Source organism: Nuphar pumila, chromosome 3, assembly GCF_984573655.1.
Source record: "Nuphar pumila chromosome 3, dmNupPumi1.hap1.1, whole genome shotgun sequence".
Classification (NCBI taxonomy): Eukaryota; Viridiplantae; Streptophyta; class Magnoliopsida; order Nymphaeales; family Nymphaeaceae; genus Nuphar; species Nuphar pumila.
The window spans coordinates 14772539-14836449 of NC_143251.1; the positions used below are offsets into that span (position 1 = coordinate 14772539).

At 38.6% G+C, this 63911-nt stretch overlaps 1 protein-coding gene across 3 annotated transcripts; it reads right to left on the reverse strand.

Moving 5' to 3' along the window:
- Positions 1-22918: 22918 nt before the first annotated feature.
- Positions 22919-28412, reverse strand: LOC149842083 (putative inactive poly [ADP-ribose] polymerase SRO3). 3 transcript variants are annotated; one of them, XM_089998885.1, is made up of 7 exons: positions 28289-28412; positions 26876-27862; positions 26231-26472; positions 25940-26031; positions 23851-23982; positions 23582-23756; positions 22919-23359 (listed from the first exon to the last, which is right to left on the reverse strand). In XM_089998885.1, the coding sequence occupies exons 2-6, from the start codon at positions 27850-27852 to the stop codon at positions 23655-23657; spliced, it is 1545 nt and encodes a 514-aa protein (XP_089855011.1). In that variant the 5' UTR covers positions 27853-27862; positions 28289-28412; the 3' UTR covers positions 22919-23359; positions 23582-23654. The 3 variants fall into 3 exon arrangements, with proteins under 3 accessions (XP_089855011.1, XP_089855010.1, XP_089855008.1); XM_089998884.1 differs by having other exon boundaries at positions 23590-23756; positions 25940-26034; XM_089998882.1 differs by having other exon boundaries at positions 25940-26034.
- Positions 28413-63911: the final 35499 nt, after the last annotated feature.

Consider the following 63911-nt stretch of genomic DNA (forward strand, 5'->3'; position numbering starts at 1 on the left):
AGAAATCAAGGGAGGCAAAGAGTTCTCCTTGGAGAAGGCCATGAACATCAACCCTCTCACTCTCTCTCCCTTCTTTCTCTACTTCTGTGCACATCCAACAGACGATCCTACATTGCTCCATCAAACACCGACTGACCTGCACACTGACTGTAGCATCGTTCAACTTGAAGAGTTGTGGAGTCTGATTCAGAGTTTTTGCCCTTACAGGAAAAGGGTTTGGGGGATCCTCCCAGCGTGGGTAGCATCGTTCAACTTGATTCATTGTGGAGCCTGATTTAGAGTTTTTGCCCTTATAGAAGGGGGTCCGGGCCCCCCCCCCCCCCCGCCCCCAAGCGCGGATCCCGCTGCGCGGTCAGCGGGCGGGGGGTCCAGGGGGGGCGCCCCTGTCGGGGGCTCGGGGGGCAGCGCCCTCCGGACCAATTTTTTTTGGGGCCTTCCAACAGCGATTTGTAGTGTTATCGGGCTTTTCTACAACGATTTGTAGTATTTTCGGGTCTCCAACGAGCCCCACAACGATTTATAGTGTTATCTGGCTTTTCAACAACGATTTGTAGTGTCTTCCGCAAATCGCTATAGCGATTTATAGTGTTTTTGGATCTCACTATAGCGATTTGTAGTGTCTTCCGCAAATCGCTATAGTGATTTATAGTGTTATTCAGTAAGCAAGTCGTTGTAAATCGCTACCTAAATTAGGACCAACTTGTCAGGGTCATATCTCCCTAACCGAAGGTCATATTTCAAATCCGTAAAAAATGGTGTCTTTGTTATTGCGTCTAGTTTATTTCTGTAAATTTTAAGCAATTTCTATTGTCATTTCTTTTTCCATTTTAACTAAAAACCAGACCCTTATTATTTTGTGTTATTTGAGTTGCACAACACCATTCTCGCTTGACATCCACATCTTGATTCTGGCATGCTCCCTGTTGGATTTTCCATTGATTTCTTCCAACCTTGCTTGGAACAAACATATGTCTTTCTCACCACGACACTCTGTGCATTTTTTGACCATGACACATGGGACCCGTGCCGGGGGGGAGCCCCCGGACCCCCCTCCTGTAAGGGCAAAAACTCTAAATCAGACACCACAACGAATCAAGTTGAACGATACTACCCACACTGGTTGGAGCCCCCAAACCCTTCTCCTGTAAGGGCAAAAATTTTGAATCAGGCTTCACAACGAATCAAGTTGAACGATGCTATCCACGTTGGGAGGAGCCCCCAAACCCTCTTCCTATAAGGGCAAAAACTCTGAATCAGACTCCACAACTCATCAAGTTGAATGATACTACCCACGCTGGGAGGAGCCCTCAGACCCCCCTTTTGTAAGGGTAAAAACTCTGAATCAGACTCCACAACTCTTCAAGTTGAATGATGCTACCCACGCTGGGAGGAGCCCTCAAACCCCCCCCCCTTTTCTGTAAGGGTAAAAACTTTGAATCAGACTCCACAACTCTTCAAGTTGAATGATGCTACCCACGTTAGGAGGAGCCCCCAGACCCCTCTCCTGTAAGGGTAAAAACTCTGAATCAGGATCTACAACTCATTTAGTTGAATGATGCTACCCACGCTGGGATGAGCCCTCAAACCCTCCTCCTGTAAGGGTAAAAACTCTGAATCAGGCTCTACAAGAGTTAATGTGCAGGTCAGTCGGTGCTTGATGGAGCAATGTAAGATCTTTTGTTGGATGTGCATAGAAGCAGAAATAGAAGGGAGAGAGAGAGTGAGAGGGTTGATGTTCATGGCCTCCTCCAGGAGAGATTTCTTTCTCAGATAATCCTGCAGTGCAGAGACTGGGTCTTAAATAATCATCTTCGGGGCACTTAAGTCTTTACAATCACTCCTTTTCAAGAATCGTCATTTTTTTTGGCACCAATGGAGGAGAGGATACTTAAGACTTTGCAATCGCATCAAACTCCAACGCTAATTAATGCTGACAAACATGGGGATACGAGACGCGCATGCTTACATACGTGGTGCTCTTTGGGACCCCGAACATGAGATGTAGCTAACTGCCCTGTTCGGGGGGGAACATATAACCTGCTTCGGAACTTCTTAGTCTTAGTACTGGTAGTGTTTCCTCTAATTGATTAACCATCATCTTCCACTCCAAAACCCTCCTCCCTCTCTCTTTCTCTCTCATCAAATCTATCATTTCTTCTTCCCGGTATCAACCATTTCCCTTTCAAACTTCTTGCAAACCTCATACCCAACAAAAGCAGAGTTATAAAATGCATGCTCACCAATCTCACTCCTCCTCCCAACACCACCAAGCCCCCTTCAAAGCCCAAACCCTCCAACTCCTCCTTTTCATCTTCCACGTCCTCTCGAGCCCCCCTCATCTCCCACCTCCAAATAGTTGAACTCAACAACCGGATCCTTATCTCTGAGCAAACTCTCCAACTGCCCACGACCTTGACAAGATTTTCCAAACCCTCACCCACTCATTTCATTCCCATGTTCCTCAATTGCCTCTACCAGCCCATCGTCTGCAAACAATCCATCAATCTCTCTCTCTACAACCAGGAGTCCCTTACCTCTCTCACTGGGAGGAAGAGATGAAAGAGGGAAGGAGATGAAAGAGGTAAGTCGCTGGGAATAGGAGAGACGCAGGGTATTTAGTGAATGGTTAACTTAACAGATGTTGACAGAAGGTCGATTTTGTAATAACGAAAAGGAAAGGTAAGGAGCAATTTGCAAAATGGCATAAGGTAGGGACTAATTTTCAAATAGGTTGCAAGGCAGGGACCATTTTGCAAAAAAAAAAACCTTTTTAATACCAGTAATGCAAGAAGAGAGAGAAAGATGATAAAAAAATAAAAACTCAAAAAGAATGAGTACCAAAAATCAATGAAGCTCCCTTGGACTAATATTTGCTCATTTAGATGCAATCCGCATAACAAACATGTTCAATTTACTTAATTATATGAAAACAATACTTGTGGATAATTTAATTAATTAAAATATTTAAAATGTATAAAAAATGGGTGTGCGTGTTTATTGGTGGGGTTCTTTTGTGTTTAGCTATAGTCATAAGTTAGACTCATTATGACTGTCAATATCCCAAAATTTTCAAATTAACTTTCATTTTTATTGGTGGGGTTCTTTTGTGTTTAGCTATAGTCATAAGTTATGACTGTCAATATCCCAAAATTTTCATATTAACTTTCGTTTCAATGGTGCAACGATACGGTAGAAGGTTGATTGATTCTAATCCCAAAAAAGATGTTGAATAATAAAAATGAACGTTGTTGCTTCAAAGTATTATAATATGCATAAAGTTTTGATTTACTGATTCTAATAAGACTCGGCCATGTATATTCTGAACCTAATTTTAAGTCTAGATTCAACAATATGGTCCGGTGTGGAGTAGAGAAATATGGAGAATAGCAATTCATAATAGGCAAGCCTTTAGGAAATTTGTATCTACTCATTAAATTAACTAAAATCACTAAATGGTCAAAAGGTGAGTGATTAGGGTTTGTTAGAAAATTTTAATAATCCTTTTACGGAAAGATAAATATTTATCTAAAAGTGATTATGGTAACTGAAAGTTCTTTTTTTATGCCGAGCAAACTTCACCGAGGAAAAACCCTACCATGCTGCATCCTTACGTCGCCCGCCTCTGAAAGCTACGGACACACCTGTGCGCCAGCGGGGTTTGATCTGACTAAAAGTTAGCCAAGTCTTGTCTTTGGTTACTTCATGGTAACTTTATAATATGCATGTATAGGCTTCGAGGCGTGAAGCGTGCGCCTCAGGGGTGAAGCATTACTTCATGCCTCAAAGCGCAGCTTAGAGGCTCATATGTATATGATATGTGCGCTTCAGGTCGTGAAGCGCACGCTTCGCTTTAAGGTGCACGCTTCAAAAGGAAGCGTGCGACTCAGTCGCTATGTCAAGATAAGGATCAAACACTAGCATATATGTTTGACTGCTGTAAATAAAAATAAAAAGTAAAAATAGAAAACATGAAAAAACCAGGCAAGGGGAGATGCTTAGGACTTCAACATACAAATTCATCGTTGGCCAATTTTGTTTATCCAAGTTTACAATTTTAATCAGGTTAGCCAATTTGTTTATTGCATGGAGTGGCTAACTTTCTACTCTTTTTTTTCTTCAAATAACAACTAGGATTTAATATGTATTAATAACCACTTCTGTGTGTATGAACGTCTAATGCTTGTAAGCTTTAACCAGATGGATTTTGGCAGTTTTTGTTTGCGGAAGATCTACTTATTGTTGCATATAAATTTGTTTTTTTATTTTTATTTTCTTGATAATCGGCCTTCCATCTTTTTCCCTTTGTTGTTTTAGCAAAGGATTATATGTCTATCAAAGCTATAATTATGCATTTTGTTCTATTTGTTTCGAGTTTTGCATGTTCTCGTTATCTAATTTTTGTTGGTTTTAATGGAGTGGGGGTTGAGCCCTCCTGTGATCGGAAGTAAGGACATTAATGCTACATCACCGATTCCTCAACTACCAAGCCAGAGAACCTGGTCAGGCAATGTAGAGGGTGAAAGAGAGGAAAAGAGTAACCCTATCAGATAGGGTGGGCATGGGGCCGGCCTATGCCCGTTTAGAGTTCGGCCCGCCCAGCTTTAAGTGTGGCTCGGTTTCGAGATAGCCCAGCCCGTTTACTAACGGGATGGATTTGGGCCCGGTTCTTAACAGGCTCAGATCTAAAGAGCAACCCACTGCCTGGCCCATTGGCTGATGGGTTTTGGCCCGGTTCTTAACAGGCTCAGATCTGAAGAGCAGCCCACGGCCCGGCCAGGTCCGGTCCAGCCCAGCATGACCCAAACCAAATCTATTTATAAATAATATTAATTAACAAATTCAATTCTTACAGGAACCCAATTAATTATCTTTCTAATTTCCATAAGATTAATGTACCTAATTAGGTAAATTGTAATAGTTACAAAGTCATTATGCCATATTTAATTTTTAAAAAATTAATAAATAATTCAGGCCCCGGTCAGCCCGGTAGCCTGTGGGCTAGCCCAAGCCCAGCCCAGTCTACGTATATAACGGGCGGGGTCGGCTTGGCTCATCGGGCCACCTGACCCGTTGCTCACCCCTACTGTCAGAGCAGGCCTTGACAGAGCCAACCCAAAGATAACGATTCTATCGAGTAGCTATCAGCAGCTCTTGGAACCAATGCGGTGGATGGCTATTGGTGGTTTCCCCAGTGGCATGGAGGACAGAGGAATCTCATACAAATACGTGTTTGAATCCTTGTTCATTTAATGGTCGCAGAAGTCAGGTCTCAGTGTCTCACCCTTTCTATACCGAAGGAGAGGTTGTTTCTCATTACAACTCAGCCTGAAGAACACAAAGTTATCACATGCAGAGGTGCCTGGCTTGTGGCGAAGACCTTGTTACTAACAGGTGGAAACCGGGAGCTCTGATTTGGCTTGAGGTGAACACGATGTTGGATATTTGGGTTTGGGTCCAACTGATTGTGTGACCCCGTTTGATACTAATAAGAAGTTAGTGGGTAATTAGTGGGATTTAGTAGGGTAGAGGTTACGAGAATGTGAAGGGGTTCACATTCTACAACCCCTCGCTTATCCTCCACTATAAATATTGGGCTTGGCTGCATGATAGAGCAGTCGAAGCTCATTGCTTGTGTCTTCGTAATTCTCATTTGAGTTCAGGGTCCTACTCACCATTGACTTGAAGGTTTGTTCTCATCGTGGGAGTCGATAGGCTGAGGAGAACGCCAAGCACCTGCACATTGCATCGACCATGGCATCTATCGATATATGTTGAATTAGCATTCTGGTTCTATTTTAAAATATGCCAACATTGGGTTATGGGCTTACTTTCGCACATTCTGCTGCGTGTGTGGGTGCATCGGGAGCATTCAGTTTACGCTCATCGATGTCAATGTATTTTATTTACGCTATTGATGCAAACTCAAGTTGCATTGCTAACGCAGACTCAGGCTCGTTGTCCCATTCCCTTGTCGCCGCCCGTTGTAGAACGATAGCTGTCACCCTGGAGATAGCGGGTAGCAGGATTGGGGTCAGCATGTAGGATGGCCCGTCTGCTACCGGTGACCAACAACTTTGTTGGACATGGGTCATTGGCGGTATGCGTGCCACTACCCCCGCCATAGTTGTTTTTTTTTTTAAAAAGCAGGGGGAGATCCGCCCCCCCTGCGTAGAAACTACTTTCGTCAAGAAGGAAGGGGAACCGAGAGAGGCACGTTGTCGTTGGCCTTCGCCAGAGCCGTCCTCAGCAATCGGGGGGCGGCGGCAGTCCTTTGTTGAAATGCAAAGGGTGGGGGGGGGGGGCACCGTGGTCATCCGATAGTTGTCGAATGCCCTTCACATAATCGACATTCGTCGGGGAGGTGAGGGGGCAGACGATCGTCGCCACCGGCAGCCTCGCCGGTGCCGCCAACAGTAACGGGAGGGCGGTGATCGGTCGACACTTCCATCCTTGACTTCAAAGAGGGCAAAAGGGCTTTTGCTTTTTTTGGTTTTGGAGAAACCGGAGGCGCTGCAGAAGTGGACGGTCTTAGGAGCACCGCCGCCGCTGACGGTGTTTTGGTCGGCCTCTGAAGCCAGTAGTCGAAGGGGGGTTGTCACTGCATCAGCAGAGGTTTCTTCCCCTTTTTGCTTCCGCCGAAAGGTTGGTGGTCGCCGTTGCCATCTACTGACCGTCGAGGCCGGCTGCCTTGGTCAGCGGCCGACAACTTTGATCGGCCGTCGGTGGAGTGAGCAACCCCGACGACTACAAAAAAGAAATGTAAACCCTTACCTCACATCGAGGGGTTTTCGCCAGGAGTTGTCGTTGGGGGAGGGGGTGACCTTCGCCGATGGTGGCATTCCACCAACAGCCTCGCCGGTGTCGTCCCCTAGAATGGGAAGATGGTGGCATTCTTTTACAGGAATTAGGGCACCGTCGAGTGTTGTTTCGGTTTCTAAGAAACCAAAAGGTGTTTTTTATCGCCCTCTGGTCCGAGCAGAACGGGCCCAGATCCAGACCTGATGTTTGAACCCGATCCAAGAGACTGGACTGGATCCGACATGAGGGTTCAGAGCAGACCCGGATCTATTTGGGATCTTGGGTCTGGGTTAGACCCGAACCTATGGATTAAACCTGGACGCATTTGGGTTCATGGTCTATGTCTGATTCGAACAACGGGTCGATGATCAGATCTGATATGGCTGGATCGGACCCGGACCTATTTGGGTCCTGGGTCTGGTCTGATCCAGATAGGCCAGGTCGATATCTAGATCCAATCGGATTTGAGTATAGTTTGTGGACCCGACCCAGGTCTTGATATAGATTAGATCTAGATCTAGATCCAGACCTGGGTTTGGATCATTTATTCCAATCGGAGGCTCGATCATTATATATGGGTTTGGATCCAGATTGGATTTGGACCAGAAGTATCCAACCCGATATCCATTCTAATTGGATTTGGATTCGAATCAGATCAGATCAAATCTAAAACGGAGTCTGTTTACTATTTACACCTCAATTAGTTTCGTGACCGATACGATATTTTATGGGACCAGTTCAGAGTAATTTTTGATCGGTTCTTATCAGTTTTCACCGATATCGAGATGTAGAGACCCTATTTTCATGAATCCATGAAAGAACATGGATTTTCTCATTTGGTTATAGGGTTTTATGAGCTTTTGTTCATGTTTTACACTGATTCATTAGTTCTAGAACCGGTTCAGACCCTTTGATGAACAATTCAAGCCGTTTTAGACCGATTCCAGCTTGTGGACCCCGGGTTTTACCCGTAAGAGTATGTTTTTGTTATTTTTCATGATTTATAAGTGTTTATTGTTAAGGAAGCATGACTTATGCATGTCTAATACATGTGTTTTATGATATTTAAGTTATGCATAATGTTTTAAGCATGAATTATGAATAAATTCATGACATTTTTAATGTGTTTTCATCAAAATTAGTTTATGCATATAAGTTGAAGCATGAAGTTGTATTTTGATGATATAATGCATAATTCATCATGCATATACATGCATTATCATATGTGCATGGACATGCTCCATAATACGAATATGTTTTTAATAAAAGATGTTGATTGACTGACTCATGCAAACATCAAAGTGATCTGAGTTATGTTGATTGATGATTCTTTGGATCGTATTAAGATTCAATATTATGATTGTGTGTGACTTTATGAAATAATGATTCTACCCAAGGGTAGGTCATTGTATTCCAAATTCACATAGGATGTAATAGTAAATGTGTATACTAGCCCATGAAGCATATAAATACCCAAAGGTACAATGTTAAATTGCCTCTGGTTACATGATCTGCTAGTTTTATCAATTGAAGTCAATTTCTTATGAATTGAGGAGATGAAGCAACTATGAGTATTATTGTTTTCACAAAAATAGAACAATAATGACCTGATTATGCTTGTCTCAGAAAATGTGAATAATAAAGAGTTTCACATTTAGCTTTTCAATATAAATCTCATATAGAGCGAATTAATCTCCCACTCATATAGAGAATAGAACAGTCACTCTGAAGGTTGTCTATGAGAAGTGTGAGCACTTAAAATGATGTCTATAAGAAGTGGGAGTGTTCGAATAGTTTTAGTTTGTTGCTTTTGCAATTGTTAGTGGCTCAAAATATTTGAGTTGTTATCTCTCACTGCAGGACAGTGAAGAAATTTCTGAAATCCATTGAGACATAAATTATTGATTTTATACGAGAATTTATCTCAAGCCATATGGATAAGAAACTTCATTATGGGTCTTGGAATTGTGAACTCTATTGAAAGACCACTAAAGATCTTTTGTGATAATGAAACAACTGTGTCCTTCTCAAATAACAACAAGACCTCAAACTCGTGTCGACATATGAAGTTAAAGTACGTTATTGTTAAAGAAAGGACTGAGAATCATCTGGTATGTATTGATACAAATGGTATGAAAGAAATGATTGTGGATCCCCTTACTAAAGGGCTAGCACTGGGATTGTATTCCCAACATGTAAAAAGGATGAGTCTGTTTGATTCCTTCTAATGTATGACAATGCATTATGTGATCACATTTATGAAAATAAATTGATTCTCTATAATTTTGTGTATTGTTGATTTTGCAAAAAGGATTTCTCATTTGATTAAAGAGAATAATGGAATAATAATATTAAAAGAACCAATAGAATGGGTTAGAGACCAACCTATTCAGAAAGGTAATCTTAACATGTTAAAGCATTGAAAATGAATTGTATTGTAGCACACAAAAATATAACATTTCATAAAGAGGTGATCATCTTCATAACTCATATGATTCATTCTTGTAATATACAATAGCATGTGAACCTACGTAAAGAATTAAGTCGAGGTAACAATATAAACCTCAATTTAGTACATTTTTAGTGTTAATGGGTCAAGTCGGAGAATGTTGGACATTCGGGTTTGGGTTCAACCCATAGTGTGACCCGGTTTCACACTAATGAGGGGTTAATGAGCAATTAGTGAGATTTAGTAAGGTAGAGGTTACGAGAATGTGAAGGAGTTCACATACTATAACTTCCTCTTATCCTCCACTATAAATATGGGGTTTGGTTGCATGATGAGAGCAGTTGAAGCCTATTTTATGTGTCTTCATAATTCTTATTTAGGTTCAGGGTGGCCTAGGCTCATGATGGGCACCCACACATCTCATAGACCATATGTATTAAATTAGCATTCTGATTCCAATTTTAAAATAAGCCAACACACGACACTACTTTTGTGGATCCAACTGCCAGATCTTGCATTGCCACAGCCTTGGGTAGTGAATATGTGGGGGTTGATGTTTACACAAGAACGAAGGAGAGAGGGCAATTCACACGAGTTAAAATTAAAGTCCCCCTCGATTTTTTAAAGCAGATCAGGTCATGCTGAACATGAGCATTTTTGCTCATGCCGACATCGTGGCCATCTGTTTGCATTTTGGATGAATGCCACGTGGTTTTGTTGACTTTTAAACTTTTTAAAATGCAAATCGGATGGCCACGATGTCAGCATGAGCAAAAACGCTCATGTTCAGCATGACCTGATCTGCTTCCTTGATTTTCAGCCTGACCTACCATTGAAATCGAGGTGGAGAGAGGCATCACCAACCTGCAAGAGATTACATACGAGAATAGTATCAAATATTTTTCTGCTTGTGGGCGCTATAAAACCATAAGACAAGCATGGGGAAGAAGAGGAATCACAACAAAGATGGACACAAGTTTGAATCTCTCACAGGACTCGTTGGAAGGCAAGGGACGCAATGAACCAACCCCAAAAGAACCATTTTGGGATCCTTCAAGAAGTCGGGAAAATAGAAAAGAAAAACGATCAGGTCGACCCACCTGCATCTGGAGACCAAAAAGGGGTTCGAGTAAGAAGGAGGGAGTTCAAATACTGAACTCAGAGGCAATGAACACAAGAAATCAAGTCATAAGGTAGCAAACGAGATCCCAGGCCTAACTCAAAAATCTTAGGTGGTGATCCACCGATCGAGACTCGCTTCTAAGTTACGAAAGATGCATCCAATTGACCATCGCACCAAAGAACTACCATGAGTGGAAGAAGAGACGGCGATGCAGATTGAAACAATGGAGGCTGACTGGGTGAAGGAGGACAGAAACCCATAAAAGCATAAGGGACCTCGAACATGGATGGATAGTTATGAAAACCAAGATGTGTATCCCAAGGACTCCCTCCACAAGTCACACATGTCACTAAGGTTGTATATCCAGACTACTAGGTACATTCTTCTAGAATATACACTGACGCCTCTAAAAATGGGCCAACCAGATGCCCAACTATGGTTAGACTTGGTCAAGATTTTCCACCAGGTTTCCCAACTATGGTTATGCAACTCATTAATGTTAACGGGAAAGAATCTTTAGTACATTCCCTATGATGAAGACCTGATCCGATCACAAAAGTACAACTCTGGTTATAGGAGCTCTTGGCAAAGAGAACACTAGAGCAGGTTGTGCCTCCCATGCGTCATTCAAAAGGAAAGAATCCCCAAATCAATGCCTTCTCAAAGAAGTCGCATCTCTCAAGGAATGATAGTTGAACATTGTGGTCAAAACAACGAGAGAAGAGCTTCTAAAATAGAAAGAAGTGAAAGGTGTATGCGAAAGAAAACTCAAAGACTGGGATGGGAAAAATATGGTTTTATTTCTTACATTTTACAGTAGCTGATATTTGGACACGTTGACAACTAGCAGTTCAATCACATGATTGAGGAATGTGTCTTCACGAGATTCAAATCCCAAACGCAATAATGAATTGGCGTAACCAGCAAAAGGGCCTATTCTTTAAGACATGTTGACTGGATAGGTGTGTGGTTAATGATTAGTGGGTGCAGTGCAGAGATTTTCGAACACAGAGGGAAAGTTGATCCCCAAACTCGCCAGTACACTTTTGCCCCCTATTTCAAATAGGTCACATCCTTTAAATTTTTTAAGTATTGGGCACTTAGAGATGAATGTGAACAAATGATTAAGGCTAGTCGGGGAATTAAGAACCAAGGGGATGTGCTATGTTCGGGCTTACCATTCGATTGGCAATGACAAAAATGAACTTAGTAAGATGGCTAAATCCTCTTTTGGGGTGATCCCAGAAAGAATTAAGAACATCAGTGAGGAGCTGGAAGCCTGCCAACAATTGGTAGATAAGGGAGATACTAAAGGACTATCAAAAGAAACTAAATTTGAAGGATGCGCTCTACTTACTACATGAAATCGAGGAAACAATGTGGAAGCAAAAAATGTGCTGCCGATGGTTGGAGGAGGGTGGTTGCAACAGATCCTTCTCCCATTCATTATACAACAGGAATATTAAGAGGAATCACATTACCTCAATAACTCTGAATGACAGATCTACAATAAAAGCGGTAGAAGGGATTAAAGAGGAGGAGGTGAAATACTTTCTCTTTAGTAAAATTTATTTATTTCTACTAGACATGGAGAGGCTCACGAGGAACCTAAATGCTTTAGCTTCTAGGGGGGCTCACACTTGAGTGGCTATAGGAGGTTTCAAGTGGCACCATTCATTCTATGCCAATGATGCGTTATTTTTCTAAGAAACCGCAAGCAATTCATTCCTTACTTTCTGGAGAGCATGGCATCTTTTGAGGCAATTCTGGGGCTTAAAATTAATAGAGAAAAAACTATTTTCATACAAAGAGTGGGTAGCAACCACGTAAACTCCCTGTCACTTACCTGAGGTTGGCCCTAAGGGGTCTCAAAGTGGCCTAGTTTACCTAGACCCGACCCAAACCAAACCCTATGGGGTCTGGGTATGGTGATAAATAATATGACCTGAGTCCGGACATGAAAGTCCGATTAATAAATGGACTCGGGTATAGTTTGTGAAATTTTATATCAGACCCAAACTCGACCCGAGTTCTGATTAAGACCCACAAATTTTCAATGAAAAAATGATAAAAGAATATAGTTTTATCGGTTTGATCCGGGTCTGGTTCATGTAGTTCTTATCGGGTCCGGGTTTGGTTTTTCTTATAGCAGACCCGATTAGATTTGGGTCTGGACCTGATACCATACCAGAAAACCAGGTCCAAGTCTGGTAAAACCTGGGTCTGAACCAAACCCGACCCGTTAACACCCTTAGTTGCCCCTCTTTAGAGGAAAATTGAGAAAGGTAATGTGTGAACCTTTGATAAATAAGTTTCTATCTAAAATGGAGATATGGCATGGTAATCAACTTTCACAAGCAGAGAGGGTGGTTCTCATCAGGGCCATACTCCAATCCTTCCCCCCTTTATTGGATGGGATTCTTCATGCTTCCAGCTTGCATATCTCAACCATCAAGAAAAAATTTATGTAATTTTCTGTGGCAAAACATGGTAGGGGAAAATCTGTTAGAATCAAAACCAGAATCATGATATAAATCAGATTTTCATATAACATGACATGCAAATAAAATATTTGATTCACATCATAACAGGGTTCAAGCATGTCATATTCGGTTCGAAACCAAAATTCAGACAAAGGCAACAAAACAAACATATGCACGAAACAGAATAAGAACAACAAATAAAACATGTTATTATTCTGCGAAAGGCTAAGGCGTATAAGAATACTCCCCTTAGAAAAGATTCGCTCCAACATATGGTGTAAAAAAGGTCTGGCGTCCTTCCCGCAGGATACAATAGCCTCGACGATCTAAACCGGTGCACTCCGATGGTAGATCATCCTTCGAAGATAATCTCAGCGAACAGACGTTGTAGAACTTCCCTTTCAAGGAAACACCCACAGGAAAAATCGAGAGAGAGAGAGAGAGCAGGGAGAGAGAAAACCTAAAAATACAAGAGTCACAGGCGTCTTCGTATCTGAAACCCCAGTCCTCTAACCACATTTTATAACCCCCGAACGGTTACAAAACGTGGAAGAGACCCGTTATAAAATACGAAGTGACGTGACCCGATAACGGAACGATCCGTTATCCATTTCTCTTAACCCATTATTTAATCTAAATAAAAACAGAAATGTGGGACAAAAAGAACATTGAACTTAGAATAGATATGGCCCTAAAGGGCCAATTACCCATACTCGTACCCATACCCATACTCGTACCTACCTGGCCCAGCCCGACTCGACTCGGTGCTGTGCGGCGCGGCGGACAAATGCGCATGTGTGTGTGGTAGTCATCCCATTCTCTTATTCTATGAAACAAGTGTTAGAATCTTCATGTAGGTTATAAAGCCCACAACTTTTTTGAGATTCTTTAATATGGGACTATTTCACATCATCAAAGTCCAAAAAAACACTTCATAAAAGAGTGGTCCCCATTTGTTTTCTTTATTTGAATTTCCTCATCATCTCTTCCTACATCCAACATTCTCCCACAAATTCAAAGAATGAAAACAGGAGGAAACAAAGATGCAAGATGGAGTAATCTGCAGCATGACATATCATGCTTTCAGTAATGGTACATTCTGATTTGAACCACTACCTAAGTTGACTAACTTTACCCTCACAGGAACGAAGTGAACTAAAGTCTTGAACTTGAACCTTTGATGTAGGAGTATCTATTAGCAACAACACGATAAAGGTTCTGGTTGTAATCCTTAGGAGAGGCGCGTTAATGGCCATGCGCCTGAATCCTATTTCATGAGTGACTTCAGGAATAACCCAATTCCTTAAACTGCGGCCACACAATCATACTCACATAGGTGAGCTTCTCCAGAGATGCACTGCTAACATCTCGCCTAGAAGGCTTTGAACACATTCAGAGTTTTAACTCTTCCTTAACTTGCAGTTACAACACCTTTCCAGAGTAATCAGGGAAAACGACATAGATACATAGTATCACATTAAGAAGGTGCTATCCAGTTCACCCTACAGCATGTTATTACCACATTGAACCTACTTTGTGGGATCTCCACTCAGATAGGTTGGGTTGCTACTGTAGATGAACTACTGATGGGTTTTAGTCTCATCCCCTCTCTGGATTTCAGGACTAATGATTTATCTAGTCCTTTTGTTAATGGATCAGTTGTGTTCTCTTTGGATCTAACATAATCCACAACAACCACTAACTGAGACACCAGCTCCCTTACAGATTTTATTCTGACTTGGATGTGTCTCCTCTGCTTTTGATTATATTTTGTGTTTTGATCTTTGCAATTGTGACCATATTGTCACAATGCACAGATATTGTAGGAATTGGTTTGCTCATTAAAGTAAGTTCCTCTAAAAGTCTCTTTAACCATTCAGCTTCTATTCCTGTAATATCTAAAGCACAGAGCTCAACCTCAAAAGTAGACCGTGACAAAATGGTCTGCTTTACTGATCTCCAGGTGACTGCGCCGCCACCCAAGGTAAATATATACCCTGTTATGCCATAACTCCTAGAGTTTATGGCAATCCAGCTTGCATCACTACTTCCCTCAAGAACAGCAGAGAATCTCTTGTAATGCAAACTTAAGGAAATAGTTCATTTCAGGTACCTAAGCACCCTGTCCAATGCCTTCCAATAAGTGTGATTTGGACAACTTGTGTATCTACTTAATTTTGTCACCGAAAACGAAATATTCGGTCTCGTGCAATTTGCAAGATACATCAAACTTCCAATAATCTGGGAATACCTTAATTAAGACATAGGAATACCAGTCGTATTCTTATAAAGATGAGTAGAAGGGTCATATGGAGTTGCTACAGATCTTCCTTGGTTATAGCCAAATTTCTCAAGTACTTTCTCAACAAAGTGAGATTGCGAAATAGTTATTCCCTCAGCTGAACGAGTTAGCTTTAAGCCTAAGATCATATTTGCAATACACATATTCTTCATATCAAATTTACTACTAAGAAACGACTTCGTCTCATTCACAATTCCAATATTGGAACCAAATAATAGAATATCATCTACATACAGGCATAAAATGATACATGCATCACTTTTAACTTTGCAATAAACACATTTATCAGATTCATTGACAACAAAGCTACATGATAAAATAACTTTATCAAACTTCGCATGCCATTGTTTAGGGGCTTGTTTTAGTCCATATAATGACTTAATAAGTCTACAAACTTTATTTTCATTACCAGAAGCCACAAAACCCTCAAGTTGATCCATATAGATTTTTTCTTCAAGATCGCCATGCAAAAAGGCGGTCTTCACGTCCATTTGATGGATCGGGAGATCATAAATGAAGGTCAGTGCTATAAGTACCCTAATTGTGGTCATCCGAGTAACCAGAGAATAGGTGTCAAAATAATCTATTCCTTCCTTTTGTTTGAACCCCTTGGCAACCAGTCTCGCTTTGTACTTATAAATGGATCCATCTGGTTTTAACTTTTTCTTAAATATTCATTTTCACCCAATAGTGGAGCTACCACGAGGGAGGTCAATTAGTTTCCAAGTACCATTAGAGATAATGAAGTTCATTTCACTCTTTATGGCTTCTTTTCAATGTCTTGCTTCAGGTGAAGCCATTGTATCTTAAAAAGTGAGAGGATCATCCTCGATCAGGTAAGTGATATAGTCACTTCTCAAATCCTTGGTAATCTGTGATCTCTTGCTTCTTCTTGGTTCAACCATTTCCTCGGACTCAATTGGTCTAGAGTGGGAACAAGATGGCTCAATCCCCACATCTGTCATCTTTTCCATATGTTCGGGAATGAAACCCGAAGTTGGAGGTCTATCTAAAGAAGAAAGATTCAGACATACACCAACTTTCATGAAAAATACATCATCAAATAATGTAGCTTCTTGAAGCTCAACAATAGAGTTTACATCTATGCCAGATATCTCAGACTTAATTACTAAGAACTTATAGGCATAGTTGTTATCTACATAACTCAAAAAGACAACATCTACAGTTTTAGGACCCAGCTTCTTCATGTTGTGCTCTGGGACAAGTACCTTTGCAAGGCACCCCCACACTTTGAGGTATTTTAAGCTAGAATTCCTATTTCTCCAGAGTTCAAATGGGCTACTATCCTTATGCTTCTGGGGAACTCTATTTAGAATATGACAAGTCGTATTCAGAGCATCCCCCCACATATAGGTAGGTAATTCAGAACTCCCAAGTAGAGCATTTATCATGTCAGTTAGGGTTCTATTCTTTTTTTCTGCAATCCCATTAAATTAAGGAGAATATGGAGCGATAAACTCATGAACTATGCCAACAGATTTACAATATTCATCAAGTTTGTTAGAGGTATATTCTTCCTCTCTATCAGACCTCAATCTTTTAAGTTTTCTACCAGTTTGTGTTTCTGCTTCATTCTTAAAAATAAAAAACTTATCAAAAGCTTCATCTTTTGATTTTAGCAGATACACATAACAGCATTTAGAGCCATCATCTATAAAAGTGATAAAATACTTTTTAGGATTTCTAGTTAACACTCCATTAAACTCACAAATATATGTGTGCACCAGATCCAATATTTCAGAATTTTTAACAATCGTATGAAATCATTTCTTACTTTGTTTTGTTTGCACACAAATCTCACATTTTTTAGTTTTATCTATAGAATGTTCAAGAATCATCTTCAAGTTCATCATGCATTTTACAGAATTAAAATTCACATAACCCAATCTATTATGCCATAAATTAGATGATTCTATATTATACGCAATATTAGACAATGAATCAAAAGAAACATCATTCTCTAATTTATCACTGCAAACATGTTCAACACGAAGTTTAAACAAACAACCATCTAAATACCCCTTGCCAATAAAGGTTTCAGAATGTAAAATAACAACTTTATTACATTTAAAATTAAATTCATAACCCTCTCTAACTAGACATGAACTACTTAAAATATTCTTTCTAACTACAAGCATATGGTGCACTCTATATAAAGATAGAACTCGTCAAAACTTCAGATCTACGCGTCCAATCCCCAATACCTTTGCAGTCGTGGAGTTGCCCATAGTCACGGATCTGTCTGCAGCAGCCTGGTATGAGACAAAGACAGACTTATCAGTACAAACGTGCACATTAGCTCCAGTGTCAACCAGCCACTCAATTGGCTCATAAACATGATAGATTTACGGGTTAACAAAAATATACCCAGTACTGGTTCCAACGACCTCATTCACCATATTGACTTGAGGCGTACCATCTATGGTCTCATGAGCCTTGGCCTTCTTGATAGGACATTCCTTAGCCCAGTGACCAACCTGTCCACAGTTCCAACACTATTTGTTCTTTGCCTTATTATGGATTTTGGCCTTAGGTTTAAATTGGTTTTTCATTGCAGGTTTTGTTTTTTATCCCTTGCCTTTAAAAGATCCGGTCATCATATTCACTTTAGGCTATTTAGTTGACATCACTACCTGTTTATGACTCATATACTCTTCCTCAATGGCTATGGCTACCATAAGATCATCCAGGGAGATATTTCCTCTACGGTACTTAAGAGACATACCAAAGTCTACCCAAGACTTAGAAAATGTTTCCACGATGGTCATCACTTGAAACTTCTGAGGAAGTTTCGTATCAGCCTCAGCCAAACTATGAAGCAACAACAGAAACTCGTGTGCTTGTTCTGTGACCAACTTGCCCTCAACCATCTGATATTTCAGAAACATGGCAACCGAGTACTTCTCAAGACCTTGGTCTTCGGTATTGTACTTTTTGTTAAGTTGATCCCATAATGCTTTAGCAGTGGTAGATGAGGAACAGTATGCATCGAATAAGGTGTTGGACAGAGCCAACAGAATGCAACCATGACATATACCATCATTCTCTTTCCACTCTACAGACGCATTGACAGCAGCAGGATCAGGATCAGTCTAAAAAACCGAAGGGCATTCAAGTTCTAGAACAGATAACAAGCCTATAGTCGTGAACCAAATTTTCATGCGTTGTTGCCAGCGCTTGAAATTCTGACCGGCAAATTTTTTTAGGCATACCGGACATGTCTACTTTCGGTATAAAACCCGATGTAATCGACATGCTTAGAATCAAAACCAGAATCATGACATAAATCAGATTTTCATATAACATGACATGCAAATAAAACATTTGATTTGTATCGTAACAGGGTTCAAGCATGTCATATCCGGTTCGAAACCAAAATTCAGACAAAGGCAAGAAATCAAACATATGCATGGAACAACATAAGAACAATAAATAAAACATGTTATTATTCTGCAGAAGGCTAAGGCATATAAGAATACTCTCCTTAGAGAAGATTCGCCCCGACATACGGTGCAAAAAGGGTCCGATGTCCTTCCTCCAGGATACAATAGCCTCGATGATATGAATTGGTGCACTCTAATGGTAGATCGTCCTTCGAAGACAACCTCAACGAACGGATGTTGCAGAACTTTTCTTTCAGGGGAACACCCACAGGGAAAACTGAGAGAGAGAGATATAGCAGGGAGAGAGAAAACCTAAAAACGCAAGAGTCACAGGCGTCTTCGTATCTGAAACCCCAACCCTCTAACCACGTTTTATAACCCCCGAACGGTTACAAAACGTGGAAGAGACCCGTTACAAAATATGAAGTGACGTGACTCGATAACAGAACTATTTGTTATTCATTTCTCTTAACCTATTATTTAATCCAAATAAAAACAGTAATGCGGGACAAAAAGAACATTAGACTTAAATGGATATGGCCCTAAAGGGCCAATTACTCGTACCCGACCTGGTTCAGCACGGCGCAGCGAGCGGGCACGTGCGTGTGTGGTAGTCATCCCATTCTCTTGTTCTATGGAACAAGTGTTAGAATCTTCATGTAGGTTATAAAGCCCACAACTTTTTTGAGATTCTTCAATATGGGACTATTTCACATCATCAAAGTCCAAAAAAATACTCCATAAAAGAGTGGTCCCCATTTGTTTTCTTTATTTGAATTTCCTCCTCGTCTCTTCCTACATCCAACAAAATCATCCCCACCTCTTGTGTTGGAAAAGCAGTTGCAAACCTCGGGAGGAGGGAGGACTATGCATTCAGAGCCTGAAGGAAATGAACATGGTCTGCCTAGCAAAATTGGCATGGAAGGTGGCGAATCCGATTGTCAGACCTTGGATCCGACTAGTTCGAAGCAAGTATCACAAGTTGAAATCCATGTGGGTGCTAGAAAAAAATAAACTTTGATCGTGTGGATGGAAGGGAGTTAAACAGGGAGAAACTGCAATTGTAGATCATGTTAGATGGAAAATAAAAGGGCGGGGGGGGGGGCAGATCCTTGGTGCCCCCAAGGGCCACTTGTGAATTTACTACCTGTCAACACTAAATAAATTCTATATCACAGCCTAAGAACCTTCAAGGTATGCGATCAACTGGATAACTCACATGCAGAAACCATTGTAAGGCCCCTAACTCTTTGAAGTCACTAATTAATACCCAGAAGTGGGCTCCAGGAATCGTATGATATGGCTTCCTAAAGATGTCTTCTCGAGCAATTCGATATGAGATACGAACAAATCACACGGCCGAAAAATGAAAAAAAAAATATTTTGTTTCAGTCAAAAGTGTCATTCCTATGACGGCCATAACGCTTAGATGGCCATGGAGCGAGCGTCTTCTCACCCAGGAAAGACTTCATAAATTGTAACATCATTTCCCTAGCAAATGCGAACTTTTTGTTGCAAGTGAATATTCAGGCTACCTTTTCCTTCTATGCCCAGTGACAGCAGGATTATGGAGGATTATAACTAACTTATACGGTGTTCAATGGTAACCCACAGGCAACCTGCCAAATGATATTTGCTGTCAAATTCAGAGAGAACTGTGTGGTGGAGTTGGGAGAAGACTTTCCAAATAGCAATTTGGGTTTTATGGAAAATGAGAAACTTGCAGATTTTTGGTGTAGAAAGACGATCTGCAAGACAACTTCAAAAAGAAAGGCTCATGACAGTGAGGGAACATGTACTCCTAGTGCTCAGCAACTCAGAAGTTGTAGTTGCACGATGCAGGAGTTTATTTTGTTGGTTTCCTCCAAAACTTGGCTGGATCCAAGTCGCCATATGTGGAATTTTTTGGACATGGTGAAATTTTGGGTACACTATTCGGAACCACACTGGTTATCATATCATGGTAGGGTGCTTTTCGAACAAAATGCATATGGAGGCAAAGGAGTGGTGTGGGTGGTTGTATATACTGTCATTAGTTAAATATGATTCTATTGATTATAGAATCAGGCAGAGTATATCTGGTGGTTAAAAAAAAAAAAAATGGAAGAGATACAGGCCATGCTAGAATTCAGCCATTTTTTGTACAGTTTTGATAGAGTTGATATTCAAAAACCAAAATTTAACTCATTATACAGTTAGAGTCTTAGCGAAATTAGCTATGGGGGGAATCCAGAAATCGTGGAAGGATCAACCCCCAGATTGGTTTCCTGAAAAGGATCCTGTATGAAATATTGTAATGGAATTTTATATGAATGAATCTGGCAGGGGTCTACCTAACCCCAGCTTGCCTTTCAAAAAAAAATGAATATGAAAAAATATATAAAATAAGCATATATATGAGAGAGAGAGAGAGAGAGAGCATCGAAAACTTGATTGAATGAAGATTTTAGTGTTTAACATTGTTAAATACAAGAAGACACTCTTTAAGGGACAGTAACGTGGAATAGTGGGGAGCAGTTGGAAACCTACTTTGTATGTAGTTATCTATTATATTTAAAAAGTGCAATATTCAATGTGGCAAATTTTGATTGGCTCTTTTTTTGTAATTTATAACCTGAAGAAACCTCAATCGGCACAAATAAGTGGCCGTTCAGCCGGGCATACCTACGGTCGTAGGCAACGTAAAACTCCAAGAATAGGACTCCTGCCCCGGGGCTTATGCTACGCATTGGCTTGCGTAGAAGAGTGGCGCCCATGAGAATCGAACCTTGACTGCCCGTCTAGCAGCCAAGGTCACACTACGCCAACCCCCTTGGGGCAGACCCCTACCAGTTATACAACAATACCATTGGGTTTTGAACCTGCAACGTCCCAACACAAAGTGACGTGCAATAGCTGCTCATACCAGACAAGCGCAGCCCCCGTGGGTACTATACATGTTTTCTTGTTTATATAAGAACTTTGACAAAATAGAGGGCGTGGGGCCTGTCAATGTTTACGTGTCCAACGCAAGGAAAATTGAAGAGGACTCGGTTGTTGAATTGATATAACTTGACCTCTGTACTTGGTCAAATTTCTGACGATGCAAGAACTAACAATCCTTTGACAATTGCACACACATATACTTTTTACTGTACATAAACAGGTTAAACAGTTGAATCGTTTCAAAAGATTATCAATTACATCATTGCTTAAAATGAAACTAAATTTACAGTAAAAAATTACGGTGAATCAATGACATCTTTAAGCAATCATATAGTACCAGTGAAAAGGAGATTGCAACTAAACATTTTCACTTTATTTATTAAAACTAGTTCCCATTGAAAAAAAGGCACTCATTTATCTAGTGACCTAGAATTTGAAGCACATCAAGTAGGCGGTTGAAGATGCCCACAAGGGCTTCATTCATCTGGTAGGGGTAACTTGTGAATGTCGCCAAGTTGACAGGATGTCATAAGTTTGAAAGGCGGGCAGGTTATAACACGCACTGTAGCTACAGTGCATGTTCTGGGGGTGCACAGGCAACATCCTCTCGTTTGAAAGACACAGGTGGTGTCCTTTGCCGTAAGGTTAAAGCTGGGCGTACTCCCTGGTGAGCAGATGAGACCTCAAGGGTTTTACCAGCCGGAGGCCACCCAATGTGCGGTCGGTGATGGTTTTTCTTTTCTTGAATTATCAAAAAAAAAAAGTAGGCATTGAAGATTAAACAACTATTCGATCGGTTTTGCAGAACAGGAATTGCAGGTCAGCCCTTGGATTTCACTAGAAGCAGATCATGGTTTAGTCTTATAACCACGTTTTAGCTAAAGAAGCTTATTAGCTATTTATCAATACAATTTATATACAGTCTTTTTCTTTTTATAATCTACCTTCACACAAGGCTCAATCGAAACACATATCATTCTCAATCCAGAAATAACAAATTTTCTGAGGTGTGCATGCGTGCGTGCGGGTACCTCTAACTGGTGGGTTCCATAAGGGCTTGGGTGTCAGTGGGGCTGTCAAAGGGTCGGGTGCCCAACCCCAACCCATTAGGGTATACTTGAACCCGCCCAAATAACTAATCACTGGGTTCGGGTTTTGTCGGATCACGGACATGAAATCTCAGACCCAGACCTGCATAATTACATAAATTTTGTTTTTATTAAAAATATGTATAAAATACTCTAGTTGGGTCAAGTGGCAAAAATCATGACCCCAACCTGGCCTGCATATTGCTCAGATCGGGTTCCGTCGACCCTAATATTATTCTGGTCGACGTTTTTCATGCCCATATCCAGGAATTCAGGTTCGGGTCGGGTACCAGATACAAACCCGACTAGTTGACGGCTGCAATGTAATTAAAAAGAGCCATACAAGTGATGAAACATGACAATACAAAATTTCATTGATGGTATATGTATTATGATTACATTAAATGAAAATGGGGTTGCAAACAGTTCGGATTCAGGATGGTGCTTTTGCAAATTTTGGCTGTTTTAGATTCGTCGGGATCTGACTCCCCTATTTATTTTCTGATCCGAAATCCGAACGGTTTGCATTCTCCAAAAGTTAGCCACTCTTCTTTCTTCCCTTTCAGTTTTTTTTTATCTTTTTTCACATTTTCAAGGACCCACAAATCCTTATTGGTATAGAATCCAGTTATGTACGAGAAAGTGAAATTTCTCCCTTCCAATGACGAGTTATTAAACTATCTCAAACCAAAATAAAAGAGATATATAGAGAGAGAGAAAAGTATGAAGAAATTAGTCTCAAATCTTCACAGCTACTGTCTGATACACTTCCCATGGTTGCCTCGGCCTACAAAATTAGGACCAATGAGTTCGTTTAGTTGATTGGTAGTTGTAAACAAAGAATGCCTCAGCCTGCAAAATTGTATTTTTTTTTTTGCTAAAGAACTGTTATATGAATAGTGGTTCCAATTTATATATCATAAAGTAGAACTCACTATTACTTAAGTTTCACAAATTTCTTTATTAGATCTAGATTTTTACAATGACTAGAAGAGAAGATTAAGCTTACAATGTGACCTTCTCTGTGATTTCCTGATTGCTGTTCAAGTGGCCACAGTTCAGTCCATCCCCAAACTTCTGATTCAGACTTGCCTTCCAATGTTTTTTATTGCCGACACCAACAGCTGATCACCGACAATTGATCTTACTTTTTTAATGAGAACATCTTTGCTGACCTTCCCAGCCTAAAAAAGAGATGAGATCACAAGCGATTCAGACAAGTAGGCTGTTTTCATACCTTTTTTATTGAAAGAAGAAAAATGTTTGCAGATGCATTACCTTGTAACCATTGTACAAGAAGTCCAACGCTTTGGTCTTAAAGGAGGGCAGTGACTTCTCTAATGCAGCAAACAGATATGGAAATGACATTCTTGAATGAGGAGCAGTTATAGTCCCCAGTGGTGGATTGTTCTGCGGAGAGTCAGAAACAATTATAAGCTTAAAGAAGATATAACTTACAATCTCACACCTTAAAGGTCTATTTGGTTAGACCAACACTAGGAAGCGAATCCAAAAACGAAACGAGAAGTGGCGATAAGCAAAATATTTTAAAATTTATAGGAAGCAATAAGTCAATTTGAAAGCGAAATAGGAATAAAAGAAGTTATTTGGGATCAAATGAAAAGCAAAATACAAATCAAAGGAGAAATATATAAAAATAATTATTCTTACATTTTGTGATTTAGTAGTGTAAGAATTAAGTTATTCACAATATCTAAAAATGATAGTTGTCAATTTTAAACAAGTACATGAGAAGTGAGCGGGAAATATGAAAGGAAGCACATGGAAAACATAAAAAAACAAGCGTGAGAGAAGTGTATAGGAATAGTTTAGGGAAGAAGGGAAGGAACGTTTGGGAAACATAAGAGAAACGTGGGAAAATCGAGACTCCTATCAAGTTTCGAAAGTGAGGAGTTTCGCGCTTCCAAAATGAGTTTCGGAGAAGCGCGCTTTCCACCTATCTATGAAGCTTCCGGTAATTCTGGGTTAGACCCAGTTACCCGGATAAATGAGATATTAGAAAAATCAAAATATAGACATTTTATTTAGTGGTATTTTGCTAGCAGAACTGGATAAATAAAAATCAGATTTGTTTAAAAACCCTGAAAAAAGAAAATCCAACTGTTACATGGATTTATGGAAACTGGATGTCACGGTAGAAAGAAATAGATAAACTAAATTTAACAGAAATCATTTCTTTTAATATTACAAAAAGATATATGGCGAATGGGAAGTTGTCTGTTACCTGTTAGATGAAAAGCCTGAAAGAGATGCCAATTACCATCTCATTAGGGATGGCAGTGGACCGGGAAAAAACGGGGCCCCACCCTGCCTCACCCCGTTTGGACCGAGGATGGAGGACATGAAACGGGGATGGAGGCGGGGATGAAGGTTAAAATTAAAACCCGTGTGGGGATGGAAGTGGGGGTGAACTTGCGCTTTTACCCGCCCTGTCCCTGTTCCTGTCTCCAATCCCCACCTTGCCCCGTCCCGCCCCACCCTGCCTCACCCCGTTTGGACCGAGGATGGAGGACATGAAACGGGGATGGAGGCGGGGATGAAGGTTAAAATTAAAACCCGTGTGGGGATGGAAGTGGGGGTGAACTTGCGCTTTTACCCGCCCTGTCCCTGTTCCTGTCTCCAATCCCCACCTTGCCCCGTCCCACCCCACCCCGTCTCTAATCCTTCTTTAGGGATGGCAGTGGACAGAGGGGAAACGGGGCCCCGTCCCGTTTGGACCGGGGATGGAGGTTAAAATCAAGACCTGTGCAGGGATGGTGGGAATGAAGGGGGCAGGATTTTGAGACAGGACGGGAGTGGAGACCTTGTCCCCCGCCCCCGCCCCGTTCCGTTCCACTGCCATCCCCTAAGCTAATATAGAAATTATTCTGCATTTGTTTTGACTATGTTTTATCGTTGTCTTTCTTTTCTTTGTGCTTAAATTCTCAACTACTTGATTATACCAGCTCAAACAAAAAGATTGAACAGGTTGCATGGCTGGAGTCCTCCAATATTATGAAGTATGTTTCTAGGTTTCTTCTGTATTACAGTCTGTTTCCAAGTTTCTTCTGTGTTACAGCCATTAAACCTACGGATGTCCTTTGAAGGCATGTCAGGTCATACAATTTATTGGCTGACACAAGCAAATCTCAAGTTGAGAAAACCAACCAAACATGCAAAAACTAGAAGCTGGACAATTCTTCCAGATTTTGAAGTACATCCGAACACTATAATTTTTCAGAATTAAAAAGATGGAGTTTTCTAAAAAACTGTATAAATATAAAACCAGAAAAATAGATTTCTGCAATTGCAACCAAACAGGCTCTAAACATGAGAGACAGAGAGAGGTGAAGAATAAGGAGCATACAGGTCTGGAAACCGCCTTTACTTCATCAGCAAAAGAGAAGGGAACTTCACAATGACGAGATATCCTTTGCTTAGAGTTTGTAGCATTTCCAACTGCTATAAACAGACAAATATGAAAGAAGTTAGCCTTTGAATGTGGGCAAGAAAGAAAGGTTTTAAGAAGCAACAGACCATAAGAACGGCAGGCAGAGCCAGCGCGGCTAGGTCTCTGTTCCTGTGGGCGGTTTCTCCGTGTAAATATCAAAAAAGAAGCAACAGACCTAAAATCGGATGAATTTTGGAGAAACTATACCTTGGGTGTGAGGGGCAGACTTGAAGCTCACAATGTATTCAGGAAGAATGTGAGAATTCATATTAGTACTCCAGAGGATGTATCGCTTTGAATTCATCACATCATCTACACCATTATCAAACTCTTCACAGCTGGGATGGGCCTGTTCAGATCCAAGCTGAACTTCCTCAATATTACCCATTATGACGTGGCATAATATGATGTGTCTTTCTCCATTATCATCAGGCTCTGCCATGGATGCACTGAAAAGAAATTCAAGAAAAGCAGTTAGCGATTCTGTACAAATCCTTCTTAAGGTTCTACAGACTGAAAAAACAGAAAAAACCCATGCGAATCATCAGCTGTGGTTTTATTTATAACACTAGGCATGTAAGAGTGCCATTACTGGTTTACTAGAAAAAAATAAAGCCATGGATAATTTTTTCAAATGGATGACTCAATCATTTTCAGATTGAATCATATGAGTGAAAATGGATCAAATATCTATCCTCAAAATAAAAATTTATATCCTCAATAAAAATAAATAAAATGGATAAAATATCATTGGAAAAGCTCCTATGCAACTAATCCTTCATAAAGATATCCAATTTCATCCGCTTTACAGAAGTGGAAGGCGCATAAACTAAAAAAATGAATGTAAATTACCTCAAATAGGGATAACTTGCAGGTGAAAGATTGATGCCAACACCAAAAGCTTCAGAGCCAGAAGAAATGTTGGACTGCCCAAAACCATGCAACACAATGGTGCCTACATCCTTGGCTTTAGTTCCATACCAAGCATATCTTATATTGGTATGCCCACGAGCAGCTTTGATTCTCTCTGCAGCCCTTTTAAACTCTTGAAAGCGAGAACCACCAGAAGGACATCTATATACAGCAGTAACAAAGGTCTCTGATGACAACTTCCTCATTCCTCTGAGGAAGACATTCTTCACTATATTGTAAGCTCTAACATTTTCTTCCAATTTCAAGATCAACCCTTTCATGAAAGGAACATTCATTGGAGCCGAAACAGCTCCGGCCCGACCATCGCCCGATCGGGCGCTACAAGTCGCCGGCTGCAATTCTGCTCTTGGACTAGGCACTACAGCATCAGATTCAGCCATATCAACTGCACCATCGTCCCCGCGAACCCTCAATTCAATTTCCATCTTCAGATGCGAAGAAGCGCCACAATCTGCACAATTCTCCCCTGCAAACAGTTCAGGGAAGAAGCAACGCCCTTCTACATCAATCCAAGCAATCCATCTATGAAAACCACGCTGCAAATCAACCTCCAACATCCTTAAGAAATCAACAACCGAGGAAGCACCCTCTGTCTCAATATGTACTGCAGCTCTGCTATTCACAAATGCCTCTCTCACAACTCTGAAGATATCGTCCGGGTAGTCCTTCCACGCAGATTCACTATAAAACATCACCCTGGAAGGCACCTTACTCCTTCTGAAATTCTCACTGTTCCTCGCTAGTGCTCGATGATGACAACACCCAATTTCACTAAGATCTCTCCCACATCGACCGATTTTATGGTATGAACTTGCTGAATTCAGATTATCACCAGATACCAATGCACCAATGCGCTTGGCAATCGTCCTTGCTCTGTTTCTCCTCACGGAACTCATCTCTTTCTTTCTGAAAAAAAGACACCCAGTTCCAGAAATCCATTCACTTCAACAACTCAATATTTTAAACTACAAAATATGCTCAATCACACAGAAACCACAAACCTCAATAACCCAATATTTTGAACTTCGAAATAAGTACAGAGAGAGAGAGAGAGAAGAAACCGACAATTATGAAAGAAAAAACTAAAAGAAAAACAGAAACAGTTCAGATAAAACCATTCACGAATTCAATAAAAAAAAGCGCAACAAATAGATAACAGAGCATCAAGAAAAAAAGAAGGAAAATCCCAGTTCAAGAAAAGTCATCAATCTTTCAAAAAAAATCTAAAATTTCTTAAAAAAGAAAAACCATGAATCTCAACAACCAGAAACTACTAAACTTCTAAAAAATCAATAGAAAAAGAAGAAGAAGAAAAGATTGAGAAACAAGTACCTGCAGCACAACCACCACCAAGAGAACTAATATTCTTTCAAACACAGAAGTGTTCACGTAGAACCACACATGAACGATAAAATCAGAAGATTTTAATTGGCTCGCTAACAAAAAGAGAGAGAGAAGAGTCGGAGGAGGGTTGGTGTTGGGCAGCGAGCGACTCGATCATAAATAGCCGTTGGAGGACAGAGGTGTCCGAGAACCGACTACCGTTCCCAGGGCGGTCGTGGGAGACGTGGTTGGGGGGAGCTCTTAGACGGTTTGACTCATCCTTGCGGACGAAGTTAACCCACCACGTAGCTGATGTTTGTATGACAAGTAACGGAAGTCAACCCACTATTTTAATTATGGTCAAAGCACCAGAATGATCTCCGTCAACCGAACCTACCTTCCCCTTCACGCACGCTCAACACCGCCACCGTCTTCAATTTGTTTTACCCAACCAAAAGTAGGGCTGTTTTACTTTTACCCAACCAAAGGGTTTATACCAGGTACCCGACCCGACCCGACCCAAACTCGATGCTGACTAGAATAATGTGTGGGAGGGGTTTGGCTTATGATTTTTGTTGGGTACCAAACTCGACCGGAGTGTTTTATATATATTTTAAGAGTACCTACTAGAAATCACAGTTGTAGGTTGCTTCTTCTCAATTAGATCTTATAGATGTTCTTAACATACTAATTAGATATTGGCTAATCATATTAGAATTTGGATTCTGATTTGGATGGGAAAAAAGCAAATACCAATCCAAAAAAACAAATAATACATGTCATTGGATTCAATCATGAAATCCTTAAGCCTAATCCAAATCCGATTGCTAAGCAGATTCAGTTCTCTTAACCAAATCCAACTAACCGGATTCATAATCGGGTCAGATCCGATCCATGGAGATTTCTAGATATATGTGTAGGGTAATGGAGAAGAGGTGGATTTGTATGAAACGTGACATTTAATGCGTTTTTCATTAGGTATTGCTTATCAACCTGCTTTCTTAAGTAATATTTATGAAGATTTTAATGGTATACTAATAGCGATCAAATGGGAAATATAAGAGGAGTTGGTAAGGCCCTTTGAGGAAAAGTCGTGACTTAAAGAAGGTCCTCCTTTTGGCAATGGCAGCAAGCAACGTGTTTTCTAACCCGCTACGTCTTTTTCCTGGTCACGCTTTCTGCGCCGATCTATCAATCATGGACATAAGGGGAAGGTGAATTTCGGCTTACCATATTTGCTTGTCCCCAAAGGAAAGTTCCCACTCAAACTATGTCCATCCTGTTCCATGGGCACCACCTCATTTACCTAATATTCTGGACCGTTCGATTATTAAAATCTAAACTGCACTTGATCTTAGCCAGGAATCCTTTTCTTTCATTTTATTTTTAGACTCATACCATGTAGTCGATTTTATAGGGAACAACCCTTTGGAGCAATTGAACATGGGTGGGTTTTTATAAGGTTCAAAAATCAATGGTCTAAAATCTTTTTTAAAAAAAATAGGCTTTAAATATTATTTTTTAAATAAAAATTACATGATAGAGTGTTGATTAAAAGATTTGTATTTAGTTTGTGTAGAGGAACCAGAAAACTAGATAACCAGAAACCACACAAACAAAAAACAAAAAAGAAGCTCACACAATGCATAATTTTTTTAATGTGGTTCGGCCTGTTAAGACCTACGTCCACCACCTTTGTCTCTATCTTCCTCCCCCTTAGGGGGTGTGAGACAGAGGTGACTTATTTATATTACTAAATGTTTAATTACAATTATTAAGAGAAACCACATTCCCCTGGGATTCTTCCTAAAAACCATATGTAAAACACTAATTTTATCCATAGTCTTGCAAGCCAAGACTATATTAAGCATGGGATTTGGACTGCAAGAGTTGATCTCCATCGTTGATCTTGATTTCAACTTTTTGTTTCAATCTTGATCTTGATACAGACTCTTTATCTATTCTTGATTTTCTTGATTGTGAATCTGGATCTGGACATTATACCTTAATATCCCTCCGAAAACGAAACGGTCCTTGGTGAACGTTGAGCTTGGACCGAAGATAGTTGAACCTGGGCTATGGAAGTGGCTTGGTAAGAGCGTCAGCCAACCAATCACAAGAAAAAAAAATGAATAACCTTGAGAGATCTAGCTAGACACCACTTTATCCCTCACAAAATGAACATTTTATTTCAATGTGTTTGATGCGACTTTGAAACGTCGGATGAGCTGCTAGATAAGTAGTCAAGACATTATCACGAAAGATAACTGGAGTAGCCAAAAGTTGATGCCCAAGTTCATGAAGCAGATATTGGAGTCACATACACTCTGTTGCTGCATTCACAATTGCATGGTAGTCAGCCTCGGTACTGGATCGAGATACAACTGACTGCATTTTGGAACTCTATGATATAAGATTGGAGCCGAGGTAGGCAGCATAGGTTGAAGTGAACTTTCGATCATCAGGAGAACCAACCTAGTTTGCATCAGCATGACAAACTTGCTCGCCAGATGATGGCCAATAGATTTGGTTTTCTGGATATATTGCTCAATGGATTTATTTGCATAACTCTATATCTAGAGTGGACAACATATCCTTCCCTTAGGACCTTCCATACATCAAAGGTGTTTCTCAATCCAATAACTTGTGATCCCTTCTTTTCTAGGCAACATACTTATGATTCAATTTAAAGACACCATTCTCAGTAATATATTGATTTGGGTAGGTATTAGATACATCAATAAACTCTTTCAAATCATGTGAAATAAACACGAGTAAATTGAGACTCTCATAACATATAATTTTTTGTAGTTAATTTTGTGGAAAGCAAATACTGCAGAAAGTTGGGGGAAGGCAAAACAGAAGCAGAGGGAGCAATAAACGTATCTCAGAGGTTGAAGATTTCATGCTGATTACTGATTAGGGAGAATCACCAGAAATGCCTGCCCATGTATGGCTCTGATACCATGAAAGATTTATATGCAGTTTGTGTAGAGGAACACAAGAACGAGAAACTACATGAACAAGAAATAAAAAAGAAGCTCACACAATGCACAATGTTTTTAATGTGGTGCAGCCTATTTAGACCTACGTCCATGACCTCTATCTCTCTCTTTCTCAACCTTGTGGGCGTGAGACAGAGGTGATTTATTTATTTTAGTAAATGTCAAATTACAAGTATACTCTTTATGAAGAGTTATCATTAAGAGAAACCACATGCAGTTGAGATTCTCCCTTAAAATCGTCCTGTCTGAAGGAGACCCGATTGGATTGTGAAACACTCATTTTATCCTTAGTCTTGCAGGACAGGACTATATTAGGTGTGGGATTTGGATTGAAAGAGCTGATCTCGGCTGTTGATTTTTTATCTTAATGCAGTATTTGATCTTAATTTGCTCTCCTTTTCCATTCTTGATCTTGATCCAAACTCTATCTATTCTTGATTTTCTTAATTGTGGATCTGGACATTATACCTTAATTTTTTTTAAGGCAAGCTGGAGTTAGGGGACTCCTACCAAAACAACAACCCCATGTGGTAGAGGGATTCGATCCTAGGCCTTCAGCTTGACATACGACCCTGCTTACCACATTGATTCCTTGTAAATCAATCATACCGGACATATATATGGGATTAGTATCATAAAAAAAAAGTATTGAAATAGATGGAGAACCCATTTAGCGTGTTTCATCTCTCTATTTGTCTCTCTCGCTCTAGACACACTATTTATTTCTTTATAGGTATATAAAAAAAAAAAAGATTGAAGTACGATGTGGTTAATTTGCTAATGATTAGACATCAGATCATATTTTTCTAACATAAGAATATGAATTTTTGAGTCATAAAATTTTGGTATATTATAGCTATTAAAGAACCTTCTTATGTTTCCTACCAAACAAACCATATAGATCACATTAGTAGGGTCTCATTAAAAATAAATAAAAGAAAAAAAAGGTGATTTCTTTTCAATAGTTTATATATTCATTAATACCAAAATTTTGCCTCAGTGGTGTGCACATACACACACATATATTCATTATAACTTTTTATGCTCATTTGATATTTCAAATTTGTTAAAAACCGAGACATGTTATAAAATGTTATAAAACTTAAAAAGTTTGAAACTTCCTCTATGTGTCTCGATTTTTAACAAATTTGAAATATCAAATGAGCATAAAAAGTTATAAAAATTTCTAGATATAAACTAGACACATAGAGGAAGAAAACCCTTTTTACGGATTTGGAAAATGATCTTCCGTTGGGGAGATATGACTCTTACAAAATGAAATAAAAACCTATGTCACTCAAATAAGGCAGACTGATAGGGGTCTGATTTTAGATCCAAATAGGGTATCAAATGACCATAGAAATCGCTGAAAATTTACAGAAATAAACTAGACTTCATAACAAAGATACCACTTTTTACGGATTTGAAATCCGATCTCTGGTTAGGGAGATATGGCCCTGAGAAGTTGGTCCTGATTCGGATAGCGATTTGTATCACAAATCGCTGTAGTGTTTAGCGAGAAACACTACAAATCGCTACAGCGAGGTCCAGCAACACTATAAATCGCTGTGGGTCTCGTTAGAGACTCAAAAATACTATAAATCATAGTTAAAAGACCGAAAAACACTACAAATCATTGTGGGGTTCGTTGGAGACCCCAAAGCACTATAAATCATAGTTAAAAGATCAGACAACACTATAAATCATTGTGAGGCTCGTTGGAGACCCAAAAATACTACAAATCATAGTAGAGACTCATTAGAGACTCAAAAAAATTATAACAACAATTTGCTGAAGAATATTGTCATTCAAATAACGATTTGTTGAAGAAGTGCTACAACAGTCATGATATGGGGGCTAAAATCAGAACATTTATAAAATCTGGATACAAGGTTCTGGTATTTAATCAAAATAAAAAAATAATTGACCATGAAAAATTCTGAAAATTTACAGGGATGAACTAGACACATAAACGAAGAAAACCCGTTTTACAGAATTGAAAAATGATCTCCCATTAGGAAAATAAAATTCAAATAAAATAGATCAAAATCTGAGCCGTTAAAATGACATAGGGTGACAGGGTTATAGTTTTTGACCCGAAACTGGTATGCAAACACTATAGAAATCGCTGAAATTTGGTATGAACAAACTAGATTTAATTTAGAAAACAACCCTTTTTACGGATCGGAAAGATCATCTTTGGTTAGGGAGAAATCACTTCCGCAAGTTGGTCCTGATTCTGCTAAAATCCTGACGGTGCAAAATAACAGGTTTTGAATCTCGATTTTTAAAGTAGATCAAACAAACTCAGAATGATCTGATTTTTGGTGGAGAGCATGAAGACATATGCATAAAGTTGCAGTAAAAAATTCAGATTAAAATGAGCTCTGGTTACATACAAATCGATAGATCTAAAATGCACCAGAATTCAAAGTATAATCTAGAAAGCAACTGAACATGATGAAAGCAAACTGCACATGCGTGGATGTTCAAAAATGAGATATAATGCCTTAAAATATGAATGGGTAAAAACTTTGAATCAGACTCCACAACTCTTCAAGTTGAATGATGCTACTCACGCTGGGAGGAGCCCCCAAACCCCCCTCCTGTAAGGGCAAAAACTCTAAATCAGGCTCCACAACTCATCAAGTTGAACGATGCTACAGTTAGTGTGCAGGTCAGTCGGTGTTTGATGGAGAAATGTTGGATCATTTGTTGGATGTGCACAGAAGTAGAGAGAGAAGGGAGAGAGTGTGAGATGAGGTTTTACCCCTCTCTTGTAAGGGTAAAAACTCTAAATCAGGATCTACAACTCATTTAGTTGAATGATGATACCCACGCTGGGAGGAGCCCCCAAACCCTCCTCCTGTAAGGGTAAAAACTATGAATCAGGCTCCACAAGAGTCAATGTACAGGTCAGTCGGTGCTTGATGGAGCAATGTATGATCTTCTAATGGATGTGCACAGAAACAGAAATAGAAGGGAGAGAGAGAGTGAAAGGGTTGATGTTCATGGCCTTCTTCAGGGGAGATTTCTTTCTCGGATAATCCTGCAGTGCAGAGACTGGGTCTTAAATAATCATCTTCGGGGCACTTAAGTCTTTACAACCACTCCTTTTCAAGAACCGTCATTTTTTTTGCACCAATGGAGGAGAGGGTACTTAAGTCTTTGCAATCTTATCAAACTCCAACGCTAATTAATGCTGACAAACATGAGGATACAAGACACACATGCTTACATACGTGGTGCTCTTTGGGACCCCGATCATGAGATGTAGCTAACTGCCCTGTTGGGGGGAGAACATATAACCTGCTTTGATCAATCATGTATCATTAAAAGCCTATTTCATTAAGCACCTACGCATTAGGACCATTACTAGTATAGAAAAATATATATATATAGAGAGAGAGAGAGGATCAAAGCGGTCCCACGCACGTTCGTTCACTTTACCTTCTCTCTTTTGACATGGATTCCGGTAGCCAACATACTCAATAATCCCCAGAATTCCGCCTTTATCTAGAAAGGAATCACATACAAATAAAAAAAAGAAAAAGAAAGGAAAATGGAAAGTTTGCTATATATTCGTCACCTTGGCGTGTGCCAACTTGGCGTCATGCCTAAATCTAGTTGGCATGTAATTACTTAGCAGGGCGGTCTTTGGTATGGCCCTTCAGGCTCTCTCTTTTTTTCTGTGCATTCATGTTGTCATTGCTTACGCACAACAACGTCTTGTTTGGTGTGACATTTTGTGTGGTGCTTGTTTTGCTCTGCAACGAAGTGGTGCATCATTTCCTCGTGAATCTGATGACCACCAAAGTGGAGGTTCCTCTTTTTCTCCTTTACAAGGGTCCACAACATCAGTCATGGTGCTAATGGTGAGCCATCCATGACGCGTTTGAATTTGGATCGGGTGCAATCACATTATACAAACATGTGTCACCACCACCCGGATGGGTGGCGTGAGTATCAGCGTGCCTGGAGAGAAGGTGTCGACCCCTTCATCCCAGGTTCAACTCTCTCCGAGTACGCGGGTGCCCCTTAACTGGTGGGCTCTGTAAGAGCTTCAGTGTCAGCAACCCCACTCGGGATTTAACTCATAGGAGAGTCGACCCATTAAGTGACCCGGTTCTCGGCGAGGGTTCCTCGTCATAGACCACCACCCATTTGCTGTTGGGCCTCACAACTCACAAGCTGTGTAAGAATAATGGATGGATGGTGGTTAGGTGCAGAGCGGCACATGCATTTTGTGCAATGTGATTAACGAATCCTGTCTCAGATGCATTTTGTGGCCATTTCCTAGGTGGATGAACCACACATGATTCTTGACCCCATCTTTATTGTGTCAGCTTCAATATATGCTGAAATGCATAGTATAGAAGAGCGTGATCATGTCCTCATATGATTTCTTTGGTTGAATTAGTTAGTCACAAATAGGGATGCAAACGGATCGGATTTTGGATCCCAAAATACATTGAGAAAGATTGGTTCGGATTAGAAACAGCTAATTTTTGCAAATTTGGTTTTCTGAATCCAACCCTAGTCACAAATCTCGCTATCGGGAATTTCTCGGCAAAGAAAAATGTGTAGTAAACTAAAAAAAAAATAGTTTTTTAAACATCTGTGTTTTAAAATATAAAAATATAAGAAAACTTTCAAACTATATAAAAATACAAATATCACGATAAAATACCAACTGGAGTGGATAGCTTGGAAAGAGGTGCAGGGATTGAATTCTGAAGATTCTAAGATAATCATTGAATCGTTGAGTAGAGATATTGTAGCTGCAACAATTCGCTTATTGGAAGGCAGGGGGTCATTTGGGCCTGAAAGACTCTTCCCTGTTAACTAAGCTATTTAGCTTTGGTTGTGTTAAGTGTGCATATTGATAAGTTTTGTAATTATTGAGCTATGAATCTTGCTCGGATGGGGTTTGCCGCCTGGAATATGGTCTGGAAAGATAAGCCTCCAGACTGGTTCCCTAACCCTAGCTTGCCCATCTCTCTCTCTCTCTCTCTCTCATATCATGGTCACTGAAATATGTAATTAAATACAAACCAAAAACCCTGTCTGGGTAATACTAAGTTGGACTGAAGTCGACACGTAGAACAGGAACACAGATCCCATCATTTTGAAATAGGATGGGTTCCATCCTACATTCAATCCTAGTGATCCAATCAATGGCTAGATGGTTCTGCTGGATGACTAGGATTGAATGCAGGATGTAACCCATTCTATTTCATATGATGGGATCCGTGTTCGTAGAACGGTGTGTCAAGATCAATGCTTATGTCAATTTCAGATACTGTTGTTTCAAGAAAAGTGCATTTACTTTTGCTTACATCTTTTTGACACTCGTTTAGCTTAAAGTGGTGGGTTGGCACCGCCATCACCAAGCCTGCTGGTTTTCAACTAATCTGATGCTTGATGGCTATCAATTAATGTTCATTGCTTCTGATTGAGTGGTGGATACTTGACTACCTAATTAATTGATGCCATCACATGTTGAGGACTGCCCTAATAGTCATACGAGACCAAGAGAAATTAAGCACTCTTACAGATTTTTGTTTGCCCGTTTGGTTCGTTTTCAACGTCTCATGGAAGGGAACCACATTTCATGGGACTGGTGCGTGTTTGTAAAAGTGTCTTCCTAGTCACCTTTCTCATAAAGTTCCTTCTCCATGAAAAAGGTGCATGAATGAGTTTGTGCGTGAAAAAGATGTTGGAAATTCTGTTTAATTTAGTGGGATAGGCAATTGAGATTGAACCAGTGAGTTCGGAGGCATGCGTAAACGCGGTCTTTCAAGTGATAGTTGCTTCACTTAAGATCAAGTCCTCGGTGCAATGGGTACTTGTGCAAGTATGCTCCCAAGATACAACTGAATTGTCGCCTTCTCGCGAATGATCGGACCATACTTACACTGGGTGAGCCCAACAACCTCGACATAGACTACCTTAAACAGTCTCTTGACTAGAGTTGAATGGGGTATGAATACGAGTATTGATCTAGATCCCAACTTGAATATGGTAACTAACTGGATCTGAGCCAACCAACTGAATTTGGGCTAACCAGATCGAGACCAAACGAGTTTGGGCTAACTGGATATGGGTTAACCAGATTGAGACCAAACGAGCTTGGGCTAACTGGATCTAGGTTAACCGTACTGAGATTGCAACTAAACCTAGATCCGAATAGTAACTAGATTCAGACTTCAAACTTGGAGAACCAGCAAAGGAGAGAGAAAGCAAAGCTCATGGAGAGAGCAGAGAGTTCTCGTGAGAGAGAAATAGGAGAGGAGAGCAGTGAGAGATGAGAGAAATGGGAGAGGTGTTGGGTTTATATAGGCCTCAGCCCCCAGTTCCCATTAAAGAGCTATAAATTAAACCAAACGGTTCACCATAAATGGTGAAACGGTCCAGCAGGTAAGGTCAAAAATTTTGGACAAAAAGGATATTGGTTGGTTCCAAAATAACCATGTCAGACCCTTAATTGTCCCTAGATTGGTCAAAGTCAATGATCAACATGTCCAGGGATACTGGTGGTATATCTTAGAACGTTTGGGTCTTAATGGCCATGCAAATCAGTTTGGATAATATCCAAACTAATCTAAATAGGATAAATGCATAGTTTTATGGCTTGGTCAATGCACATATATAGACTTAGAATAAAAAAACCATCCAAGTGCCAAAAAGATCAAAGTCAGACTAGACCAGACTGAACTGAGCTGAGCCAAGTTGGGTCTGAGTTTGAGTTTGAGTTTGAGTCCGAGTTTGAAACCCAAACCCAAACCCAAATCCAAATCCAAATATAAATATAAATATAAATATAAATATAAATATAAATATAAATATAAATATAAATATAAATATAAATATAAATATAAATATAAATATAAATATAAATATAATGTTTGTAATCCAATATCCAAGATCTAATTAAGGGTTTATAGGTTTGTTCAATTCCAAAATCTAATGCCCTTTAAGGCCATGGCCTCTAAGGCACCACCTCTCTATATAAGGGCAATTAAAATTCCTACAACTTTTAATATGGAATTAAACTTTTGTAGGGAACCCTACACCTACATACTTAAGGAAAACATAGGGACAATTTTGAGCCAAATCCAACAATCCCCTACGTGAATCAAAACTATAGAAGATTCAGTGCATAAGTGAAGCTACCTTTTGGGTTTGAACCCCCACGTTAGTGTTACTTAGTCTTAATTAGTTTGGGATCTCAATAGTGTTAGCTTTGAATTAAGAATCCTAACATAACACACACTTTCACTTCAAGTGGTCATAGAGTGTCTACCAATATACCACACATTAAAGGTCCTATGTTGTATCTCAGTTTCATGAGTGTTCTAGAGACAAAGTCAAACTCCCATAGAAGGTGACCCTCACCTTCATACTCACAAAGGTAAGTTCATTAAGGGTGTAAAATTGTTTCAAACACCCCAAACCATAAGGCATATGGATCTTATTAAGAGTTCAATTTGAACTCAAGAGCACTCGACATTAAGAATGAGAAAATTATTAAGTGCTCACTCCAATCACTCAGAGACTTGTTCTTCTCATTGAACCACTCAACATGATTTGACCCTTATCATGTGGTTGGGTTTCTGTCAATAGTGATTGCTTTTATAGACTTTAACCTCATTCTCCTAGATGTCTTAAAGATGATATCTCAAAAAAGTCTCTTTGTCAACAGATCCGCTAAGTTTTGATAAGATTTCACATATTCAATTGAGATTATTGCTTGCTTATGTAAATTATTTGCATAATTGTGTTTTACACTGATATGTCTAGATTTTTTACCATAAATATTAATTTATACTTTGTATATAGATGTTTGACTATCACAATGTATAGCTATTGAGGTTAATGACTTGTCTCCTAATGATATCTCCATTAAAAGATTCTTTAGTCACTCAGCTTTCATACAAGTTGATGTTAATGTTATTAATTATGCTTTCATTATAGAATGGGTTATCACAGTTTGCTTATTAGATTTTTAAGCAATTGCTCCAGATCTAAGGGTAAATATCCAACCACTTGTGGATAATGATTCATTGGAATCAGAATTCCAGTTTGCATCAATGTACCCTTCAAGTATAGCTAGTTCTCTTTCATAGAATATTTTATATTCTATAGTTCTTCTCAAGTACTTCAGGACTCGATATATTGTATCTCAATGCACTTATCTTGGATTATTAGTATATTAGTTCAACTTGCTCATGCTGAAAGCTATGTCTAGTCTAGTTTTATTCATAGCATAAATGAGACTGCCAATAATACTTGCATACTCTAATTGGGATATGCTTCTTCCAATGTTAGTCAACAGGTTAACACTAGGATCAATCAGAGTAGCAACTGGCTTACAATCATAATGATTATATTTTTTTAATATTTTCTAAATGTAGTGGGATTGAGTCAATGCATAATCATTCTCATATTAATTAGTTTAATACCAAGTATGACATTAGCTAAACCCATGTATTTCATGTTAAATTTAAATAAAAAAAAACTTTTGGTATTATTTATGCATTCTACATTATTACTCATGATTATCATATCATCCACATAGAGACAAATAATTATGACATGACTATTTTTTACTTTACTATATATGTATTTATCAAAGTCATGAATTATAAAACCATATGAAATGATTACTTCATCAAATTTCTTATGTCATTGTTTTAAACCATACGATGACCTTAACAGTTTGCAAACTTTTTTTTTTTAACTTAGTGTTATGTAACCTTCTGGTTGTTCCATATAAATTTTTTCTTCTACGACACCATTCAAAAAAGCAGTTTTATCATTCATTTGATGAATTTCAAATTTATAAATTGATGCCAAAACAACCATAGTTCTAATAGATTCAATCCTACTTACAGAAGCATATGTATCAAAATAATTAAGTTCAGGTTTTTGTTTGAAACCTTTAGCTACAAGTCTAGCTTTAAATTTTTCAATAGAGCCATCAGTTTAAAGTTTCCTTTTAAAAATCCATTTGCATCCCAAAGGTTTAAAACCAGGAGGTAAATCAACCAAAATCCAGATTTTATTTTCTATGATAGAATTTAACTTACTTTCTATAACTTCTTTTCAATAAAAAACATTAGGAGAGGTCATACCTTTAAAAAAAAAATAGTGTCGCTATCTATCATATAGAGATGAAAATCAAGACCAAAATCTTTTGGTTTTCTTGATCTTTTACTTTTTTGAATTTCAGAATTTTCATGCTCACAATTTTTTTTTCTTGAATTATTTTCAATAACTTTTAGAGTTTCAAGTGATTTCAAAGTTAAATGTTCTCTAAATTTGACTTGGATAGATTCTAAAATTACTTTGATTTCAATGTCTATAAATCTATGTCTTACTATTTTGAGAATATCCAATGAAGACACATGTCTTGGTTTTTAAACCTATTTTGGTTAATTTTGGTTCAGTAAGCTTCACATAAGCAATACAACCTCAAACTTTTAAATAATTTAAAATTTGTTTTCTAGCTTTCTAAAATTCATACGGTGTAGTGTTTGACTTAGAATATGAAACTCTATTTAGAATATGACATAAACTAAGCAATGCATCACTCCATAAATTATAATCTATACTAAAACTAATAAGCATTGAATTAACCATATCAATTAGAGTCTTATTTTTATGTTCAGTTGTACCATTATGTTGAGGGGTATATAGACCAGTATTTTGTCTGTGTATAACATGAATTTCACAAAATTCAATGAACTTGTTTGAAAGATATTCACCACTTTTATCATATCTAAAATACTTTGTTTTGTAATTTTAAAAATTTTTAACCTCAACTTTGAAAATCTTAAAATTTTCAAATGATTAATATTTTGTTTTCATGAGATAGACAAGCATATTTTGTGAAATCATCAATAAAGGTTATCAAATAATTGTTACCCCCATGACTTAGAGTATTTTTCAAATCATATACATCATTGTGTATTAAATCTAATAATTTAAAAGTTCTTTCAACACTCTAAAATGACTTTTTTGCAAACTTTGCTTAAATACAAACATCATTTTTTCTAAGATGTTCAGTTTTTCATTTAGGAATAAGTCCTAAGTTACTCATGCTTCTCAAAGACTTATAATTTACATGTCCTAATCTAGCATGGCATAAATCATAAGTCAAGCATGTAAACAAAAGAAGAATCAACTTTATTAATCAAATTGAGTTTGAACAACCCATTGGTGGCATAGCCTTTGCCTACAAACTTATGTTTTTTCGATAATATAATACTACCGGATTTAATACAACTTTGAAACCATAAGGTATAAGAAAAGAAGCAAATACAAGATTTTTCCTGATGGTGGATACATGATACATATTTTGGAGGGTTAAACATTTCTCGAAGATGAAGTGAAGTTTCACACTCGCTTCTTCATGAACTTTAACTTCATGTTTATCACCCATATAGATCATATGGTCTTCCTCCATTGTTTCATATGTTTTGAATATACTTCTATCATTACACGAATAAATCATCGATCTAGAATCTATATACCACCCTTTATCTGAATTAGTTATAAATATCTCACTAACTATAGCCACCATGTCGTCATTAGGATTACTAGATTTATTGCCTTAGAATTTCTTCATGTGTCAGCATTCTCTCGCATAGTGACCCAGTTTTTCACAAGTATAGCAAGAAATAGTTTTTCTTTTTTTAGCATCAAATTTGAATTTCTTATTCTAGTTATTAAGTTTGGGTTTGAATCTTGGTTTGCGTTCAACCATATTTACTTTAGCATGAATTTCTTTTACTTCATCTTTTTTATCTTGAGTTCGAGTTTCCTTCTCGATTCTAAGATGTTGAAGAAGTTGTTCTAAGGTAAACTCTTCATTCTTATATTTCAATTCATTTTTATAATTTTTCCAAGATGAGGGTAATCTAGCAATAATTTCAACCACTTGAAATGATTCATCAAGGTTCATACCCTCAAACTTGATCTGATTAGCCAATATCTATATGGCTTTAGGTAACAGTGGCTTATCATCGAAAAAATTGAAATTCATATACTTGTTAGCTAAAAACTTATAATTTTCTACATCCTCCATTTTGTACTTGCTTTCAAGGGCTTCCCACAATTTTTTTGCAGTGTCGACTTCTAAGTAGAGTTTGAATAGGGTATCAGAGAGTGCATTTAGTATGTATCCGCGACACATGAAATCATGTTTATACTTTAGTTGCTTGTGGTTTTCAGCAATGGTTTTGTCCTTCCATTCTTCTAGATAGTCCTTTGTGAGCATGTACACCACTTTTGCAATCGTGAAGAAGATGAGCACCTTGTGTTACTATTATTTGAAATTGGTGTCATTGAACTGGGACAACTTAGGCAGCTCCTGATTTCCAACCTTCATAGTTGCCATTTTGCAAAACTATCGCTTGAAAATTGTTAGAAATTTTGCTTAATTTAGTGGGTTAGGCAACTGATATTGAACCAGTGAGCTTAGAGGCACGCGTAAACGCATTGTCTTTCAAGAGATAGTTGCCCTACTTGGGATCAAGTCTTCGATGCAATGGGTACTCGTGCAACTATGCTCCCATGATACAATCGAGCTTTCGCCTTCTTGCGAATGATCAAACTATGCCCTGCACTGGGTGAGCCCAACAACCTCGACACGGACCACCTTGAACAACCTCATGACTAGAGTTGAATCGGGTATGGATCCTGGGTATGAATAGAGTATGGATCTAGGTCCCAACTTAGATATGGATCCTAACTGGATTTATGCTAACCGGATCAGGACCAAATGAGTTTAGGCTAACTAGATCTAGGTTAATCGGATCAGGACCAAATGAGTTTGGGCTAATTGGATCTAGGTTAACCGGATCAGGATAGCAGTTGGACCTAGATCCGAACTTTGAACTTGGAGAACTAGAAGAGGAGAGAAAAAGCAGAGCTCATGGAGAGAGCAGAGAGCACTCATGAAAGTGAGAGAGATAGGAGAGGAGAGCAGTGAGAGATGAGAGAAATGGGAGAGGTGTTGGGTTTATATAGGCCTCAACCCCAGGGTCCCATTAAAGAGCCATAAAGTAGACCAAACAGTCCAACATGTAAGGTCAAAAATTTTGAACAAAAAGCATATTGGTTGGGTCCAAAATGACCATGTTAGACCCTTAACTATCCCTAGACTGGTCAAAGTCAATGGTCAATAGGTCCAGGGATAAGGGCGGCTGATCTTGGAATGCTTGGGTCGTAATGGCCATGCAAATCAGTTTAAATAATATCTGAATAGATCTAAATGGGATAAATGCATAGTTTTATGGCTTGGTCAATTGACATATATGGACTTGGGATAAAAAAACTGTCAAAGTGCCAAAAAGGTCAAAGTTTGACCAGACCGAACTGAGTCGAGTCTGGTATGAATCTACAATCCACAAATCGTAAACTGCAAACTCAAACCCAAATTCAAATCTAAATCTAAATCCAAATCCAAATATAAATATAAATGTAATGTTTATGATCTAAGATCCAAGATCCAATTATGGGTTTATAGGTTTGTTCAAACCTAAAATCTAATGTCCTTGAGGGCTATGCCCTCTAAGGCACCACCCCTGTAATGACCCCAATCCATACCCTTTAAAAATGCGGAATATTTTTTTTTCAATGCGGAAACCTTCCTAGAGATTCGGGGTCCTCACAGTTCCAATTTCCATTGGATAGCCCAACCACCACAAACGAAGTTGCAATCATCATCCATAAGAACCAACTAAAACTCTTTTATTAATGAACCAATAAGAGTCTCATACACAACTCAAAAGTGAAGTAACAACTGCATAAAGTAAAAAGAACTAAAAGAAGCAAAAATAGAGTCATTATGTCCCTTGCTGAAACTGACAAGTGCAAGTATGACTCTCATCCATCCCCAGTAGCCAGTCCAGCCTCACTGTTCACCATGTCCTGTGAAAAACCAACAAAGTAAGCTGTCAGAACCGAAATTCTGAGCATAACTACTTCTAAAGAAACCAGGTGAGACAAAGAACATGGATAAGATTTCATGCAATGATTTGAGTGAGTGCAGATATAAAATTTGCAGCATTCAAATATTCATACCTACCAACAATTACATATGTTCACCAGTCAAGAACACTAAAGCAGTACCATATATCAAGAACTAAATAACCAAACCTTGCAGCATGATTTCAATAAGTAAATCCTATGCTACCACCAAATCATGTCATGATATAGAGAATGATTCAAACATGCATGATCTAATGCATAACATGAAAAATGCATAATTATGTGCAATGCATGATTCCTTTTTATTATCTTTCATTTAAGTTTCATCTTTCTATATGCATGCCCTATTAAATGCATGCAGCTTTAAGTTCCTCTTTTTAATTATCGTTGCCCGCGGATATACCAAACGGGTACAATCCCTGAGGTTAAGTAGGTTCCCAAGGTAGCTTAACACACAATTTGTATTTTATTACTGGGTTCCAACTTAGCCCTCGACCGAATCACTTCGGAACATTAGACCTTCACATCTAATGTCGGGGACACTCCACACTCACAAGTGTCACTTTCTTGGTACCATAAACAACAGTTGTGTCAAACACACCACTCTCGGGTAAAGTGGCGGACTCTCCCTAAAACCGTGGCCAGGAGAAAGAACCTCAATATCGGGTTCAGGGGACAATTTACAACACACGAAGTTTTTGTATCCTCACAGTCTCCCCAAGACCGGATATCTAAGATTCTCATACTTCAGATGAGATATCCTAGAATATATATTACACTATTCTTATTATATTTGTATTAAAGTTAATTCTTTAAGTTTGCAATACCATATGCAAAAGTTAAGTGAAAACCCGCATCCTCCCTTGCAGGGAGCCTTACGGAACTCCAGCCCGTATAACAACTAGAATAGTGTAGTAATGTGCCAAACCATCTTATGTGGTTTGTGATGCATTTAAAAACATAAGTAAAAGAAAATCAAACTCACAGCTCTCCAGGCCGGTGATGGTCCATTTAGGCCATCGATGCACCACATAATAAAACCAAATTAGTGTTTCATTCGTAACAATAGGCCAAAGAGCCAAAAGCATGTGCACTTATGCAATCATAAACCCAAACATATGAATGTCATTGCTCATTCATATGCATTTCCACTATGTGTGTGTTACCTACATCACATACGGGTATTAACCAATCCATGGTTTTTTTAAGTGTGTAAGTGCACAATTCAAGTATTCTTACCCAAGAAGAATTATCAATAACTTGATCATGCTCGCATTCATAAGTACCATAATCATAACAATAATAGTTACATAACCTTCTTAGAAATGACATTCCAACATGTTCTTAACACCTATATATAGGTGTGCATATGTTCCAAGATTTCCCTTTATTCATATCAAGACTTATATCATACACAATATTTATAAAAATTTGGAACATATTTCCATTAAATCTAATTCATAACAGTCAAGTGAGATCATACACCTCCATGGCAAACATAAGTAACATATTGAAAACCAACACTTCCCTTCAGTCCTATAACAAGAGTTTAATTTCTATTTGGCACTGAAACACAATTCCATTTGTCTTGATTCAAGATAGAATAGCCTGTTATCTATTTTTACATAGATGCAGTTTCAATTGAAATCTGCCTGCTGAAGATGGAAAACAGTTTCCTTACGAGTAACAATACTAACAGTTCATTAATCAAAGCCTAATGTATCACATAGAAACACTTGAACTGGGAAAATATCAACTCAACGTAGGCACTAATAGTTCATTAACAAAACATACACAGCAACACTTTGGATTGATATCAAAGGCATTGATATCGGGTCATCCATGTCGGATTCATGGCCCAAATCCAACTAGGGATGCAAATGGGACAGATCAAGGATGGGGGTTTGAAATCTTTTGGCTATTTTAAATTAGCATCCCCATTATCAACAACAACTTCAGATTCCAAACATACCTTAAGTATTCGGTTTCAAGAATACAAGCACTCAAGTTCAGATAACCCTATTTCAGGTGAATAACAGTATCAAGACTTAACTTTCAGAACACAGATTGATAAAACTAAATCATGTCCATAGAACACAACCTATCTAAACCGAGGTTAAAAATAAAATCAGCCCCAGTGGATTTAACACACACAACATATCTAAACCAAGATTTAAAACAAAATCAATCCATGTTCTGTTTACATACCGCACACAGGGATATACTTGTGCACCTAATACACTAGCCTTCATGGTATGAAACTTCAAAGTAATTAAACAGGTTTCTGAATCTTGATGGCCAGTCCAATCCTAATCACCTTAATACAATTAAGAAAACCATGCTATAAAATGACACTTCATGGTCCTGAAGTTATGATGAACCAAGCTATTGATATGAAACTTTATCATACATAAACAAAAATTTGACCTAACTGTTGCAACTTAGTATAAAAACCATGATCAAGAATACTGTAGTCAAATGAAAACTGTAAAAGAAACACTGTACATGAAATAACCTAAAGTTCATGGGTTTAAATCTATCAACCTTCACGTACACGTGAATCAAATTCCTTTAAGAGAATCGTGATTACCCCTAAAATCGACAAATCAAACACCAAATTAGGCTAATCAGATGCTTCTATACTGATTTCCTAAATTAATACATGTCGAACCAAAATCTGTGTAGATCACGCATTTAGAATCAAGAATTTGCATTTACAAGTTAAACCCTTATTTCCGTCCGAGTTAGAGCTTCCCCCTGTAACCCCAGGGTTCGTGATGGCCTTCGGTTCCCCTTCTTGCATAAAAACAAGAAACCCCCACATCGTACATCTAGGGTTTAACAAAATTTTCTTTCCCTTTTTTTTTCTTTCTTTATTTTTGAAAATAGGGAATACCTCCATCGACAGCCTTCTCTGGATGCTCCCCTCAAACCCCTCACACGAGATCGAACCCATGTTCGATCCCTCACTCAAATTCGTTAGAAGCACCGTACCTTTTTTGAAGCTTTTCCGACGATCTTTCCGATGATCGGAGGCTGGGGACGCGAAGGCAGGACCGCGACTGACGCTCCTCACTGCTGCCGTAACAGGCTGCTTGTTGTGGCCTTCAATGGCAGCCGGTAGCCCCCTCGTTATCCGGCGTAACTCACACCGTGAGAGATAGAGGGAGAGAGAGATCGAGTGAAGAGGGCAAGAACCCCCTCTCCACTCCCCCTTTATCGGCCCACCGAACCCCTTCTTCGCGAGATGCAGGGGTCGGTTACGCCCTGCGTAACCCCCCCCCCCCCCCCCCCCCTTGCCCCCCTTTCTTGTTCTGTTACAGCATTATCGGGCAACCCTTATCGGGTTGCCCTTTCTTTCTTTAAAAGGCTGTACAGGGTGCGGCTCGGGTCCGGACCCGAGACCTGTAACCCAACCCCAACGAGATGGATCCACAAGTTGGATCCAAATGGATCCAACTGTGGATCCTCAGATTAATAAAAATAAAAAAAATTATTCATTTACTGTTATTATTATTAATAAATCGAGATTCCTATCATTTATACCTAATTTCCCCTTTATGGGTCCTAGATCTGAAATGTGGATCTAGGCCCAATGTGCAAAATTTGAAATATTTTGTAACATAAACAAAAAATTTTGGTAGCAAAAATTTTCGGGTTTTACAACCCCTCTATATAAAGACAATAAAATTTTGTATAACTTTCAATATGAGACTAAACTTTTGTAGGGAATCCTACACCCACACTTAGGAAAAATAAAAAATTAGAGGAAAAACATAGGGACAATTTTGAGTCAAAATCCAATAAAAAAAAGGTAGGTAGGAAAGTTGCAGGGAACCGTGTGGACTTTTCTCAACCACTTTTTATGCGTTTATTATTTCACTTATGGTGGGAAGGTAGTGCCAACAACCAACGTGATTCTTTCTGATGAAAATATTCTAAAACAAATGGGTCCTTATTGTGTAACAATATGCAATATATGTCAGTCTGAACTCAGTATATTTTGGTTTTTTTCTTAATATGGTAGACGAGTATTTAGACTTAATAGGTGGTCAACTAAGGAACTTCGCCTTATTACTAATCTTGAAATTCAAATTTTTTTTATAGTCTAGTTGGGGTTAGGCAGACCCCTACCGGTTCAATATTGATCAACTAATTTTTTTAATGTGCATAAAAAAACAGGCACTCTTTTATCAATGGGTATCAATGGGCTGGGGGTGATTTTTCAAAGAATTGGTTATTCTTCATCTCGCTAATTGTGCTAAGTTTTTAACCAAAAAATGAGTTTTGCATTAACTATAGCTAATGTCAACCATATCAAAATTGTACAAGGTGCTTAGCATCTCTATAGGCAATTCCCCTCTCGATCTCCTTCCTTCCAAAACTTATAATACTCGATAATAGACATTCATTCGGCTTGTTTCTATGATTACTTTTCCTTTAACTCTCACATTCTTTAGGATTTTTAATCATACAGACCATTCTCTTTCCTCTAATTTTCCATCATGAAAAAAAAAAACTGCTTCCACTATATGACCCCCTTGAGTGTGCATCATGTACCCCATATACAATTTCTCTTGGAAGATGTTGTGGATGTTAAACTTAACTCAACCCATGAGAGGGGTGTTTTGGTGTCGTAAATGCCTCCATTGGGTTGCCACTGGGTGCTCTAAATGCTTGAGAATGTACATCACCTGCTTCTGCACTCCCTGAACTACATTTGTGACCTATTGAAAAGTCTTGGCAATTTTCTAAAAAAAATTCTCATTTATTTTCCTCCATATCACCACATGATAGGCTATACTTCAGCTTGCTTGAACTTCTTTTTTCTTGAATTTTCTACATGTCCACCTGACCAAGTCATCTTTTACATTGATGATTGGTGTCTAAAACCTTCCAAACAAATTGGATACTGATTTTCATATGTGAGTTTCCCAAGGACACCTTAGGAATAGTTGATTGTATGTTTCTTCCTCCCTTTTGCATAGCTCACACATGCTTGGCATTTGAAAACCCAACTGTTGTAGGTGGTTTTAAGTAAGCAGCTTCCCTCTCATTCTAAGCACTTTTCATGAAGAACTCTTTCTCTGACAACCATTGAAGTTTATCTTCTTTCACGAGTTGCCACTCTATTTCTCTTATAGATTCTATTGGTAGATGCACTCTGACGTCAACTAGTTTAATATTGGGTGAGAGTTTTTGTCTAAGACAACATGAGTTGAATGTAACGAAGGGTGTGGTACAATACATGCTTGAGTGTTGAAAGGCAATTGTAGAATCAAAGGCCTTTGTGGCATCCATGGATCAAACCAAATTTAAATAGATATACCATCTCCAACAACTCATCTGACCCCCTCCTTCAATTGCATGGCATCAATACGAAACCCATTCCACCCATAAGATGGATGTTAAACTTAACTCAACCCATGAGAGGGGTGTTTCAGTGTCGTAAACGCCTCCATTGGGTTGCCAGTGGGTGCTCTAAATGCTTGAGAATGTACATCACCTGCTCCAGCACTCCCTAAACTACATTTGTGACCTATTGCAAAGTCTTGGCAATTTTCTAAAAAATTGTCTCATTTATTTTCCTCCATATCATCCATATCATCCATATCACCACATGATAGGCAATATCCTAACTTGCTTGAACTTCTTTTCTCTTGAATTTTCTACATGTCTACCTAGCCAAGTCATCTTTTACATTGATGACTGGTGTCTAAAACCTTCCAAACAAATCGGATACTGATTTTCATATGTGAGTTGCCCGAGGACACCTTAGGAATAGTTGACTGTATGTTTTTTTCTCCGTTTTGCATAGCTCACACATGCTTGGCCTTTGAAAACCCAACTTTTGTAGGTGGTTTTGAGTAAGCAGCTTCCCTCTCATTCTAAGCACTTTTCATGGAGTACTCTTTCTCTGACAACCATTGAAGTTTATCTTCTTTTGCGAGTTGCCACTCTATTTCTCTTATAGATTCTATTGGTAGATGCACTCTGACATCAACTAGTTTAATATTAGGTGAGAGTTTTTGTCTAAGACACCATGAGTTGAATGTAACGAAGGGTGTGGTACAATACATACTTGATTGTTGAAAGGCAATTGTTGAATCAAAGGCCTCTGTGGCATCCGTGGATCAAACCAAATTTAAATTGATATACCTTCTCCAACAACTCATTTGACCCCCTCCCTCAATTGCAAGGCATCAATACGAAACCCATTCCGCCCATAAGATGTGGTCGGGCTCTTCCTAGGCACCCACATGGACTCTTTCAACAAATATTTAGCCTTGACTAGCAATGTCCAAGGAGTTATTTGTTGTTGGCATAGCTTCCATGCTAATTTAGTAAGAGTCGCTATGTTGGTCCCTTCAATGCTTTTAATGCCAAAGCCCCCTCTACCTTGGGTTTGCAAACTTGGTTCTAGTTTAGAAGGTGTGTATGTTTGTGAGACTCATCTTCATGCCACAAGAACTTATAAATAGTTCTTTATATCTCTTGAACGATAGTAGTGGGAAGTCAAAAACATATCATCCAATATATCGGGAAGGAAAGTAGGATCGACCTAATGAGGACTATTCTAGCCACCATGAACAAGAAATTTACATTCCATGTTTCTAATTTTGGCCTGAATTTTGCTAGCAATGTCTCGCATCTCCTTCTTTAATGCTCCTTTGAATAGAGAAAGTCCCAAGTATGGCACAAAGAGGGTTTTGAATTACCACCCACTCTACTGAGAGATTTGATTGGCCCTTGTGTGAGAGAGGTTAAAGGGGATGAATATGGTTTTTTCTTTACTGATCTAAAGACACAAACTCTCTCAAATTTTATCATCATTCTCAAGAAATTCTTAATGGAGTTCCTACAATCTTGTAAGAAAAAAAGTGCATCATCCTTATAAAAACTATGATGCCACATGAAACCTCTCACTGTGACTGGGGTTATGTATCTTTTCCTTTCCTTTAGATACATTGAGTGTGATAATCTTTTCATTACCATTAGAAACAGATAAGGTGACATAAGGTCTCTTTGTAGCTGACCCCCACTACTTGAAAAAAACTTGCTTGTCTCCCCATTAATGATATATGGAAATGATGGAGTCTCAACACACTGTATAATAAGTGTAATCCATTTTTTTGCAAACCAAAAAAACTTCAAAGTGCTTTTCAGAAAAGACCACCCTACTCTGTCGTACGCTTTGGTTAGGTTTGTTTTGAACATCACATTCTTTTTTTTTCTTGTTGCCATTGAGTCAATCATCTCATGAGCTAGAATGATGTTGTCATGTATATAACTTCATTTCAAAAAGGCCCTTTGATTCTACCTTAATCTTTGTTATCACCTTATACAAAAAGTTACATAGGCTTTTGTTGGCTCCCTCTACCTTGAGAATTAATACTATATTGGTTTGGTAAACTCTTTTTAGCAGTTTTCTAGTTTTGAAAAAAAATCATAATTGTTTTGCATACATCTTCTCCCATTATTCTCTAATATTTTTGGAAGAAGATACCAAGAATCCATCCCGGCCTGGAGCACTATCAGCTCAAGAATAAAAATTACTTGTTTTATTTCATTCTCTGTTACCTTTGTAATCATCATGGTGTTTTATGTGACACCCAAAAATTTTATGATTTTTTTTAAATGATAATGATTTAAAATAGCAAAAAAAAATATGGTTTTAGATAACCAATTTAAGAGAAAGCACTCTCAACATTTAACCAACTCAAGAGTTAGAATCCAACTAAACTTTTTCATTTCATCAAAATAAAATTCATTCATACATAGTCCATTTATAAATCTGGTGAACTACAAGTATTCATTTACAAAATATCAAAATCCATAACACGTGAAAGTCACAAAGCACACAATGCTCCCAAGACTAGAAGGGTCCATGATCCAGCTCCAGAGATACTTGATCTTCTCACATTCGGGTACCTGAAAAAGAGAAAGTTAGCAGAGGTGAGACCATCCATTGTCGCAGTAAGCAACTCGACCTCCCATCTTGCGATAGCAAACATGGCTAGGTCTACTAGCAATAGGACCTCCCAAGGGTCTACAATATAACTATGAGTCATACTCCCATCTCTATGTGGGATTTGACTCAACACATCATCAACTCAAGAGAAAACACCAACAATAAGTCACACATACCAAGACATGCTCAAAACTAAATGTGTGCATATATCTTAATTACTTTCTCTATTTAAATTCAACTTTTGCTTTTTATATAATGCAAATGCAATTAACTTGTTTCAATATTAATTACTTTTTCATATGGGCACCACTTCCTCGAACAGCTATAGGCAAACCAGTCTACATGGGGTGTATTTTCAAATATTTGTATTTTAATATTTTATTAACCCCAAGAGCATATAGCTACACCAGCACCAAGGTCCAACGCCCTTCGTCAAGGTATTCCTTTCTCTGGATAAAGTTGTAGTGCACTACCACTAGTGTACGTAGCATGAACCTCCAACACAAGAAGTCTTGTCCCCTATGCTATTGTAGTTAGAGACTGGTCCACCCTCAGCGACCAAGATGGGGCCGACAACAACAATACGCCACTGTCGCTAAGAAGGAATCTATCAATAACTCAACATTCTACGGCGTTGGTGCAAACTCGCTCTCTAGATGAGTAGAAAGTCACTCAAGGTTATAGGTTACCTCATCTTTCATGGCGTAGCCATACATCTCTGTGTAACTTGTTTCACTTTATTTTAGTTCATATGAATTAATACAAATTATCTAAGTACCCACACCAGTACATTGGGCCCTTGCCCAACAAGCTACACAATTTTATTAATTAAGAAACATATGATATTTATGCACAATTCTCACTACATACATGAGGTCTCACTTGTACCCCAATAGGCATTATGCCATGCATTCAACATGTAGTGCCCACATCAGCACCACCACTTCGTATTGCCACATTTGTAAATACGAGCCAAACAAGACCATGTATGCTTAAACTACACAATATCATGTTGTCATGTACGTAACAATAACTCTTATATGCTATACTGAAAGAAAAAAAGCATAAACTTATACATATGCATCATTCTCATGCATGCATGCTAACATACTTATGCATTTCAACACAAATTGGGTCCCTTCTTAAACCAACAACCACAAACTGGTGCATTACATCAAAAAATACATCACATATAGGTCTCCCAACCTGTTTCTGGGTTGATTCACTTGAATCACAGGTTTAATAGTCTTTACCCGAGCTCAAAACAATATAATATTGCATTCTGGTGCACATGAGTCGACTTTCTTGAGCACAGGTGCGGACTCACATGTCAATCTGAACATAAACTATACTCAGGGGTCAACTCTTCTGGATCCAGGAGTCGACTCACAGGATAAGGGGTCAACTCTCTACATAGTGAGTCGACTCTCTCACTGTAGAGGGTTAACTCTTCTGAAAATAATTAGCTCAATATAAAACATGTGTCGACTCTTTTTTTTAAAGGAGTTGACTCTCTAATAGAGAGTCAACTCTTCTAAAACAAAGAGTCAACTCCTCTAAATAGAGGTCGACTCTTCAAAAATAAGAGTTCACTCTTTTTTTTTTTAACATGGGTTGATCCTGTCTAGAGAGATGAGTCGACACCCAGAAGCAGGGGTCGACCCTCGAGTCTGCCCAACCTTCTACAAAGCAACAGAAGTCGACTCTTATTCAGCAGGGGTCGACTCCTACCCTTTGCAGAATCGGGTATCTCTACAAAAATATCATTTTCAGCTATAAAACACTAGACAACGGTTTATACCCTCCAACTCCATTCCAATATGCTACGAACAATATCACATACATTATTCATAAAAATCTCAAGCTTAACACAAAATTTTAAGTAATCATAACATGGATATGAACTTGGGCTAATCAAGTTAGCATATATGCATATTTCAACTCAATATTTATCTCTAACAACCTTTCAAGCACAAATTTTATTCTCAAAATAAATACATATCATTTTCAACATAGCTTTTACCCAAAAACCAAAACATCAACACAACTAGAAGCATGTAAAACCAAAAAACATGCTCAAACATCCATTCTCATATACAATCTACTGCACATTCAGTTTCTAAAATTTTTATCTTTAAAACATGGATTTTTCTTAAAAATAACAGTCATGATTTTAAATAAAACACTCTTGAAAATAGCCATTAAGTTAAAACAAAATTTCACTTCATAAATTGGGTACTAAACCATATTTTTAAACAAACTTTGCAATAGAAACTAGCCACATAAATTCTTATTTCTCTAACATTTACAAAATCAGATTTTTAAACACTTTGGAAACAAGAAAGAGCTACAGAAATTTTAGTTCATAAAATAGTTACAGAGAACCAGTTTGTGAACACGGCATGTAGTAGCAAATGATAAATAAATGAGTAGACTCTCATGGTGCATGAGTCGACTCTTTCAAAACCAATGAGTCAACTCTCTCACAACAATAAGTCGACTCTCTCCCAAAGGAGTCGACTTACAGCATCTCTACAACACATAACATAATGTTTCCATAGGAGTCAACCCCTGAGACCTAGTTCGGTTCTATACTTCCTAAACTCTAAAATCTTGGTGTTCAAAGAACTCAACTCGAATGAAACACATCTCCAACACATTTAGGGGTGTTTCAAATCGATAAATCACAACAAAAGCCAAAACATTACTGAAAAACTCGATTCTACAAATACACCAAATCATTTTATGTATGCTTTTCTACTAACAACACAATAAAAACTACTTATAGTTGTAGAATGTTCACTACCTAGGAAACGGGGAATCGAGCACCTACCTTAAGTCTCTTAACCGACAGGTAGGAATACACACAAGCAAGGTTCGAGCCAAGCTTGGGCTGGCTCAACTCGACTCGAGGAGAAAAGGTGGTTGTTCATGCTTGGCTCGAGCTTGAACAACCTATATTCGAGCTCGGCTCGAGCTAAACACATTGACAAAAAAAATTTTACGTTTTTTTTTTTAAATTTGTGTCAAAAGTTATTTTTGAAAGAAACGTAAGTGATGGAATTTGAACCCAAGTCACTTTCCAAAGAGACTAATGACTCACCCACTATAGTAACACCTCTTTTTGTGTTCTAGTATAGAAAAATAATATACATATATAAACTCTAATTTCTTTATATAACTATGTGAACCGAGCCTAATCAGGTTTATCGAGCCTAACTGAGTTGGACTACCTGTTCAAGCTCGGCTTGTTTATGTGTACCGAGCCTAAACCTCTATTCAAGCTCAACTCATTTATTTTTCGAACGAGCTCGAGACAAGCTTAAATGGGTCAAGCCTGAGCTAGCTCGGCTCGTTGTGCATCCCTACCGACAGGAATAGGGACACAATAAGCACAACACAAACACTCTCAATATATCTATATGTGTCTCCCACACACACAAACTCGAACTCCTAGCTACAACACACATTGGGGAGTTGACTACACCAAAAGAACGCTCAGGCACAGACTGGGGGCACCTCCACATGATGTTCCAGTTGTGGCAAACCTCCAACAAGAGTGCAGCTTAGTCACAAGACAATGGTGGAACAGGTGGGTCATCCACCAAGAGGAGGAAGAAGGCAAGAGATAGATGTGTGAGAGAGAGAGTTCAACAAAAGAGAGAAAAAAGAGAAATGTGTGAATTAAGAGGGGTTCTTATAGGGTCCCACAAAAAGGGTTTGGATTTGGCCCCTAACGGGTTTAGGTCTGGGCAAAAAGTGATCTAGATCTGGTTGGGTTCCAACCAGATCTCAACCATCCAAAATCTTGGGCTCCTAGTTAGCCCACTAATTGGGTTAACTAGGTCCCAACCTAGTTGGTTTGACTAAAAAGAAAACCAACCAAAAGAAAGCCAACCATGTGGCAATGTCCAGTTGACCCTCGCAGTTCTGACCAGCTGAGGTTGGTTGAGCTGGGTGCAGGGGCATAGCTAGGGGGGGCAGGACTGGGCTGTAGTCCAGTCCTGCCTCCCCAAACAGTTACATTTGTTTTTAAAGCCCAGTCCTAGCCCTGCCCTGATTCCATATGAAATAGATTTTTATCCATTTTTTAGCCTAGCCCAGCCCTGACTGCAGCAAATAGTTTGATTTGTCCATATGAAATAGATTTTTATTAATAATTGTAGCCATTTTTTATTTTATCTCAAAAAAAAAAATTCGGGATCGTTGCCCCCGACCCCCCGACTATCACACAAATACATTTTTTTTCTACACCTCTGTTTGCCCCCCCCCCCCCCTCACATGAATCCTAGCTATGCCTCTGGCTGGGTGGCATCTGCAGCTACTACCCCAGTTGAAATGACCAAATTTTTTTCTAAAAGTAACTTGTGGCCAAATGAGCCCTTTTAGCCCAAAACTATCCTTCTCCAAAACAAGAAACTATAAATATGTCATCAAAACAAAACAAATAATTTTGGATATGTCCCCCATGCAGTTGACTAACTTGGTCAACTCTCGGTTGGATGACTATGTCTCTCAAGACAAAAATACTTTCAAAACAACCCAAAATTGACTGAAATGCTCCCAAACTTGTCAGGCATGCTCCCAACTCATTTTAACTCTAATTTTGATGAAATAAAGACCGTTATTTTCAAAAAATTCATAAGAACACAACTAAATATGCCAATTTCATGAAAAAATCTATCTATATTGCTATTTTCTAGAATTTACAAAATAAAAAAATAGCAGATATTACATTTTCTCCCTCTGTAACCATTGGATCTACATGTCCTTCTAGTGTTTCTTAGGAAAGAGGTTGTCTTTCAAATAGTTTTAAGAAATATGCCACAACCATTGTTTTGATCTCCTCATTTTCCTTCACTTCTACCCCCATCTTCCTTAACAATGGTTGATATATTCTTCCTCATAATATTCTTGTTTGTTAAAGCATGAAAAAATTATGTGTTTCAATCCCCCTCCTTGAGCCACCTGCATCTCGATTTTTACTTTTACATGTTGATGTATTCCAGTGATCCTGGGTTAGGTTTATTGGTTTAGGTAGGCTAGGTTAGGTTCAGGCTAAGTCAAAAAGTCAATTCAGGTGAAAGGGTAGGCTAGTTCTAACAGTTTTTGGTAAAAATTCTAGTATACCCAAATGGTGTGTTAGAAAAATATCAAAAAATAGGATATGATTCTAAACACCTTAAGGAATGAACGTACCAAATTTCAGGGTCAAGGGATTTATATTTTGATAATTAAAAATTCAAAAAATTATAAGTCAAGAATGAGTTTTCTAGGACTGAATTTGGGTAAAATATGCATGAATTGTAAATTCAATATCTCCATACATATATATGATAAAATCCTGATTTTTGAGGTCCTGATATAGATATCCTAAGCGTGTTTGGGTCCAAGTTTCAAGTTTAAATGACTAATGGTTTGGGCTGAGAAGCTTTTGCAAGTCTAAAATTTTTTTTACTTCGTTAGCATACAAATTCTGGACAAATTGGGGTTTAGGAGAGGTTAAGGTGTGAGAGAGGTTTAGGAAAAGGGTTACAATGACTTACACATTTCAGGGAGAGTGTCCTAAGGCTGGGGAAGGGTCTAGTTCATCCAGGGTTACCGAGGTTCCACGTACTTGATTGGTTTGGGCCGAGTCCACTACTTTGTTAATGCAGTTCACACAAACACCTAAGTAGAAGTGGTTCTACTTAGTACCTAGGTTATTTCTGACCAAGCAAGGTTTGAAACACCTTTAGCTGAATTAGACAAGAGCCCTTAGAGTAAGGTGAACAAGTAAGGAGGTAGGGACTCACATAGGTAAGAAAAGGAGAGAGATGTTCACAAGAGAGAGAATGACGTTAACTAAAAAAAGAGAGAAGAAGAGAAAGATGCTTTTTAGAGAGAAAATTTAATTTTAATTTTCATCTTTCTCTTACAAAATGAGGCCCTTTTATATGTCATTGCAAGTCTCTTAATGACATTAAAGTATAATTAAAACAAGTAACCTTACTTAGATACTATATACTTCTAAACTTAGGTAATACTTACCCAAGTCACTAATAAGGGTCCATTTTTACAATAGGATCTTAGGCTTCCAAGGCAATTAAGGAAGGAGCCCAAGGGTCTACATGACTTCTTTGGAGGGACTTGATGGCCCCTTGGGCGATGCCAATTAGGTGGGGTCCAACACGTCTCCAAGGAGGCTTCTAGAGGGGGATGCCCAATATGGGTCCCATTTGTGCATTAATGAGGGGGTGCCCAATGGGGTCCCATAAAAATGAGGTGGTTGTTGTCTAAGGTGGCGTCATCTTGGCTTGGGTCTCATGTAGATAAGGTGACTTGCATCAAATAGAGCTCAGATAACGGATCAAGATTGGCTTGGCTTGGACTCGTTTGCATAATGTGGACCTTTAAAGTTGGATCGGTCTCACCCGAGACTTAGTCTACATCATCCCCTCCCCTTGAGATTTGCCTAGTCCCTTAGGCCAAAATCCTTCTCCTCTTGCTTTCATTTGCGACTTCTCAATTCATCGTGGTAGAGCATTAACGACTCAGTTTTGGTGGTCCTTCTTATATTTAAGCTTAAAATCATAACCCATTATCTTAGTGACCCGCTTATGTTGTAGTGGGGTCATGTTGTGTAGTTGCTTTATGAGGTACTTCAAGCTCTTGTGGTCGGTGCAAACCGCGAAATGCCGACCAAGGAGATATGACCTTCATTTTTTGAGGGCCAAGATGATCACAAGCATCTCCTTCTCATATGTTGATAGCGCCTTGGCTCTATTGGTGGGTGGCCCTCTTGCATCAATACTGGTCCAATACCGATGTTACACCATGAAGTCCTTCGAGTCAGAGAAGGCAAGAACGTGAGCTTTGCACATGGCTTGCTTGAGCTTCTTGAAGGCAAGTTTAACTCTTTTCGACCATGCAAAGGCGTTCTTCAACATTGTTGTCAATGGTGATACAATAATCTAGTATCTCTGCACGAACCTCCTATAGTATCTGATGAGACTGAGGAACCATCTCGAGGTCTTGATGGTAGTTGGTTTAGGCTGAGAGATCATGGCTTTAACCTTCCTAGGGTTTGTGCTAATGTCATTCTCATTCACGATATGGCCAGGGTAGGACACAAAGGGTTGTCCAAAGTTGTACTTGGTCCGTTTAGCCAAAAAATTATGCTTCTTTAGGGTTCGTAGGATGACCCTAGCATGCTTTTGGTGTTCCTCCCAAGTGCAACTATAGATAAATATGTCATCGAAGAATACGAGAATAAACTTTCTAAATATGGGTCGGAAGACATCATTCATCACCTTTTGAAAGGTGGTTGGGGCATTCATCATTCCAAAAGGCATTACTAAGAACTCAAATTGGTCGTCATGAGTCCTAAATGTTGTTTTCAATATATCCTCCTTCGCCATCTAGATTTGATGATATTTGGCTCTAATGTGAACACTCATACCCCATGCAATTCGTCCAATAGTTCATCAATGATCGGTATGTGGCGTTTGTCCTCCGAGGTCACCGCATAGTGAGTGCAGTAATCAATGCAAAACCACTAAGTGTGATTCTTCTTTCTCACCAACAAGATCAGTGAGGAGTAGGGGCTAGAACTTGGTTGAATCACCCCTCTATCGAGCATTTCTTGGATCAATCTTTCTATCTCATCCTTTTAAGAATGAACCTACCGGTAGGGTCTAATGCTCACGGGTCCCTCACTCAAAATAAATGTGATATGATGATCTTAGGACCATTTCAAGGGGTAGGGAGGTTGGTTCCATGAACACATCTTCAAACTCCATTAAAACTTATTGGAGTTTGAAAGGGACCTCTTGCTCTTCTTTGCTTTCTGCTTGCATGGTTTCATGCATCATGCACAACAAGGCTACGTGAGTTGCTTTAAAAAATTTAAGAGTCTCTTTGAGCTTATCTCATAACTCTGCACACTTCTCCCTTCCTTCTCGAAACTCATCTCTATTTTGCTAAAGTTCTAATGGACCTCACCTAGGCATTGAAGCCAACTCATCCCTAAGATCACGTCAATCCCTTTGATAAGAAACACATAAAAGTCAACATTGAACTTGGATCTTTGCATCTTGAGATCCGTATTCAAGTACATGCTCACACATTGAAGGCGGTTATCATCTCCAACTACAACATATGTTGTTCCTTCACATCGCATCCAAGGCTTGAAATAAGATCTTTTCTCATGAAATTATGGGTAGATCCAGTATTAACCATGACCTCCACTTGCAATTGGTACAAGCTTCTCTTCACACACATGAAGTTGGGAATGGGAACTCTGGAGAGGGCATGAAAAGATATTCCATGGCCTTGATCTGTTTCCTCCTCTGATTCGTCCAAAGTGTGGACTGGCTCAACCTCACTTGTCTCCTCTTCACTTTCGCAAACAACATACATCTTGAGAATCTCACACTTATGCCCAAGGCTTTACTTCTCATCGTATTTATAGCACAACCCTTTGTTGCGGCAGTCTGCCATTTGGGATCTACTAACAAATTTGGTTTTGACAAGGGTCCAAATTTGTTTTTTGCACGTTCTTCCTTGACGGGTGTGTGATTCTGGCTTATCGAGGGGTCGAGTAAGCCTCCTTATGTGGCCAGAATTTTTCCATCTTTCTTTCATGATTCATGGTTTTCCCAAGCACTCTTCCAAGTATGGGGTATAGAGTCATAAGCTCTATACAAATCTCATCTTTGAGACCTCACATTAATGCACCTATCAAGGTGGGTTCAGACCAATCACCTCACATCATGCTAAGAACCTCAAACTTGACTTGATATTCTTGAATGAACCCTTTTTGTCTCAAACTTTTCATCAACATATTATAGTTAGTATATGAAGATGGTCCAAACCTTTTCAAGAGTTCTCTCTCAAACTTTATCTAAGTCGATGTTCTGTAGCGTTGCTCATGCCAATAGTACCACCAGATTGCTTCACCTTCAAGGTGAGCAACAATGTATCCTAAGCTACTTTCATGAGGATTCCTTGGTTTACATAGTATTATTTCATTTTGTGCAACCAGTCATGGAGATCTTTCTCCCAAAAAACAGGAAAAAGAATCTTCATGGGCCACAGTAGAGAGACACCAAGGTTGGAAGTTCTCGAATCAAATCCAAAATCTCTTGGTCACCGACCAAGGATGGAATCATGCATCTCTTCTTTGTCACAATCCTCTTGCTCATGATGGTTGTTGTTGCCTCCGCCTCCCATATTGTTGTACTGGAGCTGGATGACGTCTTGAATGGTAATGTAGAGTTGTCGAACCATCTAGGTAAGGTTGTGTGATCATCGCAAAATTTTTCCTCTCGTAATATTCTCTCTCTTCCTTCTCTTTTCCTTTCTAACCTCTATTTTCCTCCTTTTTGAAGGGAGAAAAATAAAAGAGAGAAAAGAAGAGGGAAGAGAAAAGAAGAGAGGAGAGGAATTCTTTTGCGGGTCTCACTTGACCTTAATTTTGAAAATATTCGAAATAACTCACCTCCGTTTTGAAATATTTGCGGGAAAACTGGGAGACGGGATCCGCTCGTCGGTACGAGGTTCGACCATTCCTGGCACCTTTACCAGGGGTAATCGAACCAAGGGTTGAATTAATGCATTTTGCTTTGCAGTGAATTTATCTAAGTATTTTATCCTAAGTCTAAAATGCACAATGAATCATGCTTGTGCAAATGCAAAGATGTATGCTCTTTTTTTGAAAATATTTTGAAGAATTTCCAAGTGAATCAGATAAAGTGAAGAAATGCTTCCTAACTTAGAACTTAAGATTTGAAGTTCTAAGTTTTTAGAATAATCAGAGCTTAGGAAAATGAATTTGGATCTTTGAGAGAAATGATCTTAAAACTGAAGGAAAGAGAATTTCAAAGTCATAAATGGACTTTGAATTTGGAAGTTTGAACTTGAATGAATATTTGGAATGGAATTGAATTCTAACTTTGAAGTTAGAAGGAAATGTGGGGGATTTAAAGGAATTGAGGAATGGGATTTGGAACAGTTGGAATTTCAAGATGAAATCCGAATCCAAATTCTGGATTCTGAATAGAGTTTTGAGTTGATTTTTGGATTTAAAATCTGAAATAGGAACTTTGGTTTGAATGAAATGGGACTGGCTTTTAGAATTGGAATTTAAAGTGGAATTTGGACTTGGAATTTTGAATGAAATTGGATTCAAGATTTTGAATCCAAGATGGTATTTGGATCTGAAATCTGAGATCCGAAATAGGGTTGGACTCTGGATCCTAAGATGGAATTGGATCTAAAGTTTGAGATCCAAAGTAGAATTGGATTCTGGATCCTAAATTGGACTTGGATCTGAAATCCGAGATCCGAGGTGAATTGGGTTTTAGATCCTAAAGAATGGATTTGGATCTGAAGTCCGTGATTCAAAGTAGAGTTGGATTCTGGATCCTAAGAATTGGAATTTGGATCTGAATCTGAGATCCAATGGTAGAATGGGATCTGAATCCTAAATGGATTTTGGATCTGAAGTCTGAGATCCAAATGTAGAATTGGGTTCTAGATCCTAAGAATTAGATTTTGGATCTGAGTCTGAGATCCAATGGTAGAGTGAGGATCTGGATCCTAAAATGAAATTTGGATCTGTGATGGGAGATCCAGAGTAGAATAAGGATTTGAATCCAAAATGGAATTTGGATCCGTGATTGGAGATCCAAAGTGGAATGGAGTCCTACACTTGGAAATCTGGGTCCAAGTTTGAGACTAGGATTTGGTTTTTTTGAAAAAGTCCAAATGGGACTTTTAAAGATGGATCTGGGTTTTGAAAACCCAGATCAAATCTAAACCTTGATTGAAGATAAGGGATGAACTTGATTTTGAAAAGATAACTTCAAAGTTTAAATTTGAACTTCGAATTTCGATTTGAGTTTGGAAATCTGAAGTTTGAATATAAAATGATTTTGGAATTTCAAAGTCAAATTAGATTTTGAAATTGAATTTTGAATCTTTGAAATGAGATAGAATTGGATTTGGATAAGATTTAAGAAGAAGAATCACTTGGAATTTTGAAAAGGAAGTTTTGAAAATATGATGCAATTCTATCCTATATGATGAATGAATTTAAATTTTGAAATTAGATTTTGAAAATTGTATTTCATTCTTTACATGAATTGAAATAAGATTGAAAATATAATACATCCTTGACTATGGTCATTGAATGTATTATATAATAATCTATATTTAAACTCAGGTGAAGAATGAAACATATTTTGTGCTTTTATAGAGTTTAAAATGGAATTAACTCTCAATATACCCTGACTATGGCCATTGGTATATATATTGAATTAATTCTAAGTTAAACTATGATAAAAGGTGAAATATTTGAAGAATATGATGATTTTTGAAAGGGGATCCAGTGTGGATCCAGTATTATTTCATAAAAGATAAGAATACTAAGTCTTGTTTACACCCCGACTATGGCCGTTGGTGTAAATCATCAACTTAGAATTAACTTACCTTTTATGAGATGGTGCACGTGCCATTCGTGTTTCACCATTGTGAGAATTTGAGAAATAACAAAAAAAAAATGCATGGAATAAACAATTCATGGTATTCTATGATGCTCATTCATTCTACCTAAAGCAATAAATGTAAATTCTTATTCCAACCTAACTATTACAATGGATAAAATCAAATGCAC

Excerpts from the sequence above, each read along its gene's own strand:
- LOC149842083 (XM_089998884.1), bottom strand. The coding sequence starts at position 27,852 with ATGAGTTCCGTGAGGAGAAACAGAGCAAGGACGATTGCCAAGCGCATT. Across the intron at positions 26,035-26,230 it reads GTCTGCCCCTCACACCCAAG|CAGTTGGAAATGCTACAAAC; the intron begins GTATAGTTTCTC and ends GTCTGTTTATAG. Across the intron at positions 23,983-25,939 it reads TAAAGGCGGTTTCCAGACCT|AACAATCCACCACTGGGGAC; the intron begins GTATGCTCCTTA and ends GACTCTCCGCAG.